Source organism: Scleropages formosus, chromosome 18 (genome assembly GCF_900964775.1).
Source record: "Scleropages formosus chromosome 18, fSclFor1.1, whole genome shotgun sequence".
NCBI classification, from domain to species: Eukaryota; Metazoa; Chordata; class Actinopteri; order Osteoglossiformes; family Osteoglossidae; genus Scleropages; species Scleropages formosus.
In genome coordinates, this window is record NC_041823.1 from 23908242 (window position 1) to 23969829 (window position 61588).

General features: G+C 42.6%; 4 protein-coding genes across 8 annotated transcripts; all 4 read right to left on the bottom strand.

The window, feature by feature from the left end:
• Positions 1–652: 652 nt before the first annotated feature.
• On the bottom strand, positions 653–20953 carry phldb3 (pleckstrin homology-like domain, family B, member 3). Of its 2 annotated transcripts, none has more exons than XM_018726868.1 (15): positions 20607–20953; positions 14460–14628; positions 14250–14360; positions 13933–14070; positions 12682–12810; positions 11144–11299; positions 9319–9429; positions 7917–8054; positions 7682–7766; positions 6999–7167; positions 6349–6436; positions 3821–3958; positions 1704–1911; positions 1479–1564; positions 653–1290 (listed from the first exon to the last, which is right to left on the bottom strand). In XM_018726868.1, exons 2-15 carry the CDS (start codon positions 14610–14612, stop codon positions 1156–1158), a joined length of 1845 nt encoding a protein of 614 aa, XP_018582384.1. In that variant the 5' UTR covers positions 14613–14628; positions 20607–20953; the 3' UTR covers positions 653–1155. The 2 variants fall into 2 exon arrangements, with proteins under 2 accessions (XP_018582384.1, XP_018582385.1); XM_018726869.1 differs by having other exon boundaries at positions 7917–8015; positions 20607–20952.
• Positions 20954–23080: 2127 nt separating this feature from the next.
• ethe1 (ETHE1 persulfide dioxygenase) lies at positions 23081–30471 on the bottom strand. Of its 2 annotated transcripts, XM_018727039.2 has the most exons (8): positions 30261–30471; positions 29710–29917; positions 28898–29042; positions 27416–27564; positions 26072–26201; positions 25588–25677; positions 24075–24191; positions 23081–23773 (listed from the first exon to the last, which is right to left on the bottom strand). In XM_018727039.2, exons 2-8 carry the CDS (start codon positions 29908–29910, stop codon positions 23727–23729), a joined length of 879 nt encoding a protein of 292 aa, XP_018582555.1. In that variant the 5' UTR covers positions 29911–29917; positions 30261–30471; the 3' UTR covers positions 23081–23726. The 2 variants fall into 2 exon arrangements, with proteins under 2 accessions (XP_018582555.1, XP_018582554.1); XM_018727038.1 differs by lacking the exon at positions 30261–30471 and having other exon boundaries at positions 29710–30243.
• Positions 30472–32675: 2204 nt separating this feature from the next.
• On the bottom strand, positions 32676–46983 carry LOC108919159 (transmembrane protease serine 5). 3 transcript variants are annotated; one of them, XM_018726953.2, is made up of 10 exons: positions 46654–46671; positions 44871–45375; positions 44497–44607; positions 42702–42824; positions 42432–42618; positions 40998–41176; positions 40673–40768; positions 33543–33685; positions 32890–33045; positions 32676–32732 (listed from the first exon to the last, which is right to left on the bottom strand). In XM_018726953.2, the coding sequence occupies exons 1-10, from the start codon at positions 46666–46668 to the stop codon at positions 32724–32726; spliced, it is 1524 nt and encodes a 507-aa protein (XP_018582469.1). In that variant the 5' UTR covers positions 46669–46671; the 3' UTR covers positions 32676–32723. The 3 variants fall into 3 exon arrangements, with proteins under 3 accessions (XP_018582469.1, XP_018582470.1, XP_018582468.1); XM_018726954.1 differs by lacking the exons at positions 32676–32732; positions 46654–46671 and adding an exon at positions 46743–46983 and having other exon boundaries at positions 32804–33045; XM_018726952.1 differs by lacking the exon at positions 32676–32732 and having other exon boundaries at positions 32804–33045.
• A 998-nt stretch (positions 46984–47981) lies between these two features.
• On the bottom strand, positions 47982–56557 carry drd2l (dopamine receptor D2 like). The gene is made up of 7 exons (XM_018726903.1): positions 56243–56557; positions 55446–55555; positions 50714–50850; positions 50282–50499; positions 49360–49443; positions 48541–48865; positions 47982–48343 (listed from the first exon to the last, which is right to left on the bottom strand). The coding sequence occupies exons 1-7, from the start codon at positions 56555–56557 to the stop codon at positions 48147–48149; spliced, it is 1386 nt and encodes a 461-aa protein (XP_018582419.1). The 3' UTR covers positions 47982–48146.
• Positions 56558–61588: the final 5031 nt, after the last annotated feature.

A 61588-nucleotide genomic window follows, 5' to 3' on the forward strand; every position in this document is an offset into this window, starting at 1 on the left:
ATTTTTCAATGGTTTGAACTGTATAAGTATGTTTTGTAGTTTTTTTTCTTAATTTTGTAGTGAAACATACTTATAAATTACACTGTTAACATTGTAAGTATGTTTTGTAGTAAAACATTTACTACATTACACTAGTGAGCTAAATTATGAAAGAAACCAATGAAATTACTAGTGACACATACAATACAATGTGTCACTAGTAATTTCATTGGTTTCTTTCATAATTTATCTCACTAGTCTAAGAAGCTCTGGGGAAATTACTTTGTCATAGGGGAAATATGTGCTTTCAGTATTAGTGTCTTCATTCTTAAAATAACTGGGTCATATTTCATATCTTAATTTGGCTAACAGTTCAGCCTATATGTTTCACTTAGCAGGAAAGAGACATTAAAACATTACAACCTTTAGGTGAAGAGGGGTTATCCATGTTCCTCACGAAACTCAGTGTCATCTTGACAATGTATGATTATGTGCATTTATCAGTTACAGGAACGCAAGTGTAAAATGACCACCAGTCTAAAGCACTGATAAAACAGAATTTGGTAGTTTTACTTTATCAAACTCAATAACTCCCAAAGATAATGAACTTAATTTCCACAGTCATAACTCATTGATGAAGGCAGCAGGGATGTCAAAGAAACTTAACTTTGACTAATTTTGAGTTGAATTTTAATTGACATGTAAAAATAAAAAACATATAACCGTTAGAATAAAAAGTAGGCAGTACAATACGATAGTCCTTTTGACCATCAGTAAAAACAGGTGCATGTGCAAGTCTAATTGCCCGGTACTCAAAGTAGTACTGCATTTGGACCAGTAGGAGGCATACAAAGCACGGATGAAGGAAAACTGATGCTTCCACCTATCTGTGGAACAGGAATGGAAATGTTTCAGGATTTGTGATATACCCTATTCAAATTGCCCTTTTGGTTCCCAGACCTCTTTCTTGTTTCCACTGTCCCTCTGCAGCTCCTCTGACAAAGTGTGTTCGCTGTGATGTCTCCATACAGCTCACTGTTAAAGTCCACCTGGTTTTATCCAAAGCTCTGTAACAAACAGACAAGGTCCCCTTTGGCCCCCCCACACTGGCTCTTGGCCCTCAGGATTCAGTGCATTGAGGGATAGGCTCCACGGCAACTCCGTCCCAGTTCGCAATCAATAGTGGCAGTGCTCGTCTGTAGCCGTGACAATGACATCCATCCAGATCCTCATAGCCTCTGCGCTGGGGGCCACCAGGAAGAAGAGGCGCTCGTATGTCTTCACGCAGAAGGTCAGGCTGGGTCGTGGGGACTGTGCCGCAGAGAGTGAAAGAGCAAGGTGACTGGAGAAGTCTACTACCCAGCAGTGTCCCTTCATACACCACTAAGCACCACAGTGATTTCTTAAACGCATCTTGTTGCAGAACCAACAGCAAAGAACACCACCAGAAAGGAAAATGGTCGACATGGGTGTGTCTCTCAGTAAGTTTTACCACTCACAGTGGAGGCTGTGCGAAGGTGGTCATAGTACACTTCCTCTATGGCCTGGAAGTAGATCACTCCCTTCAGCTTCCTCTCATCGTGGTCTGCAATGAACATAGATTTAAAGAGGAAAGTTTAAACAGCATCTTTGTGGAGGACAATTGGCCCAGGCAATATCCTGATCTTACTGACAAAAGGCACAACATAGGCAAAACAGAAGAAGCAGGTATAGCACCCCCTCACCTGTGTAGTAGGCCAGCCTCCGGTGGTCGAGGTCAAATAGGAACCACCTCCTCCTCCAAGTCTTAACTCGGCCCCCTCGTTTCGTCAGGAATCCCCCACAGCGCCGCGGAGACAGATGCAGCCCCAAACACCCGGCGACGCTGTGTCCCAGCATCTCAACATGGGCTCGGAGGTCAAATGTGGGGGACAAGGAGAGTGGGAAATGGCACTAGAGAGAAAGTGGTCATTGTGAACCTTCATATTTTATTCTTCTCAACATATTAGAACAGCAGTGTTTTGTAATCTGCTGGTGCTTTTTTTTATGTTTACATATCTTCATTTAGCTGATGCTCTTCTCTAAAGCCATTTAAGAACTGCAAGAAAAAGCTTGCGAACCCTTTGGAATTACCAGGCTTCTGCATTACTCGCTCATAAAATGTGGTCTGATCTTCAACTAGGTCACAATATTAGACAAATACCTACCTAAAGTAGTAACACATGCAATTGTACTCCTTGTCAATACATCATTTACACATTCACAGCACAGGCTCCAAAAGCTACAGTCAGCTGCTCCAGTCAACAAGATAAGAGGTGTTCACTGGCATTGCCCTGCCCTATAGCAAAGGAAAACATCTGGTTACTAACAGAGTTCTCTTCTCAAGAAAGATCTGTTGATGTGAACCATGTCCTGAATCAAAAGGAATTTCAGAGGAACTTTGAAGCAGAACTTTCAGGCCTTTCTAAAAGCCTGAGTGTTCATCAATCCACAGAAAGACAAACTGTGTACAAATGGAAGTAATCAAGTACTGCTGCTACTCTTCTGAGAAGTGGGTATCATGTGAAGATCACTACAGTGTGTAATGCTTAAGGTGGTGAAAAAGAATCCTAGGGACCTGCAGAAGTCTCTTGAACTTGCCAAAGTGTGCACAATGGCACAGCAAGTAGCGCTGCTGTCGTACAGCACGTGGGTGGTGTGACAGGACATAGGTTCGATCACCGCTCAGTCTGTGTGGCGTTTGCATGTTCTCCCCATGTCTGCATGGGTTTCTTCCAGGTGCTCTGGCTTCCTCCCACATCCCAAAGACATGTGGTTCAGGTTCCCCTATAGTGTGTTAATGACACAGAGTGTATTCCACTGATGTATGGATGAGTGACCCATTATAACTAGTGTATCTAGCAGTGTAAGTCACCTTGGTGAATAAGGTGTGTGGGCTGATAACACTACATTGAGTTCATTGGAAGTTGCTTTGGAGAAAAGCTTCTGCTAAAAAACAAAGTAAACGTAGGTCTCTCTTCATAAATCCACTACAAAAAAAAAAAAAAGTTCTGGGCAGAAATTGTGTTGACGGAAGGACACCAGAGAGGAAACCACTGCTCTCCAAAAAACATATGACATCTCAAGTTTGTAAAAGGCCACCTGGATGTTTCAGAAAGCCTCTGGGACAAAGTTCTATGGGCAGATGAGATGAAAGTTGAACTCAAACACACAGCACTATGTTTGAGGGGGAAAGCACCGCACACCGAAACTTCATCCCAACTGTGATTGTTTGGAGCTGCTTTGGTGCTTCAGGGGCTGGACAGCTTGCTATCATAGAGGAAACAATGAATTCAAAATTGTGTCCAGAAATCTTCTAGGAGATTGTCAGGGTAGCAGTCCTTCACCCTAAGCTTCATAGAAGTTGGGTGACGCAAGACAACAATGACTAAATCAACAGCACAATGGCATAAATGGCAGAAAATTTATGTTCTAGAATGGCCAATTCAGGGTTCAGACTTCAGCCTAGTAACTGAGATGCTGTGATATGACCAGGTACTTCCAAAGGGTTTACAACTTTCTGTTGCAACTTTATACAGCAGTGCTGTTTTTGCTGCAGTAATTCAGAGTAACGGCCTTTCGTAAATACTCAAGTCACCATGATTGTTTATTCATTTTTCTAAAATTTGTTACTCATTGCATAGCAATTCAAACTCATCAACAAATCTGAAACTGACTAGTTTGGCACTTTCACCTATTTTTATATAAAACAGGAAGCAAGTGATTAAGAAGGAACAAGTTAACGTGCTGGAAGAAGAATCAGGCAGCTTTTTAATGAGTGCAACACTAATTAATACTGTACTGCTACAATACATTAGCATACCTCTGGACTGTTATGAGTTGAACTGTTTTGTGGTTGTGGCTCCAGATCTGAGACCATTTGTGGTTCTACAGGCTCTACTTTGTGAGAATTCAGTTCCCTGTGTCTCATCTCTTCTGCTGCAGTCCTCCTTCGCTCCTCCTGAGAAACAAAAAAAATTACATTACATTGTTATAATATTCATATGAGCATTGCAAATCTTACTAGTGTGACTTAAATCTACTATAAACTATTATCATTCCAGTCCTTACATTCAAGATACACAGGACAAGATGTTATAACCCATGCGTATTTATCACTGGCTGTACACAACGACCCAGTCCAATCAACATGAAACCACAGAGAACATCCGGCGTAGCCAACAGACATCTCCACGACGCAAGACCAAGAAGTTTAGCTACCTCCTCCAACAAACCCACCAAATTAAGAAATCCACTGAACCCACCAACCAACGACACCAGCAGGGTACCAACATGAGTACTTCATTGAGGTTGTCAAGTGGGCACCTCCCTTCATCAGTGTTTTGTTGAATTAGGCCCAACACCTCCGGAAGGCTCAACAGTGCAGCCTGGCATCCCACCCCCTCTATACACGTTAGATGATGCCCTTCACCTCAACAAATACTGCACCTCCACTAACTCCACAACCAGTTAAACCACAGGTCCATACATACCTTCCAGATGCTGCACCTTCATATCCACCAGCAAAAACTGCAAATGCAACACACCACCAACTTAAACTACCTTAATTAAAGGTCATACCTCCTTAATCACTGCCAGCTGCTTCCCATTACTACCCACCTACCACTAATTTTCCACCATTACTCACCTCCATCCAACCTGCTCTCTTTTCAAACATAACCACTGACTAGCCTTCTCTGCTGCCTCAGACAGCTCCTTCACCGCTGCCTTTAATGAGTGGCCTCTGATATCAAATTCCCCCAACAATGAAGTAACTGATTTAGCCACAAATCCTCCAACATCTACCTCCACCGGTCTCACCTAAGCCCGCCACCCACAGTCTCTTGCCTCTGCCACCAAATCTGCATACTTTGACAGCTTCCGCTCATAAGCCTCTCCAATAGGATCCTTGAACAGCACTGTTGACTCGACAAAGTACACAATGTGCTCACACTCCGAGCATAGCACCAGGTCTGGATGCAATGAAGTAACCACAATGACCTGCGGAACCTGGAGCTGCTTGCCCACATCAGCCAGCAGTTTCCAGTCCTGTGTGTTACCCTACCTACCAGGGCACATCTGCCCTTGCATAGTGCTACTCTCTCCTTCCCGCAGAAAACCAATTCTTTTAGTCGTACTGCAAATAGGCAAAGAATTCAGCATGTGCCGGTTGCTCTCAAAAACACCTGCCAAACACCTAAGCACTCAATTAAAATATAACTACTCTGAATAATTCATACAGTGAAAAGCATAATTAGGAAGTGAAACAGTGAACTAAAATTGTTAATTTTATTGTATACTCATGAAATTTGTATTTCAGATAAAAAGATGAAAATAAAGCAAATATACAAAATGTCAGCTTTTATTTCTCTGCAATTTAATTTACATTCATTTAGCTGTTGCTTTTTTCCAAAGAGACCAACAATGTTAGTCTACCTATAATCATTTACCCATTTATACAGCTGGGCAATCTTACTGGAGCAATTTATGGCAAGTACATTGCTCAAGGGTACTACAGCTAGAGGTGAGATTTGAACCTGTGACCTTTGGGTCCAGGGGGCAGCACCTCAAATCACTACACTGCCAGCTGCACCTATTACACTAACAATGCAGAAAGTGGCCTACCTTATTCTGCCCAGCCAACATAATAGTGTCTGCATGAATAAAGGGGTGTGAAGGAAAACAACACTGAGTAAACTGCGCTGGATCTGTCTGAACTCTATCAGCAAACTCTTGGTTCCCCCAAATCCTACGAAGATGTGTCTAGTCTCCATCCTACCAAGCAAAAGGGGGATGCATATATCTTGGGCAGGCAAAGGTGGAAAGTTGTTACATGAGAAAAGTGCAAGTGTGCAACTACAATGAGACCTGCACATGGGGTGCAGCTAACTGACTATTTAAATTTGGAGAAATTCAATGGACTGGCATTCTATCCATGATGTACCCTACTCAACCTTGTCCCTTTACTTCTAGGTTAGGCTTTGGACAACCATAACCCTGATTTAGTTAAGAGGCTACTAATAGCTACGGTGTGTATATGGAATATGGTCGGCAAGAGGAGTGGTGGTTAAGAATGAATTAGCAATTTTTGTAGAAAGTCCCAATGTGAGGAGTCAAAACTGTGAAAGTCAATTAAAAAAATAAATAGAAGCTGCAAACACATAGCCCAGAAAATTTTCTAAGATTCAGGCTGTGCATGAGAACTGCTGAACATAAACTGGACACTGCAGCAATGATATAAATAGCAGTAAATATCTTCTAAATACTGGTCAGAGGTACTCCAACCCTTAGCCGTAAAACATGCTTTCCCACATCTGAAGGGAATATCCACAGGACTAAGGAATAACTCACCCTGTCTCTGAGCAGCCTCTCCCGCTCAGCCCTGGCCTCTCGCAGCTTCTGCTCCATCTCCATAAGGTCCGGCATGCCTAGACAAGGACTAGAACACCAGCAGCATCAGCATCGGATTCACAGAACACAAGGGTGCATCAGTGCCAAGTACAAGTGAAGCAGCAGGAGCCTGAACTCAGCTAAGTCGTGGTCAGTCTGAGGGAAGCTGCAGTGTCAATAGCTTGTTGGCAGACATTAACAGGGTGAAGCCTTTACTAAAATACTAGCTATACTAGGAAAGTGAAACGGTTACCTGGACTATTGTACAAATGTAGTAAGTTCTTCTCTAATTTGTGGATTGCTGAGGAACAGTCTTAAACAACTCTTCCAAACTCAGAGCACTGGTAATTTTAAGATAAATACATGTCATTAAATTCACATTCCTGACAGCTACATAATTATGTTAAATGTGCTCTGGTCTTTCAACTATGAGGAACTCAATTTCTATTTAGCATCCATGCAACTTACTGGTAAGCCTTAGCCAAGGGGAACGTTAACACAATGTATTTGGTCTTTAAGTCATGTTACAAAATGTGGATTCTAAACCCTCACACCACCTCAGTGGACAGAAAGATTGCTGTGGTGTTCCAAAGAGTTCCGGAAGTACACACCTGGCTGCTCGAGAGCTACTAGAACTGCTACAGGGGCTGAGGAATGCCTGTCCATTGTAGTGCCCGGGTCTGGGCCCATCACTGCTCCTGTTACTAAGGCGCTGCGAGGCCAGCAGGAGAGGTGGAGTTAGGGCCTCAGGGGCCCGACTGTCCGGGACCATCCTTAGTCCTGTAACCAGAGGAGAGTGGGGCACATATGGAGAAACACACATCAAACACAAAGACTGTTCCTATGAGAATGGGGTACCAACACATTTTAAAAAAGGAAAATGCGCAGCAGGGGCAAGCTGGGAGGAAATGAAAAGGGATTTTAATCCACAATTTGACTTGTTATAAAGGCTGAACCTGCATGACAGTAATCTAGTTGCACACTGCTGTCTTTTTTGTTTTGTTTCATATTCTGCTAAATGAAACATGATGGATCATGGAAAGAGAGAGACAGGGCAGGGGAGCAGTGTCCTATAGATGGGTGTGGCAGACCTTGAAACCCTAGCATGTGACACAAAAGCTGAGGGCTGCTCCACCAGCTCCACCAGTCACAGATGGTTACATCAGAGCAACATCACTGGTTTATCGCCTTTGCTGCTTGAGGAGGAAGAACCAGGAAAACACCTGGCAGAATAGAAAACTAAGAATTTTTTTGGCACTAAATCCAGGACTCATTTTACCTATAGTCTACTAACCTTGTGCTGACAGAGGCCTGTCTGCAAGTTTGTTGCGATATGAACTCCGCCGCCTGGGCAAACTAACCAATTCTCTGGTCGATTCCTACAGAAGAGAAATTTGAGTTAAAATAAAAGTACCAAAGAAATTACATAGGCTTACACCAAATTAAAATCAGTACTTTGATTACTTATGCAAAAAATGGCTTTGAATTATATTCGTGCTGCAATTGCAATTTGTGAATTCCCCGCATACCTGCGCTGCAATGTGAATGGTCAGCGGGCTCAGTGACATCACACAGGGGACAGACCCTGTGATGTTAGGCCAATCAGAGAGTGGTTTCTTCTTCAGTATCTGATTGACGTCCCACACAAGAAAACGAGAAAGACACAACTAATGAAGGGAAGAAAAATAAGCCCAAGATGACGGAGAGGTACACACCCTGCAACAGCAATAAGGCTCAAGAGTGAGTCACGTGTCAAAGCTCATCAGAAACCCTTAAGATCACTGTAAGGAGTTAAACATTAGCCATCTCTCTATCTCAGCCCTCCCTCCCTCCTTTCTGACTCACAAACATGAGTGATTCACAGGCTATGGTCCCTGTTAACTCCTTTGCTTCTAGAGAAGTTCTCACAGTCACACATGTATGAGCAATTCAGCATGGTCATCGACACTGGGTGAGCAGACAAGTATGTTGTTCTCCTCAGTCCCACACGTCTGCACTCCTGTCCAAAGGTGTCTACACAGACTTCTGTACCGCTTTTCTGTCCTACCTCTACCACTCCCTCCTTGCTCACAAATCAAGTACCAAAAATCTGTAAGAAATTACATGAGTAAGCAACACATGCTTTAGAAGTGTCTGATGTCTGAAATCAGGTGCCCAGAGGCAGAGATTTCAGTGTCAAAATGTCATTTGCAGCACAATTTACCTCAGCTGACACCCATGGTTCAGAAGGCTCTCTCCTCTCTCCGTTCCTCTCAGTCTCCCTCTCCTCTCCTCTGGTGTCTCTCCCTGGCTGTCCCTGTCCCCTCCCTCAGATACACCCTTTTCCCCTGGCTTTTCGTTCGTTCGCTCGCTCGCTCACTCCCTCCCTCCCTCCTTCCCTGCTGCTCCCTCCTCCTTCTTTCTGCTGGCTTCTCTAAATTCTCCCCAGCAAAGCTGACTGGAGCCATGAATCTGCACACCACAGATCATAACTCATCACAGAATCAAGCGTAAGACCAAACAGTGTTACATAGCAAGTTTCTGAATCAGTCCTCCTGCACAGTCCTTCAAAGTACTGGTTTAGCTTAAAAAAGGAATACTAATGTCCAAAAATAAATTATAAACTAATGAGCATCCTTTCTTTTACGATAATGCAAAGGCAAGGGAAGTGTGTGGTTGGCGGGGTGTGAGGGGGAATGAACCCCACCGTTCAGTCAAGTCTGATGTGCCTCATATTTCAGTATGAGGCATTTAATTCTACTAATAGTATTAGTATGGGTCCTCCAAACACCTAACAAGTTGCTATATTGTTGCTATAATTTAAAGGTCAAAGTGATTTAAGCACAACTGCTGATTAGAGAATAACATGCTGACCAACCCTGTTCTGGAATCAGAACTTGCATGGTTTAGGTCCTAAATATGGACTATTCAGCAATAATACAACTGGCTCACCCTTTGGGAAGTATAGAGCAGTTCCCTTCTTTCTTGCCTGAGTGCATTCAGCTCCTTGTCCTTCTCTCTTTCCATCTCCTTGACCTGCTTCTCTAGCTGGTGCACACGCTCCTGTGATAGAGGGAGTAGCAGAAAGAAAATACCCATAATAGCATAATAATGGAGTATTATTTATATTCATTTGTGCTTGGCAGATATCTTTCTCCCAGATGACTTATAATGGCAGATATAGTGTACTAACTACCTACAATTATTCACCCATTTATACAGCACAACTGTGTAACAAACACAAACACATTCATACACTAGTGGCAATTTAGTGTCACCAGTTCACCTCATACATGTGTGTTTGGAATGTGAGGGGCAACCAGAGTACCAAGAGGAAACCCATGTGAACAAGAAGCAAACGCCACCCAGATTGAGTCAGATTCGAACCCACAGCGCAGGAGCTGTGAGGCACCAGTGCAGCACACAGTGCAACTATAACTGGTCATCTTCCACAAGTCAAAGGGAGGCCAAATCAAAAAATAGTGTGCGTTCTTCATTCTACATTTCAAGGAGTGGAATTTATGAATTTTACTTTAATCAAACATTCTGTTTCTATACATTCAATGAACAGCGAGATGCTTGTGTACAGGTATTATTCTATTTCTTATACCATTCCAACTACAGTTATCCCTGTTTTTGTCCGTTGGCAATCTTTGTATAATTGACATATAACAACCCTATTTCATTACATTTATTCATGTGTCTGATGCTTTTCTTCAAAGCAAGTAAGAATGTTATTCTACCAGCAATTATTTACCAATTTCAACAGCTGGGTAATTTTTACTGGAGCAATTTAGGGTAAGCACCTTGCTCAAGGGCACCACAGACAGAGGTAAGGGTCAAAGTTGTATTCTTTGGGGCCAAAGGCGTCAGCTCTAACCATTACACTACCAGCTGTCCCCATGGAAGTTGCCCGTCATGGAAGCCAATCTTTCTGTTTCAAACGAAGTCCAGGGTAAATAATAAAATGAAAAACTGTCATTTATACTGACATCATCTTGAGTGGAACAAAATGAAGAAGGGCAAAAGGCAGTCACCAAGGTAACTTACACTGCTAGATACACTACTTACAATGGGTCACTCATCCATACATTGGTGAAAGACACTCTCTCTGTGTCACTCACACACTATGGGGGAACCTGAATAGCATCTCTTTGGACTGTGGGAGGAAACCGGAACTCCCGGAGGAAACCCACACAGACACGGGGAGAACATGCAAACTCCACACAGACTCAGCGGGGATCAAACCCACGTTCTCTCACACCCCCCAGGCGCTGTGAGACAGCAGCGCTACTCGCTGTGCCACCATGCCGCCCATGAGACAGGTGAGGTTTAGTGATTTCAGGTCAGAAAGAGAGGCAGAGTGTCACACATCCAAAGTAGGATCAATGCATCAGTTGTCTTACATTCTCTCTCGCCTGCTCCCTCAACTTGCCTTTCATGTCATCAGCACATCATGTGACAGATATGAGCTCTCTGTCAGTGTTGTTTGTGCTGCTGAGGGGGGTTGGGGAGATGCACAGTGCTCCAACACACACAAGGAGGAGGCAGTTTTGTGGCAGTTACATGTCATCATGTTGTTGAAACCAGGTTATTTCATAAAACACCCATAAACTACTATCAGAGATGTCCGTTTCACTGTCAAAGCTCCATTTCTGACTATTGTGAAAAAGTAGCTATATCTGCAAAGTCTCATAAAGAAAAGAAAAAAAGCAGACTGCACGGCTAAATTTGCAGCAGAACAGATTCCTCCTTGTCACTGCCTGCTCCTCGTCACCTGCGCAGTGTTGACAGCGTGCTGCTGACGTGACACTTCTCTCTCCCTCTCTGCCTCGCTTTCGCCTTCCTCCTCCTCAATCCAGCTCTCGCGCTCTAGGAAACGGAACTCCATGTCGTCAAAAATCCGCACCGCTGACTCCATCACCTCCTTCTCCTGACAGGGTGAAAGGTAAAGAGAGAGAGAGAAATCAGTCGTGGTTAATGCAGGTCCCTAGGTTTCGGACACTGAAATCCACAAAGCCGAACCGATAGGTTACACAGATGTTGTTATTCAATAACGATAGTATTCACAAGAAACAAAAAGTAAATCATACAATGAACTGATGAAGAACGCTTTTCAGAAATATCTCAGTAGAGCTCTCAGGTGGCTTGTTATACACTGCTGTAAAGAGACCAGACTATGATGCCCAAATTCTGTTGTATGCTGACTGTGCAAGTTACCACTTGCTAGCAGCAAACACATTCTTCCAGTCAGTGCCAGCTCTCCTGCCCAGTCCAGCATGACCTGCCCTGCACTAAGGGAGCTGCTGGGTTTGGCAGGGTGTGTTTGGGAGAAGCACATGCCCAGCCTCTGAGGCATTGAAACAGGTGTGGCAGGCCTTGGGTTCATCCCAGTCCAGTTCAGAGTTACAGTAACTACTACAATGTGGTGAAAAAGATTGTGCCAGTCAGTTCAGGCAGGTGCTGGTAAAGTGTGCACCTTTTATTGGTGATGTAAAGTTTACCAGACAAAGAAAGACATAATGATTAAGTACACTCAGCCCTCATATAACAATGTATGGCCCAAAAAAAACATAACAGCTTATGACCCTTTATATACATAGTCATTGTACTTCCAAGTCTGTCGAGAAACAAACAAAGACACAGCAGACAGCACCACCACACATGCCTACAGTCAACATGAAAGTAGGTGATTCCTGACAATTCCTGTCCTTGGATAATGAATCAGTGCAGTTATTCAAAACAACAAAGTAAACATGGAACGAACACTCACAGGGACATTTAAGCAAATTACAGAACAATATAAATGTAAGTAATTAAATATGTACACAAACTTAATTATTCTCTGCACAACACAACATGGGAGAAATGTGTGCTACTTCCCATGATGCTCACAATCTCAACTAATCACTAATTGATTAAAGTAAATCTGACATTACAGCTGAAAGAACAAATTTGTTATTGCTATAATTAGATTCGTTTAGCTGCCTATTTTCCCCAAAGCCATATAATGGTTAGTGGACCCCCTCACAAAATGTTTTCCCAGAACAATATACGTTATGTGAGGAATGGTTTACATTGTCTATCGTTTCACTGTATCCCTGGCCACAGGTCTTACACCAGAAACAACCTAACTGACATGACATGACATGATCCTAATGAATTAGACAAACTGATTTTGTGTGCAGTTCGGTGAGCTTTAAGAGGAAGTCGCTGGAAGTGTAAAACTGACAAATGCAAATTCCATTGCAAAAATAGGAGCTGCAGCCTGCACACAGGGTGTGTATAGAGGAAGGTACCCCACTCTCCGGTCACCTGTTGTAGCTGGAGTAGAAGCTGCTCTCGCTGACCCTCATCCTGAGCAAGAACCTGCTTCTCCTTCTCTGCATAGCACTTCTTGAGCTCCTCCACCCTTGACCGCTCCTGCTCCAGGGTCTCTCGCTCCTGTCAATGACGGGTGGAGCAACATGAAAAGGATTGAAGGAGACAGAGAGAGGCATGTGGGTTTACATGATTCGAGTGTCCTCTTCAGTGTGTGGGTTACGAAGATAATTGTGTACTGTACGCAGATAATGAAGCCAACTCATACACTATACATTACAGTTTTATACTTGTATGCCCGTTTATATAGCTGGCAAATCTGCAGGTTCGTGTGACATTTTCCACAAACCTTCAAGTCCTTTATAACCATAACATCTATTCACTAGAATTTGTAATTAGATTCCAATATTATGCAATGAGGCGGGGGTGCGGTGGCACAGTGGGTTGGACCACAGTCCTGCTTTCCGGTGGGTCTGGGGTTCAAGTCCCGCTTGGGGTGCCTTGCGACGGACTGGCGTCCCGTCCTGGGTGTCCCCTCCCCCTCTGGCCTTACGCCCTGTGTTGCCGGGTTGGCTCCGGTTCCCCGTGACCCCATATGGGACAAGTGGTTCTGAAAGTGTGTGTGTGTGTGTGTATTATGCAATGAGTGTTGCATTTCAAAATGTTAATGGAACGGTACTCCAGGCATTTTGATACATTCTCAGAATAAATGTGACAGGATACAAGCTTACTAGAATGGTTTTCATTGAAACTATTCCAAATATCTTTAACAAAAGAAGATTCAATGTCCCCTTATACATATATTCTTGTTAAACCACAAGGCAAATGATCTTTCTGATGAAGCCATGTATGGAAAAGAAATATTTTTCACTGCTATGGTCAACACCAGTAACTCTGTCTAAAAATATGTGGTTAATTCAACTGCCTAACATTCTTCCAATTTTTTTCAATAACTGAACTGCATGATGATTCAAAGGAATTCTGACATTTCCAGTCTTCGTTCTGGAACTTCTCAGATAGTGATACATAAAATCCTGTGTTAAATATTAATGTTGCGTTCCTTCATGAAACATGTATCTGCATATATTTGCAATTTCTTTGTGTACTGTTATCCCAATACTGTTCTAATCTGTTGTTGTTAATCAATAAAAAAAAAGTAAAAAATAATAAGTTAGAAGAAATTTTAATGCAACACATTTTCCTGCCTTTGAATGACCAACATACCACTGAGGATGGTGGTTGTACCTGCTGCCTCTCGGCCTGTCGTTGCAGCACCTTCTGCTTGCTCTCCTCCTGTAAGTTCTGCAGCAGCTGCATATGTCTGCACAGTGTCTCTCTCTCAGTTTGCAGTTCCCCTTGCAGCAAGGCCACCTCCATCTGCAGCTGCAAATGTATGAGAAGGGAAGGAATTACTGAGCGCTCTTGCTACTGGACAGTAGTCAGCCACATGTGCCCACTGACTTTTCACTACATTAATGGATTTTGTACAGTTACACGATCGTAAACTTTGACACATTCTTCCAGATTTCAGGTTTCAGATGTAGATTAGCCAAGTTCCTCACTTCAATTTTCAGCTCCTCCCTCTGCTGATCAAGCTCTGTGATTCGTTGCTGCAACATGGAGGGTGAAGTCAGGACCATTCTTGACTCTCCTTCAGAATGTCGTGCATGAGGCTAAGAGTGCGAGATTGTAGTCATTAGGGAGAATAGCATAAGACTATGTACTCTACACAAACGTGTATAACGGTAACAATAAGATACCCAATTCCCTACCTGTGCTCTCTCACTTTCTGTGCCACTGCTCTCAATATCTGACTCATCCCCTGAGAAGGAGGGGCTTTGCCCTTCAAACACCTTTGTAATCCATGGAGGGCATCTACCTTGCTCCCACTGGCTCCTTGGTGTGTCTGTATTGTGCTGTGGCATTTCTCACCAAAGGCAACTGAAAGTAAAAATCACAGTATGCAAACACTCACTGACAACTCAACACTCAAGTAATCCTGTGGTTACTACTGAAAAGCTATGGGGCTCCTCATGGTTGACTAGTGTTCAACTCAGCAATGCTGCAAAATACTTTCCAAAACAAAAAATGCCCCAGACCTTTTTCAGTAGAACAGAAAACACCCACAGAAAATAGGGAACTATGAGCGAAAGAGAGCGACACAAAACCGTGTGGCTTGGAAGACTGGGGCTACAGAATTTCTGCATTGCTCACACTGACAACACTAATGTGTTACAATTTTTCATATCCATCCACAACCACAAGGGAGAGTGCCCTTGAGTGTGCTGCACTACAGTTTCATAGACACCATGTAGCAACACCTTCAGCTTGAATTTGGAGACAAAAGATTGAAATGGATAGTTAAGACATGCTGTAGAATAGAGCATGCCAAAGTCCAAATCAAAGCCTATTCTCCCATTTCCTTTTTGTGGCACAGGAGCAGTTATTCTGGAACACGTGTAGGAACAGGACTCAGACTCTTTGCTCAAGCATTTCCCAGCCTCCTTCAATCCCCAGTCCTTACACCCCTGGCTCTATTTACATGCCTTTTTAGGTTGCAGGCAGGGGACTGGGAAACTAACGGGATAAATATATAACTGAGATGTAAGCGAGGAGTTCCAAGCACAGAATGGTACACTGACACAGACAGAGGCCAAGAGGGCAGGGATGGAATGGGGCAGAAAGTGGGCTCTAAATATCAGCACTCAGTGTCATATTTCCCATCAAATAAGACTGCCTGGCAGTACTACAGAAGCTTACAAGACTGAGACATGTGCAATACACCAAAAATTAAAGCTCACTAATCATATGACATGACATGTAATATTTCAGATCTATTATGTGTGTTTCCACTTATACCAGCCTTGAAAACTAATATCTTCAGACAGAATGCACTATAATGAAACACACACAGCTGCAGTAAGTACAAAGCGCGCTTCCATATTGCAGCTGTACACAGCACAGTGTAGCATCACCCAAACAGCTGCAACACTGAATTGAACTTAGATGCCATGGCACAGAACCGCACGAAAGCACAACCACATCATCCGCTGTAAAATTCAAAGTCCAGATTCAGATGCACATCTAGTGCAACGGTAGACAGGAGCAGGGAGCAAGGAGGTATTCGCTATTAAAGTCCAAACTTTTGTGCCTACATAAAAGTTTTCAACAAGAAACCAGCAGAACACAAACACACACTTGAGGACAAAAGCATGGGTAATGGGGTTGGCACACAGAACACTAAAAGCGGGTGAAAGGGCAGAGAAAATGTGACACACAGTAAAGGTAGATAGGAGGGGGTAATGCCATTTTAATAGGCAGGAAACTGGACATAATTACAAAGGAGCAGCAGAGAGATTAGCAGGAGATATAAACACACTAGCTGGCACACACAGCTGTTACTAATGTGTTGCCTTAGGGTGACCACTGTCAAACAGCAGTTCCCAAAACACCCACTCTGAGGATAATCTCCTCCCAAGCGAGTCCTTACACTCTTCTGCTAGAGTGTATCTTCTTAGATCTGTTTATACTACAATAACAAACCTCCTGATTCCCCCTTTGGAACTAAGGCACATGAAGACAACATTCTGCAGGAGACAATCCCTACTGAAGTCCTTCCCCACACGGACACACACACACAGAACCAGCACTGTTGTTTTTACATCTACATTTATTCATTTAGCAGACGCTTTTGTCCAAAGCGACATACATCTCAGCAAAAGTACAATTTATGCATTACATTGAGAGAAGGAGACAACTGCAGACATGAAAGTCTCAAGCAAACCTAGTTTGTTCCCTACCACTTGCTGCACCGAGGTTCATCGTTCAAGTAGGTGCATAAGACAGAAAAATCCCGATACCGACAATTTTTTAAAAATTTTTATTAAATCTTATAAGATACACAAATGAGCAGTACAATACCAGAGTAATGGCTGAATAAAGGTTGTATCTGGGGATGCTTCTGGAGTTATGATGCATGAACAGTTACACCACAGATGATCTGAAGAGATCTTGGGCAAAGTGGATCTGGAAAAGGTGGGTTTTCAGACCCTTCTTGAAAACAGACAGAGTTTCCACAGTTCTGAGTGACAGGGGAAGGTCATTCCACCACAACAGACCAAGAACCGAGAACCTCCGAGCTTTGCCTTTTGTGCGCGGGACCACCAAGCGAGGAGAAGTAGATGAGTGAAGGGGGCCTGGCTGGGGTGTACCGGTTGATCAAGTCCTGTAAATAGCTGGGAGAAGTTCTATTGATGCATTTGTACACAGTAACCAGGATTTTGAATTTGATACGGGCAGCTATAGGAAGCCAGTGCAGAGAGATGAGTAGAGGAGATACATGGGAGCGCTTTGGCAAATCAAACAACTCGTGCAGCAGCATTTTGTAGTAGCTGCAGAGGTTTGATGGCACTAGCAGGATGGCCACACAGAAGAGAGTTGCAGTAGTCCATACGAGAAGTCACCATGGCCTGGACAAGTAGTTGGGCGGAGTCAGTAGTGAGGTAGGGATGGATCCTTCGAATGTTATGCAGGACGTATCTGCAGAACCGGGTTGTGGCTTCAATATGTTGAGAGAATGACAGACTCACATCCATCATTACTCCCAGACTCTTAGCAAAGGAGCTAGGCAAAATAAGTGAGTTATCCAGTTTGATTGAGAGGTCATGACAGGAGGACAGGCCAGCTGGGAGGTAAAGAATCTCTGTTTTGGAGAGATTCAGTTGGAGGTGGTGATCATACATCCACGAAGAGATGTCCAACAGGCAGGCAGCAATGCGTGCAGAGATGTCTGATGCACCAGGTGGAAAGGAGAGGAAGAGCTGGAAAAGCTTTTTGCAGAGCTGTTTCTCTTGAGATTCCCTGATCTCGACAAAATTTTTTTCCATCCCATGTTACCATCAGTGCCCTTCTCTACTGACATTCCCATGTGTCTCACTAGAACAGACAGTCAACATACATCTTTGTGACCTAGCTTTCTTGCTCCTCTAGCTGTTTCAGCAGTAGAAAATGTGTTGTTTGTTTCTAATCATCTATCCATTGTCAATAACCACTTGGCCAATGCAGGATAGTGGTGGTCAAGAGGCTATCCTGGATGTATAAGGCATGAGATACTGGAAACCTTGGATGGGATTCCAGGCCACTGTAGGGCAATCTCTCACTCATACACACAAGAACCTACCATATGGGCAATTTAGTCACTGACCTGAAACACATCTGAAGTGCCCTGAGGAAACCCATGTGGACACAGGGGAGACACAAACTTCACACAGACTAAAATGAATAAATACTGTATGAAGATGTGGGTGCTCTACCACTGTCTTCATTCTGCTGCTTTCTTTTCAGGATCATACATGGAAACAAGGACAGCTGGTAGTATAGTGGCTAAAGCTACTGCCTTTGGATACAAAAGGTGCAAGTTCGCTCTCCACCTCCAGCTGTAATACCCTTGAGCAAGGTACTTACCCTAAATTGCTCCAGTAAAATTACCCAGCTGTGTAAACTGGTAAATAATTGTAAGCTTGTAATAACATTGCAAGTCGCTTTGTAGAAGAGCATCAGCTAAATGAATAAAAGTAAATGAAGCTCTTTGTTCTTCACTCAGACAAAACAAATGTAATTACACCCTCCTATCAAACTGACCATTACCCACACTAAACTGCAGCAGTTTGAATGGTGACATGGCTGGATCAGATCTCACAACTACCTTGTGTGCCCTTCATAGACCTTGCCAGAGAGTACAAACACTAGTGACAGGTCTGTAGACATGTGTCGAACACATCACTGTGGGGCAAAGCAGTAAACCCTCATCTCCCTCATTCATCTTCGGTGACAGATCCACTCATCAGCCCTTCCGGTCTCTTGTTTAGGCCTCGTCATAACCTTTGTCGGAACAGGTCAGTGAAACATCCCCTCATCACCTGTGTATTCCCTGAATGTATTCTGGCCTTGAGTAAGGTAGAAAACATGAAGCAACAAAAGCGGTCTGTGAGATTCTACAATGGAGGATGCTGAATTTTGAACTGTGCATTTTTTTTTTTTTTTAAATTAAGATCTGTTAAGCAAGATAAAACTGAAGTTAACACACTTTACACATTTTTAACTGCATATTTATACAATTAAACTAGGTTTTTAAGCACATATTATCGTTCTCTTTTTCCTCTTGCATAAACCTGAAAGTGCCCTATGGTTTAGGACACACTGTACAGCTGGATACCTGCTATGATCCAAAAAGAATAAGTGTCTCTGTAGTGCTTGACCCTTTTAATGCTAATGGTTTGACTGCAACAAAATTTGTACTTTAGTTAAAACTTCAAACTGGGTTGTCTTTTAAACTAACTTTTTATTTATGTGGAAAACAAGTGTAGTGATCTTACCATACATCCACATCTATGAATGGAAGACTGGACACATAGGATACCTTTATACAACAGTGTCAGCTGTTTGACTTGTATGATCTTCTCCCCAGAGATGGTGCATTAAGTACAAAACTGTCATCTCCTAACATATAACAAACAGATGAAGCCGATGGAAGTTGCTAAAGCAGCAATAATGTAGACCCCGATTGTCACTGCGATGTGACGGCAAATTGCTGATCACACTAATCACTGAAAGCCAGTAGGAAACTAAAAATCTGAAACACACTGTCTACCAAAAGGCAGAAAGCATTTCAAACTGTAATAATGATAATAAAACTAATGTAATATTTACAGAGCTTTTAAAAAGAACTTCTCAAAAATGTTTCACGAGAAGACAGAGCACAACAGAACAAGAACACATTTACAATAAAAAAATTATATAAAACATCAGTAAAAATAAACAACAAATTACTGCATCATCATACAAACAAGAGTAAAGAACTGATGAGAAAGGGAGGAGGAAGGAAGCACAAAGAGTGTCACTGAAACCCCAGGCTCCACTAGAACAAGTCAGGAGTTGGAGAATCCCTGATTTTTCTGGACAAGAAATTCCAGTGAATTCAGGCTGTGGCAGGAGATATATACTTTACTGATGTACTGAGCAGCCACCCACAGTACCCATGCAGTGTATTACAGTACTGTTGTGCTGAGCAATGTGAACTGTGCTAGTGTGCTGAGTCACATATTAGTTGTACAGAAACAGGATCAAACTCAGTTTTTTTTTCCCCCACTTTGCTTTTAGCTCGTACCATCGAAACAGGTATGAGAAACAGTGAGTGATGACAGGCTGTTAGTGCCACGGATTTGTCTCAACAAGTGGAGGTTGAAACTGGTTGGGAAAAACTGAGAAAACGAGTTTCGAGGTTCGTTTTCCCACAATGTATGCACCTGACACCCTGCGGATCTTCCATATTTTCCCCTCATCCAGGACAAGCAATGAATGCTCCCTTCGCTGGAATCGCACTGAGCTCGAACCATTTCAAAAGTGAGGAAGCCGAGAAAAACAATTAATTTCTCACAATACGAGGTGGGACGACGACGACGACACACGTTTTGTGAAACTGGTGATTCGCCACTGTTCCTGTCACATCACTCGGACACGCGTTGAACTGCCAAACAAGATGTTTATGAATGTAAAACATGATGCACATTAAATTAAAAATAAAAACATTTTCAGCAACACATCAAACTTACCAATTCCAGACAACGCTCGGGATTTCAAACATTATGATTCATTACTGCTACTAATTAAATATTAATTTTGTTGCAGTTAAACGCTTTTTTAAATCTCAAAGCCATTTGCCTGTCGTCGTAGACTTAACGTACGCTTGAATGAGGGATCCTAGAAGAAGTGTGTGCGGTGTAAATGGACACAGGGAGTCGAAGGTTTCCGACCAGCAGTGTCACTCGTCTGACACACGATTCCTTTCCTGTTCTGTTCAGGATTTTTCAGTATGTAAACTAAGGTAAAGAAACTGGACACACACAAACACACCGCGGTACCTGTCTGGCCGATCTTCTCTCCCACGACCCGGCAGCTTCTCCGGCGCAAAACACCCTGCTACACAACTTGCGTTTCACACAAAGTGCACAAAACACTAAAGGACCTATCTCAGCGACTCCTTGAGTCCTTCCCTCTTAGGAAGAAGAAGAAAAAAAAACTTTTAAAGTTTTCGTTTCGGACTGTGCCAAAAGCGAGGGAAAAACCCATAAGTCGCCTGAGGCGCGTTCACTGCGCTCCCAGTACTGTCTTCATCAGGAATGGCGGCTCTTAATGTGGGCAGGTGCGAGAGAAGCGAAACTGGAGAGAAAAGGCACCGCAGCCCCACTGCTACGGTGGCTGTGGAAATCAGCAAGAATGTAGAAGCTGAGAATCCACCTTCACCTGCGCTAGATTCACCTCTGTGCGCCATAACTGTGTATGACGTGCACGCAGTAGTCCGCCTTCCTCGAGTTATTAACACCAGCAGCAACTGAACACAATTTGTGTGCCACACAGGAGAAAAACAGCACTATCGTGCCATGAAGGTCAATGTCCCGAATTTATGTTCTACGTTCCTAATAAAAAGAAACCAAAACGGAGCCGGAATGTGGAATCCACAGAAAGTCCCAACACAGAAATAATGTGAAACGAGTGGTAGCCATGCTTTCCAGTGAGCCTACTACAGTACAGTGGGTGCTGTGAATGTGTGTGGACAATGCCAGTCAAAAGTTTGAGCACACCTGGGCAGTATTCATATGAGAGGAACTATGTGGAAGCTGAAAGCAGAGCAACACTGAAGTATCCTACATCTCTGCAACTGGTTTCCCTAGTATCAGTCTTGTAAACCGAACACCTTGTGTCAAAAAGCTACTTCCACCAAATGGACTCAAACTGTTGACAGATACAGCAGATGTCCTGTTTTGGGCAGTGGCTTACATTAATTTACATTTATTCATTTAGAAGACACTTTTCTCCAAACACAACATACATCTCAGAACAATCAAAAGTGCATTTCACCAACTGACGAAGAAACACATGCAGACAGGGAGTTCCCAAAATAATCATTCAGTTCACTTTTTCACAGCATACACTATACACGTAGCTGCCTATGCAACTGATAGGGAGTACTTTTTATTTTCTATTTATAACAGATAATGTAGTGAAAGTGTATTGAGCAGATTGAAGATTAGGAAGTGGGTCCAAAAGAGATGTGTTTTGAAACTTTTTTAAATATTGAAAGGGACTCAGCAGTTCTGAGAGGGAGCTCATTCCATCACATTGGGGCCAAAACTGAGAACCTTTGGGATTTTAATTTTGGACCTCTTGTATGTGGGGCCACAAAGCAACCAGAGTTTGAAGAGCATAGTGGTCAGGATTGCGAATGATCAGGTCTTATAGGTATCAGGGAGTAGATCGATGGTCTTGTAGGCCACTACCAGAGTTGAACTTGATATGAGCAGCTACAGGAAGCCAATGGAGAGACAAGGAGGGGAGATACATAGGAACACTTTGGCAGGTCAGACACAACTTGCGCTGTGCTATTCTGTATCAGCTGAACACTCTATTAATCGCCCCTCGGTGACCCTTTACTGTCAGTTCCTTATCCATATCTCACTGGGTTTCTCATAAATGCTTCCATTTCCACCACCTCCCCCCAAAGGAATGCATCTATCAATTGTCCTTCTGACAGTTTGCAGCAGACTGAAGCAACGCAGGGATCTTTTCCACCATATTAGTGCAGTCAGAGATAAACAGTGAGCAAGGAGTAAGATGACAGAGCCTGGGCAAAGTGTGCAGAATGAAAGGCAGAAAGGGGGCAGGAGAGAAGTACCAGATGGCAGACATGCTCCCAGGACATGACAGCACAATAAAGTGGAAAGGATCCACACCTGTTCAAAATGCAGCTCAAAATGTTGTGCCTTCTCTTCAGATCCCACAACACTGCAACTATTGTGTGAGCATAATAAACCCACACCCTTGCACTTTTGCATAATACAGGTGTGTGAGAGCATCTGAGTACACGAGAAGTTACCCAACATGTCTGTCCGGTACATTTCCAGTGCAGAAGGAGAAAGCTTGTAGTACAACCAGAAGGGCATTTTGTCTGTGTCAATTCAGGTGTAGCACCTGCGCGCAATCCAAAGAGCGCAAGACTGATATTTTTAATCTTTGAAGGGTGGGTGACAAACATGTTTTAATGCCTCTTAAGTTAAGACGATGGCATTTTAGCGACCACAACAAGTCACTCAGGTCTTTCCCAAAAAGGGTATTATTAGCACAAAATGAAAAGCATAACCAAGGTATAAAAACAGCAGGTGGTAAACAAATACAGATGTCACCCAGCAAAGGGCTACATTGTGTGACAGCAGGAAATGTTTTTGCAATTAAACCAAAGGGCTGGGAAAGGGTGTGGGAAGTAGAAACTCCCCAAACCTGTCTGTCAAAGCATGAGGGAGGGACACAGAGACAGAGAGCAGTTGTTCTTAAGTGCTGAAGTTCTTTATTCACGATTTAAAAATAAAAATAAAAAAAATGCAATTTATGGCCTAAAAATCCAAATAAACATTTCCAAAAGAATGTTCCAATGAAACCTACAAGTTTCAGTGCCACTGTACATAATGGAAAGACATTAATTTATGAAAGCAACATGATCAGCATCTCAAGTCCAAGCAAACAATGATAAAGATTCATGATTGAGAGCTGCACTTTTGCAGGACAAACACTAAATTGTAGCTTGAAATTTGTAATCAGAAATACATCCCCTGGAAACAAACCGAATGAAAATAATATATCACCCCTATTGAGAATGACACGTATAGACACGCACAGGAAGAAAAGTTTGTTAAACCATACCCAGTGATAAACTGGTAAAAGTCATTAAAGTTAAACAGCATGAATTTCTATTTTTAAAGGTCATCTATTAAACTCCTACACGCTGTTTACCCCATTACAAAATTGTACAATAGTTCTCACGTACAGTACTAGTCCTAATTCAATATAAGTATGATTAACAAGTTATCAATTTCATTTTCCAACAAATAAAACATGAAATAAGATATTTGAATCAGAAAATGTGTGCACAATCTGATATTTGTTCATTGGATTGCTGTTTGGATACAAAATATCTTATACCTTGAAATTCAAATGTCATGAAGTCCACAAACCAGGTTGGCAGGCACTGCAATGTCTGAAAGAAAAATCATAAAATGAGGCAGCAAACAATTTGAGGCAGAGTGAGAGAAAGAGAAGAAAGTTACATATTAAAACAATGTAGGTACTTCACCAGTAATGTCATTATTGGTCTTGCCAAGGAAGGCATGGAGTTACAACAGCAAAGCAAGTTTTGTTTCAATACTGACTTATTTATAGGCACCCAAATAAACACAAAATAAAAGCTGTCAATGTATTTTTCAATTTCATGGCATAACCAGTCTTTTTGCTGAGTGACATCAGAGAGGGTCATAGCATGTTTGTTGATAATCTCCTACCGATCTTTTGAGGCTTTGGCAGATTCAGGTTGGACATAATTTCCACAAATTCTTCCAGTGTTTTGGTTAGGCGGGGATTAAACTTCTTCTCTTCATCCACTGTAGACACAGTTTGACCTTCAAGAGAAATGAGTATTCATATATACCTTTATGTTCACAATTACAAATGTGCAAGAAACACAAATAGATTGGTAACTAACCAATATCATTACAAACTGACATTTTTTCATTATACAGTGGGTCCTCTTTATCTGATTATTCACTTAGTATGTAATAGCCCTCCCAAAAACAACTTTAAAAATATTTGAGGGACAGTCAAAAAATCCTGAGTACAGGCTAGTATAGTAGAAAATTTACTGCACAGTATACAGCATATAGTACCGAAACTCTACAGTTACTTCCTGGTGTCCAGGAAGGTACAATGAATATACTATCAGGCCCAGTTTCAGGAACAAACAAACAGTCATTGATAAGAAGGAATGCTATATTAACATAATTTCTATTAGAGCACTGAGGAAGAAGAGAACTCTGATTAACTTGAATAAGTTCTATAAATCTACTTTAGGTAACCATGAGACACAAAACCCCACCAATGGGATATTAGTTCCAAAGACACAGTTTAACTACCATTTAACCTGAGATGCAAATCCATCTGCATTTTTCCTTTTTGGCCTGTTGCCACCACAGCCCTCTTCAGAATAAATGGTTAAAACAAAAAGAAAAAAAATGTCTTTATAAAAGAGAAGATGAACGAACATGAATGCTGAGTCCACACAAATACAAAGAGAAACTGCCAATGCCACAGACAGCGTTTGTCCCAAACTGAAATCCACAATCCTGAAACTGTAAAGCAACTACACTGCCGAGATGTCCATTAATACATTGACTATGGCCAAAAATGAAATGACCCAGGATATATATTTAATGCAACAATTGCAAAGACACTAAACAACAGAATGTGCATCGATATGCCAAGATAGTGGAAAACCTTATTTGTTGGTTATGCCTCATGATTTGGGAATGCTGTTTTTCCACTCCAGAATTTCAAACCAGTTTGTTTTACTATCTTGTCTTAGATTTTAGGGGAGTCAATCTGCAAAAACTCAATTTCTTGGAAAAAAAAAAATTGCAGATGTGTCTGCTTTTATTATGTAATCTGGTGTCATGTTGGTTTTATATACTGCAGCATACACAGAGGAGGGAGCGGAGAGTTGTCAGTAACTAGTGGACCGTCACATCTCTCAATGCCGGCAGCCACCAAACTTGAAGCTTGAAAGGCCCGAATAAGGCACCTATATAGAAGAAAGTTACGACACAAATTGCCACTCACTTCAAGCCCCTGTCCTGCAGCAAAGCAGAGCATCATTCCTGCAGCAGACATTCTCGCCCAACTGGCACAGGAATTACTGCCCTATTAAACTGTTAACAGGCCATTTGTTGTTTTTTGTACTATTCATACCCAGAACCCTATCCTGGACCCAAAGCTCTTACAGCACTACTATCTTTCCAGTACCTTTGTAGTCATGAGCAGGGTAGATCAGGCAATGTCCAGGTAAAGTGAAAATCTTTGTATGGATAGAATGGTACAGTTTCTTGGAACAGCCTTTGAGAAGAGACAAAAGATGAGTAAACTGTACAGCAATTAAACAAATGCTGCCGCCTTGTGGAGAAAATACTGTAAAATAGATACAATATTGGTAAAATCCAGTTTAGACACTCAAACTTTGAAAAGATAAACTGACACACAAAGACACTTTAGAGTAAATTAGAGGGTAATAAAGGATGGACTACAACCCCTGCAACACTTCTAAAGATGCACATAAAAACAATCCTCTTCCTTATAGTTCAGTTGCAACCGAAGAGGCTGAAGCTGCTTCATTCCATCCTACTGCACAAAGCACCCACCATCTCCCAGCCAATGTTAAAAGCTAAGGAGGGTACAGCAGAGCATGTAGAAGGAGGGAGATGCAGGACAAATGACAAGGGAGCTTCAGTACCCTGCTGGAAGTCTGTTCTTCCACAGCCCCGGATGAGCAAGGCATCACCTGTGAAGGCCATTGATTGGTCACCTGCGACTAGAGTCACACAGCCATCCGTGTGTCCAGGAGTTTCTCGCACATTCAGACACTGCAGTGAGTTTTGGGAAGGATGGAAAAATTAAGAGCTCATACTGCTGCAGGTACATGCAAACTTTAGTGTCCTTGAATCTTTTCTCTCCATTGACAGTCAATTCCCAACTTCTTGCATTATTTCATTCAGATAAAAACCAGAGAGGAAGTAACATGCTTTGAGATAAGAGAAAACAGGCCAGCAGGCAACGTAGTTGTTAAGGATCATTGCCAGTTTAACAGCCAGTTCACATGGGAACTGAGGCAGCAGGATTATTATGGTGTTGCCTTGATGATAATAATACAATTTTCTTTACTAGAAAGTTATTCTAAATATTTAAGCCAATTTACAAAAATACAAAGAAACATGTCACTTTAAAATAGACCCAGGCCTCATATAACATAGTCTCACAAAACAACTTACAATGGTTTATGACAATATATACCCTTTCTTCATGCAGCAAGGTTATTATTCACAGCAACAATATTTTTGCCCATTTTGCAACAATTTTACTTCCAAAAGGTATTTTATTGTATGCAACACGTATATCAGGCATTTTGGGACACAGATCCACCCAAATGGTTTTAGCCCCTCATTTGTGTCATTCTGTCTTTTTCTTCATCCTGAAACCAATTATGCACCTTGTGCTGATCACATTGAGTCTCAACAAATCACAACCACAGAATAAATATAAATCACCCTGAAGTAACAGATTCAGTACTATTATCACTATTAAATTGTTTAGGTATCACTTTTCTCCAAAGTGAATTACAATGTTATGTTACAAACTTCCACAATTCTGCACTGGAAAGAGGTTATTGACAAATGAAAGAAACTTAAAAAAAAAAAAAACAAGCCATAAATTTTTTTTTTTTTTTTTTGCAAATATCTATTATATTTTACATAATTTTAGGAAATATGTTGTCTGGACCCCCCCACCCCCACAAAGAACATTAACTGCACATCCTCACAAATGAAAAATTTACCAAACTGGGTGATTTCATGGTACAAAAATCACATGAGGACATGTCCATGCTACGCCTATCATTGGCGTAATATCAGGCAATGACCAGTCCTTGTCTTTGCAGACCTTTAAACATGTTCATGATGCAATATCAGAAAATCAAATGTAAACAGGAGAGAACTGGGTCAAAACCCTTTATAAACAAACACACACCCATGTAGAAGTGAGCTTGAAACACAGAGTACATTCCCTCCACAATCTCTCTTACGTATTTTCCAAAAGTGATGCTGTCTCCCTCAGACAGCAGGATGTCCGCAGTGGCTCCGCTGTGCTCAGAGATAGCGCTCTTAGTCCCATACAGCTTCTTCTTCATCAAACCTGTGCCAGTTATGTGATCTGCGTGACAGTGGGTGTTCACTGGCAGAAGAGACGCACAATAAGCAAGACAAAAAGGGTTAGATGTACAACACACAAATAATGTAGGAAAAGAAAAAAAAAAAAAAAAAAAACCACACACAGGCTGCTCTTTATCAAGTTTAGATGTCAATGGCTCGGTTCAGACGAGACCCAGGGTTAAACCCAAACTCCTGCTAAATAACCTTGAGCAAGGTACTAAACCTGAATTCATACAGTGAAATTTATCCAGCTGCATTAATGGTAAATCACTGCAAGAAGCTTAAAACTGTAAATCATTTTGGAGAATTCTGAAGAACTTTTTTATAATTTATATGCAAGACATACAGTGGCAAGAAAAAGTATGTGAACCCCTTGAAAATTACTGCACTCGTATAAATTTGTCTTGAAATCTGGTTTGATGTTCATCTAAGTTACAGTAATCAACAAACAATCTGTTTTAACTAATAACATACAAATTATTGTATTGTCCTTGTAAATATTGAAGATGACATTCAAATATGCACAGTATAGGTTGGAAAAAGTATGTGAAACCCTAGGCTATTGACTTCAACAAAAGCTAATAAGAGCTGGAAATTGGCAAACCGGGCATCCAATTAATGAAACGACACTGGCAATGTAGTTTAGAGCTACTTATAAAAAAAGCACTCAAACATTTTGGGTTTGCTATTCACAAAAATCATCTGTTAATGTGAACCTTGCCTCACAAAAAAAAAAAGAGCTCTCAGAAGACCTGCAGGATAATATTAGGGTGGCTGTGCACCAAGTGAAGCTCAGTAGAAGTTAGATGATGCAGCAGGACAATGATCCTAAACACTGAAGCAAATCCACTACAGAATCACTTCAAAACAAGAAAATGTGCCTTTTGGAGTGGCCCAGTCAGAGCCCAGACCTTAACCTCATAGAGATGCTATGGAACAACCTCAAGAGAGCTGTTTACACCAGACATCCAAAGAATATGGCTGAGCTGAAACAGTTCTGTAAGGAAGAGCGGTCCAAAACTCCTCCTGAACATTGTACGGGTCGTTTCCAGGAGCTGCTGGAAACACTTGGTTGAAATTATTGCTGCCAAAGGAGGATCAGCTAACTACTAAATCCAAGTGTTCGCTACTTCCACAGCACTGTGAAAGTTTAATGGGATGTGTTCAATAAAGCAATGAAATATAATTGTGTGTTGTTAGCTTAAGCACACTGTGTTTGTCTATACTTGTGACTTTGATGAAGATGACATTTTATGACCAATTAATGCAGAAAACCAATTAATTCCAAAAGGGTTCAAATATTTTTTCTTGCCACTGTAAATAAAAGGTAGAAAAGTTCCCGATCTCTTGGTTACCAGCCACTTTTAGCTGGAGTTCCAGCTCCTCAATCAGCTTGATGTCTCTGTCCACTGTCTCCAACACAGGGTCAATGAGAACTGCCTCTCTGCTCTCTGGGTCCCCCAGCAGATAGGTGTAGGTACTGCTGATGGACTCAAAGAGCTGTAGAGAATGAGTGGAAGATCGGAATGGGGGGAAAAAAGAAGCAACAAGACAAAAATAGAGCACCGCCATAATAATAACTTGTTGCACCAGGAAAATAAAATGGATCTTCATAAGGTACAAAAATGCAAATACATGAAAACAACCATAGCAAGTAGGGCATTGTCATTGTGTCCCCATGAAACATATACTTTAGCGTGTAAATAAACAGATAAACAAAACTTATGCTTTTAGCGTTGACACGAATAGCCTAACTCTGGTAAAATTGTTCCGTTTCACCACAACCAAACGCCAGTTACAACTGCATAACTCTCAAACTATAAAAAATAAACCCACCTCAGCAAAGCCGCAAGTAATACTTCCGTAGTAGTGAATAAAGGAGGAATCTGTTACTCTGTAACACTGATCTTGGCATCACGAAACCGAAACCAGATTAATTTAGCTATCGTATCGTTCGATCAGATACACAGAATGCGACACTTAATTAATTACTCGATTTTACATGATATATTCAAGCAATGCGCCAACATACGAACGAACGAAGTGAAGCGATGTGCAAATAAGTTTCGCCGTATATACAAAGCACAGATACAGAATGAATGTGTGTGTGTGTCCAAGCGCAGGGTCACTCACTGTCCGGTGTGCAGGACGTGACCCGTTGGCTCACCTGTCGGAATATGATACCCCCTCCTGCTCGGCGCTCCATGTTTGCACTGTATTTGCGCACCGGCGCTTTCTGTGTGTCCCAGCCGCGGTGTCGATACAAGAAGCCGGCGAGTGCCCTACGCGAATCCCCAGTGGCAGTGGCACGGAGCTGTAGCGCGCAGGCCACACTCGGCTTCAACACCTCTAAAACTAAACAGCTCATCGCTCCCCTGGATAAAAATCACACAGCATGGGTTACGCCTGTTTCAAAAAGCGTAGAAAAAGAAATATGCAGGAAAATCACCGCACGATATGTTTCTTCGCAGTGCTCAGAATGACTCGACAATTTTCGCGAACAGCAACCAAATGTTTTACAGCAAATATAATCAAGTGTAGCACGCAAGCCAAGGGGCGTAACTCTGGGTGTTTTCGTTTCAGTCACGTACTACTCGTCCTTTTAAACAGAAAAGCCAAGCAAACGTGGTAAAGTTGCAGCATAAATGCCGCACGAACGGACGCGCCCTTTTACAGCTGAACGTTTTATGAGTGTGTGGTTCGAGGTGGTACGAATACCTTCACAGAGCAGCGCGCGTAGGGAGCCCGTGAGTCGCCAGTGCAGCGGCGGCAACACATACGACGAGACTGAAGGGCTCTGTTAGACAAAACAACAGCCCTGCTATGCACGAGACGAAATGTAGACCCCTCGTTACAAAAAAAGACGAAGAAAACCCACCGCATAAGTTTTTTGTACAGCAGTAGTTGTTTACAGTAACAGTAGACTGCCAGTGTGTCACACTATCGCGTATATGATTACCTTGCTAAGTTGTTGGCATTTCTATCTATCTGTCTGTTCCGTCAATTTGGTATGCGGTGTGACGGTCATTATTTGTCAATGATCGCTAAATGGTCGTTATTAAACTGATAAACTGTAGGCAGAAGTCCTATCATTTCTTGCTGCTTCGTTTCAATGAATAGGGCCACGGGACACCAATGGCACAAGGCAGGTAGTATGCGTCATACTGTACCACTACCTATTTGCCACAGCGGTTTTGTACACGACACCATTACATCTTCAGAATAATCCGCTAATGACAAAAGCTCCTTATTTAGTAATCAGAAACTAAAATAACCCATTCCAGAACATCAGAATCAACATATTGCACATTTTCTAATGATTTTTTAAACGTTTTTATTTATTTATTCTCCAACTACTAGGGACTACTGTTACAAATCTCAATCCACTATAAACAAGAAATATGTTTTGTGAAATTATGGTGTCCAGAGACATTTCTCATTACACACACACACTTTCAGAACCGCTTGTCCCATACGGGGTCGCGGGGAGCTGGAGCCTGACCTGGCAACACAGGGTGTAAGGATGGAGGGGGAGGGGACACACCCAGGAGGGGACACACCCAGGATGGGACACCAGTCCGTCGCAAGGCACCCCAAGTGGGACTCAAACCCCAGACCCACTGGAAAGCAGGACCTGGTCCAACCCAGTGTGCCACCGCACCCCCTCATTTCTCATTATTGTTACTTTTTTTTTCAAGTCAAGTGCCCATAACACTCAATACTGTGACAGGATCTTGCTGAAGGGCCCAAGATGGCATTAGCAAAATATTTGCTAAGTCATTGTGGCTGCCGCCATTGTGAGGAAAAATGCTAAACACTTCTTCTTACTATAACAGACAGTTTTCTCTTGTGGGTTTGGTTTAAAAGTCATGAGGCTCACCTGACTGCAGGAGACCAGCATCACATTCAATTACTTAGCAGACACTTTTTTCCAAAGTGATGCACAATAGTATTTCATTTTGCGGTTAGTGTTGTAAAATATTAACTTGTGGGGGTGTGGTAGCGCAGTGGGTTGGCTCACAGTCCTGCTTTCCGGTGGGTCTGGGGTTCGAGTCCCGCTTGGGGTGCCTTGTGGTGGACTGGTGTCCTGTCCTGGGTGTGTCCCCTTTCCCTTACGCCCTGTGTTGCCGGGTAGGCTCCGCGACCCCGTGTGGGACGAGCGGTTCTGAAAGTGTGTATATTAACTTGTATTTGTCTACTAGTACTTTGTAGACACTTTTGTCTAAGGCAGCATGCAGTGCTAGAAGTACAACACCAAACTTCCAAAGAGCATTCACCCATTTATAGAGTAAGAGCAATGAAACACACTCACATGGGTAATGTGATGCCTGAACCCAAAGCCCACTGTGCCAGTCTAAGGGGTGTAATATTATCCCTAGCGGAAGTTCCAAAGATGTTGATTTAATCCATGTGCGTTGAATTGACTCCATGTAGTCTTCAACTACTACACACACACACACACACACACACATACAATGACTGAAACCACGTGCCCAAGCAGGGCTGCGGCAAGCCGCAGCCTAACCCAGCAACACAGGGCACAAGGCTGATAGATAGATAGATAGATAGATAGATAGATAGATAGCAGGCAGGAACTGCCTTGGAGACTGTGTTTTTGTTTAATTTTTGTTGATGCGTTTGCTTGAAAGGGAGGTGTTAATAAAACAACAAAAATAAATCTATTTTTTTGAAAATCCTGCTCTCCTGTGCCTTGGTCCTGCCCATGTGGCTGCCTCTACCTCACAAACATCTGCAACATTTACATTTACGTTCCCATGTATTCATTTAAGAGATGCTTTTCTTCAAAGTCACGTACATCTCACAGAAAAATACAGAGTACATTACATCAATGGAGGGAGAGATTTGGATGCAGACATGTGATCGCAAAGTACAGTCAGTTTGTCACATTCCACCATGTGAATCGCGAATATGTAGAAAAATATGGTAACTCATCCAAGGGGGGAATTGCATAGGGCTACAGCAGCATGTAAACAATGCTACTGCAAGGAGGGGAATGTGTGTGTGTTAATAAAGAGACTGAGAACAAAGTGAGTTAGATTCACTTTTATTAGGATGAATCTAGTCCAACTGCATTCCCACCAATATTTAAATATTTTTAATTATTGGAATATTTGCTGTTTTAAGTTGTCCTTTGTGTGCTGGAGGTACTTTTTCTTCTTTTTAATTCATCTATTAAGAATAAAGTCAGTCTTTAGATTATATAAGAAAAACATTGTGATTTTGCATAATAATTAGATGTACACAACAATTTACTGTTCTAGGGAGCTTCAGAGTTGAACTTTGTACAGTTGCAGTGTTATCAAAGTAATAAAGCAGAGTGAATTACCTCTGTGTAGTGCTGGAGCCAGTTGAGCAGCTGCGTGACTCTAGTGTACACTCCTGGCTTGTTGGGTCGCCCACATCCTTCTCCCCAGCTCACCACCCCTGCCAGTCTCCAGTCCCCCTCAGCTGTTTTACATATCAAGGGACCCCCACTGTCCCCCTGTTGGGGATGAACAAACATACAGCAGTCCTCTTTGCAGGCACACTAGTTGGAGACAATGTGTGAAATTATTAGTCATTTGTAATGAGCTCAAGCCTTTCTCCATGGTAATTTATAGTGCTAGATACACTGTACTCAGCTACATACCATGATCCACTCATCCACACAAAGTGGCAGCCTGGGCAATTTAGAGTCACCAGTTCCCATGAAAAACATGTCTTTGGGTTGTGGGGGGAAAACCCACGCAAATATGGGAAAATGTATATACTCCACACACTGATCCCTAGTCTTGGGATCCAGTGGTTAATGTCTTCAAACAAAATGCACATTTGGTCTGATTAGAAGGCATTCATGTAAGAGGCTCTATTTGAAGTTTCATGACACCAGCTCCAGTTCACTTCCTCACCTGCAAAAGGTGCACTGAGAGCAGCAACAGAAAGGTGAACAGCACTACTGAATGTATTTAAATGACATCCATCTTGTGAGGATGTTTGTACCTGACAGGAGTCCACACCTCCATCCATGTTACCAGCACACATCATCCTGGCAGTGAGCGTGGAGCCATAGACGAAGGGCTGGGAGCAGAGCAGCTCACTTATCACCTGGACAGGGGCTTGACGCAGCATGGCCGACAGGGTCCCTACAGATGGAACAACACCAGGTCTAGTCACAGAAAAGTACTTGGGCCACAACCCTCCTTGAAGCTCCACACCTCACCTGTGATACTGCACTTTCCATGAGAATGTGCCTTTGGAGATAATGGGCCAGCCCTATGCTTAGTCTGGGGAAGAAGGGATATCATGTAGGTAGAAAACGCGTGTGCACATACAGACACACACACACACACACACACACACACACACACACACAGAGTCTGAAACCACTTCTGCAGAGCGCAGTTGTGGCGAGCTGGAGCCGAACCCAGCAACACAGGGCGTAAGGTCAGAAGGGAAGGGGACGCACCCAGGACAGGACACCAGATTGCCACAAGGTACCCCATGCACGACTTGAACCCCAGACCCACCAGAGAATGGGACCCGGCCAAACCCGCTGCGTCACTGCACCCCACCGGTGGAAAGCCCACCAAAAACAAAACCCGTCAAAAAGCAGTGGCACAGCAAGTAGCACTGTTGTCTTACAGTGCTTGGGTGGTGTGAGAGGACATGGGTTTGATCCCAGCTCAGTCTGTATGGAGTTTGCATGCTCTCCCCATGTCTGTGTGGGTTCCCTCCAGGTGCTCTGATTTCCTCCCACAGTCCAGAGACTTGCTGTTCAGATTCACCCATAGTGTGTCAGTGACAGAGAGAGTGTATTCCACTGATGTATGGATGACTGACCCATTGTAAGTAGTGTATCTAGCAGTGTAAGTCACCTTGGTGAATAAGGAGTGTGGGCTGATAACACTACATGGAGTTCATTGGAAGTTGCTTTGGAGGAAAGCTCCTGGTAAATAAATGTAAAAACCAAACCCAAAAACTCTCATCTGACAAAACTTAACATATGAAAATTCAACCAAAGAAAGAGGACATTTAATTGGTTATGTAATTTTTAAAAATCAGAGGTTTACTGAAACTTTATTTCAACATGGTAAATTCTGAGTAATAGTACCATAAGTGTTTCATCGAGGGGCACAAAGCACAACTGACTTTGAGGAGCCATTATATTTAGGGGAAAATAAATTTGATCCACCACTTATTTCATGAAGACAGGGCTCACGATGCGGTGCCAGTCAAAAGTTTGAGTACACCCTAGCAGTAGTTATATGGGAGGAACTGGGACAGAAAAGTGAAAGCAGTGCATCCCTCAAGGGTCCCACATTGCTGAGAGATGCTGCAAAAAAGCTGGGAAGACATGATAGCATGTTTCCTGATAAAACTTTTGTCACCTTGTGAAAAAAAATTGTTTACAGTGAATGTGTTCTTTTTGACTGACACTGTATGTGTGCCCCCATTTCCAACATTCCAGCCAGTAATAACGGTTGTGCAGCTGACACCACTGCCCATGGCAACTTGCAATATGAACATTGTATACTTAGTGACTTACAGCTGTTAACCCATTTATAGAGCTGGGTATTCCTGGAGCAAATCTGGGTAAATACAGCCCCAATTGCAAAAAATTTGGGACATTATGGAAAATGCATATAAGCAGAGAGTGTGGGTACTAGATTAGTCTGACTGCAGTCCTGACCTGTCTCTGACGGAGAATGTGTGGTGTATTTTGAAGCACAAAATACCTGAGCGAAAGCCCTGTACAATTGTACAGCTGAAGACCTGTATAATGGATGAATAGTGAAAAAATACACTTGATAAATTTAACAAACTGGTGTCTTCAGTGCCCAAATGCTTAAGTGTTATTAAAAGACATGGTGATGTTACACAGTGCTAAACACTCGACTGTCCCAACTTTTTTGCAGTGTGTTGCAGACAGAACTTTCAAAATAGATATTTTCAAAAAACAATGTAGCTGAAGAGGTAAAACATGAAATACCTTGTCTTTACAATAGACTGTTTTCGGGTGAACAAGTCAAAGTAAATTTACAAATCCCTCCTTTTTGTTTTGACGTAGAACTACTGCTTGCAAATGAAAAGACACACGGAGATAGTGCACATACCGTTGGATACAGGAAGGAACACCGCATCAAGTGAGATATGAACGGCTGCTGCTGGTTCAGCCTGAGTTGAGCTGGCAATGTTGTGAAAATGTCCCACATTTGGCTTGTTATGGAGTTGTCGCATGTTGCAGTAGATGTCACCACGTTTGAACCACATGTCATAGCATTGACGTCAGCACCTCAGTTCGTAGCTACAGAGCCGCGAATATCGGACGCATATCGCGCTGGCAGGAAAACTTAAATTTAGATGGAGGTAGGAGGCCCGAAGGCGGATCATCGAATTGAAAATTTCAAAGATGTCCAAGAAACATGAAGCAAAGTACTATCGCAACCGATGACCTGCACTTAGGGAGCAAGCTGAGGCCTCCGGACTTGAAAGACACCAGCCAAAACATCGGCTCAGCGAAAGCGTGAGCAGCGTGCCCAGGAGAAGGCAGCGCGGGAGGCTGCAAAATCGACTCAAGCGGCCGCAACCATCGACCTCTCGCGCACCCGACATCACCGTGCAGCACGAGCTGATGTGCAATACTTCCTATCCTACTACCTCACCGTGTACAGCCCCAATATTGGCCACATCAATTGCTTTCCAGCCGCAGAAGGCTTAAAAGACATGCCCATCGTGCTCACCGGCGATTTCAACATAGACGTATCCAGAAGCCAGAACACCGCCTTCCTTGACTTCATGTATAACACGTTTGGTTTGAGGCTTTCCTCGACAACGGCGCCTACGACACTCAGCAGCTTGTGCATCGACATGGTCTTCGTAAGAAAATTTGGATGGCTTGAGATGCAGCAACCACATATCATACTTCTCATATCATCGCCCTATTCTTGACATGTATGATTCCATTTAATCTGTAGAGTGCTGTGATTTGTCACCCAATAAATGATGATTGCATACACAACCTCGTTTCATTTCTTGCCCCACCCACACATAGTTCTACGTAAGGATATGCAGCATAGTAAAGCTATGCACCTGAAAATTTTTACTAGCATTTTCCATACTGTCCCAACATTTTTGCAATTGGGTTTGTATATCAAGGGCACAAGAGCAGGAGTGTGATTTAAACCAGAGACCTTTAAATTGCAGTTTTCCTAGCCTAGTCTCTATAATTTTAGAATAAATGAATGTGCACACATTGAGCTGTGTGACAAAACAAGACCCCGAATCCATGCATGGGGCCACTTGTAGGAGGAATAACAACTCCTCAACAGCGGTAAATAAGCCATTGCATGGTTGTATAACAGGCCTACAGTGAATTCAGTCTATGAAGCAGTGGCTGAAGCAACTATGCAATGTGGTAAAAACAGTTCAGGCAACAAGAAGATGAGCTGTAATTATTTACCGATTGGTACAGTGGGGTAACTTAATGTAAATACATTGCTCACAGGTACAACAGCAAGAGGTGGGATTTCTGCATCCTGCAACTCCAAAAGCTGCCCCAAAAGTCGGTTTGGCACCATTTATGTGACACTTTTGTCCAAAGCAGCCTACAACTATTACCCATTTGTATTGCAAGGTTACTTTTACTGGAGCAATTGCGGAGTAAGTACTTTGCTCAGTGGTACCACAGCAGTAGGTGGCATACAAACCTGCAAACTTCAGCTCTGAAGGTGGTAGGTCTAACCACTACACTGCCAGCTGCCCCAATCTCCAGGACAGAATTAAATGGACAACAGAACATCTGGTTCATGAAACCTTATCAAAACATTTTAGAAGCATTAAAGGCTTTGACACTTTCAGTTTTCTGGTTGTTCCAGTATACTTACCAGAACATTCATCGATTTGAATACAACAATTTAAAATGATAGCCAAACTTTCTCTCACAGTCAAATATCAGATATGTTATACTGTCACCATTTATCTGACACTTTTGTCCAAAGCAGTCTACAACAGAACAGCAGCGCAGTCTGGGGATACTACAGACCTGCTGTCTGCCTGGATTTGTTGTGATTTAAAAAATATTGCTTTTCAAAAACACAGAGGGATAAATAAAGCCAGAACATAAATAATTAGAATAGTGTGCTGTAAGCATTGGACTTAATAAGACAATTGGAAATTGGGGATGGGATTTGCCCGGAACTGCTTAAGGCCCTGGATGTTGTAGGGCTGTCATGGCTGACACGCCTCTGAACTGTTGCATGGACCTCAGGGACAGTGCCTTTGGATTGGCAAACTGGGGTAGTGGTCCCTATCTTTAAGAAAGGGGACAGGAGAGTGTGTGCCAACTATCGGGGTACCACACTTCTCAGCCTCCCTGGGAAAGTCTATGCCAGGGTGCCAATAGCTGAACCTCGGATTGAAGAGGAACACTGCAGATTCCATCCTGGCCGTGGAACAGTGGATCAGCTTTTTATCCTCTCACAGATAGTTGAAGGGGCATGGGAGTTAACTAATCCAGTCTACATATGTTTTATGGACTTGGAGAAGGCCTTTGACCGTGTCCCCCGGAAAAATTCTGTGGGAGGTGCTTAGGGAGTATGGGGTACCGGGCCACTGCTGCGGGCCATTCAGTCTCTGTACATACGGAGCGAAAGCCGTGTCCGCATACTCGGCATTAAGTCAAGCCTGTTCAATGCGGGCGTTGGACTCCACCAAGGTTGTGCCTTGTCTCCACTCCTGTTCGTGGTTTTCATGGACAGGATATCAGGGCGCAGTCAAGGTCAGGAGGACATTCTATGTGGGAGTTGAAAGGTGATGTCTCTGTTTTTTGCGGATGATGTTGTCCTTTTGGCACCATCACATGGTTGCCTCCAACATGCACTGGAATGGTTTGCAGCCGAGTGTGAAGCGGTTGGGATGAGGATCAGCACCTCCAAGTCTGAGTCTATGGTTTTCTCAAGGAAAAGGATGGCATGCCCCCTTTAGGCAAGGGGAGAAAACTTGCCCCAGGTGAAGGAGTTTAAGTATTTTGGGGTCTCTTCACGAGTGAGAAAAAAAGGGAGTGTGAAATTGGCTGCAGACTGGGAGCAGCGGCAGCAGTAATGCGGTTGCTGTACTGGACTGTAGTGGTGAAGGGGGAGCTGAGCCATAAGGCAAAGCTCTCTATTTACCAGTCGATTTACATCTGTACCTTCACCTTTGGTCATGAACTCTGGGTAATGACTGAAAAAATAAGATCGCGGATACAAGTGGCTGAAATGAGTGAGGCAGGGTGTTGGGACTCACTCTCAGTGACAGGGTAAGGAGTTCAGACATCTGGGAGGAACTCAGAGTAGAGCCGCTACTCCTCCACATTGAGAGGAGCCAGATGAGGTGGCTTGGGCCTCTGATAAGGATGCCCACTGGTTGCCTCCTTTTGGAGGTATACCAGGCACGGCCAACTGGGACAAGGCCCTGAGGTTGGCTCAGGACCTGCTGGAGGGATTATATCTCACAGTTGGCCTGGGAATGGTTCGGGATCCCCCAGACTGAGCTGGAGGAAGTTGCCGGGGACAGGGGCGACTGGGCCTCTCTGCTCTCCCTGTTTGCCACTTTGACCCTTATAGGTCAAACGGGCAAGAAAATGGATGGATGGAGGGATTTCACCATTGTTGTGATAAATATTTTGCTACATATTTTACATTTCACAATTGCTCAAAAATGCCAAACTTGACACTTACCTAACAATCTCATCTTCTGAAGCCACCAATCCTCTCTTTTATCCCTAATCATTGTCTTCCATTGATATTCATTTTAATACTTTCACATATTTTTTTGTAAGGAACTGTGCAAAAGTCAGGGACTTCAGATGTTTCAAAAATATTTGTCTTAGATTATTAAATAGCTAAGGCTATTTTACTTCTTCTGTATCATCGCTGGGAAAAAGCGTATTTTAAATTTCCAAGCTTTCATTTTTTAAAAAGAGAAAAGTTCCACTGAAATTTTTTGTGTGTTGTTAAAGAAAATAACACAGTAATAGACCACTTTCCAGGTCTTTGTAGGCATATAGGTATGATTAAACAAATAAAACAAAGAGCTGTTAATGATCAATGATATAACGTGTAGATTCAAAATCAGAAAATTTCCAGCACCACTGTCAGTTTAGGACTGGCAGAAACTACTGAGATCCTGGTACACCCATCTACAGTCCAGAGAAGTCTTGTCAGAAGTGGTCTTCATGCAAGAGTTGTCACCTAAAAGTCATTCCTCCAAGTTGAAAACAAAGCCAAGCGACTCACCTACACACGAAAAAAGGGTGCTGAAAAATAGCAGCAGGTGCTCTGGTTTGGTGAGCAAAAATTAGACATTTTTGGCTCTAACAGAAATCAGGTTGTCCGCCAAAGGGCTGGAGAGCGCTACATGGATTAGTGTCTGCAAGCAGTCATGCATGGAGGAGGTTCCCTACAGGTTCAGGGCTGCAATTCTGCAAATGGGTTTAATGATTTGGCAGAATGAATGACTCATTCACTGCTGAGAACTGCAGGCAGATTCTTATCCATCATGCAATATCATTATAGAGGCATGTGATTGGTCCCAAACTTATTGTACAGCATGACAATGACCCAGCACACACGGCCCAAGTCATAGAGAAGAATCTTCAATGAAACATGGATTTCTGCAACAAATGATATGACCCCCACGGAACCTTGATCTCAACATCATCGAGCCAGTCTGGGATTACATACATAGACAGAAGCAAGTGAGACAGCCAATGTCTATAGAAGTTCTTCAACATTCTTGGAAGAACCTACCAGCCGGGTACCTCAGAAAACTGCACACAAGAATACCTAAGAAAACTGATGCTGTTTTAAAGGTAAAGAGTGGTCACACTAAAAATTTATTTGATTTAGGTGTTTTGGCTTAATGCCCTTTCAAGGACTTTCACCGATTAGTAAAAACTATTCACATCCTTATTTTTGGATACTTTACAGTATTTTTTCACAAACGCTTAATACTTTTGAACAATACTGTGTATAGGGCAGGACGGAAATCAATTTGAACTGCAGCTGTAGAGCAGGAGAATGTTTTGTCATCATGTTAGGATGGTAGTGTATTTATTAAGGGAGCTCACAGAGAATGACACTTCAACTCACCACCCTCTTCTGTGTAGCCCCAGCCTGTCACCCAGCACTGAGAACCTGGAGGGAAGGATGCCCTTGGGCTTGGCAAACACACTGGTCGCACGCTGTCTGCCCCATGGGAAAACACACCGTCACCCAACACTATAGAGAAACTTGACACTATCATGTACATGTAATCAAATACACTAAAGCCATAAACCCTGCATGGTCACAATGTATGTGATCATCTCTATGGGATGTAAATGGGAAAAATGCACAATTGTGGTTTATTAATTTGTTTTTGACTGAAACAAATTTATATGGGCAAAATTTATACTGCAATAGCAATTTTACTCACCACTCAGTTGGATCTCACTGGCAGTGTGGACTAGCCCCAAGTCATAGTCGTTGCTCTCTGTTGAATATTGTGGGTGCCAGTGTATTTGCAATGCACTGTATTCCTTCTCAAGTGAGCTCTCGAACACCTTGACCGTGCCAACAACAACCTTCCAGTCACTGGGCTGCATCATGTTGTAGCTGTGGAAGCCACACAAAAGGGGTTGGTGGTACTGATTGGAATTCAGGACTGTTGGTCCTCGACCTAAAAACTATCAAGTAACAAACTTTCCAACCGAGACAAACATTTCTAGAAAACGTTTAGTATTTTTTGAAAGATAAACCTTGCTTTTCAAAAGAGTGGAGAATATTTAAAAGAAGCTAACAGATAATGAACAAGCTGTAGATGGTCCAATGGCTTCTACGTTGAGCAGTTTTGAACCTGTCAGTTAAGCCTGGTCTGGCACTTTATTGGGCCTTCTTATGTACTGTACGCTATGTCGCAATACTCTTGCCACAGGACTCAGAATGTTCAGTCGTGTACAAGAGGCATCCAAGATCACCAGAGGGAGGTGCTGTCTACCCCTGTGTTGCCCATCATCCTCTCAGTGAGAAAGACAGAAAGAATTCACCGCTACACCTTATTCTTCTCTGAAAAATTCCCACTGTTGCCTCTCACCCTGTGGATCTGTCCAGGTTGCTGACATCCATCCATTGTCTCAAGTGGGGTCACAGCAAGCCAGAGCCTCGCTTAGCAACACAGGGCCCAAGGCTGAAAGGAACACTCCCAGGAGGGGATACTAGTCTGTCGCAAGGCACTCCAAGCAGGATTCAAACCCCAGACCCACCACACAGCAGGCAGTAGCTGACTGCACCACACCACCATGCCCCGTTGCTGACATCCATTCATTAACAGATATTTTTTTTTCCAAAGAAACGTACAATTCAGAGTAAACAAAAGTGTAGATGCAGAATTTTCGATGCAGGCATGCAGTTCTCAAAGTGCTGTCAGTTAGTTCAATTTGAAGATTTTTCCCTGCGCACATTACGTAAGTACCTGAAGATGGAGTTGGTAAAAAACCGCTGGCCCACATAATTTACCTTGAGAGCTTTTGGAGTGCTGGACCAACTCTAAGTCCCAATTAGGTTTGTAAGTTGGTGACTAATTGTATTATTAGTACTTAACTAAAGTTATTTAAGCTATCATAGAATCATAACTCAACAATGTGTCTTCATATATGTCCATAATACATAACTCTCTGGTCCAAGGGACCAGAATTTATGCAGTTTTCCTCATCTTTTCATTTTGACATTCTTTTCCTTGCCTTTCCCCTTTTATTTGCTATATTTACTGTCAACCCTTTAAGTGACCTCTCCTCTTCTCTCACAGGACTGCCTGCTCTCTCGTCATCTCAGTTACAGTTGAGCTGTGTTGTTGCTTTCCTGCGACACTCACCGAGTAAAGCAATGTGCTGCTGTGACAATCCATCGCTGGCTGACAATCGCTCCTCCACATATGTGCCGTCCCCTCCAACGGAGGCTGCTCTGCCACCCCCACTTTCCCTCCGGGGCCATGTTGCCGCCTACAATTCGCCCCCATCGCTCAGCAGTGATCCCAGGGCATTTCAGCTGAGAAAGGTTGACTGAACACAAACACCTTGGTTGCAAACACCAAAGAAGCTTTATTTGCATTGATTTTTTGGTGTTATTTTCCAAACTTGTTTACCTGCGCTGAAGTTCCCTGTCTGGTTGATGGGCTGCTTGGCTTGGACGGAAAGGATTGCAGATGCAGTGCAGCTCCAGTTGCCACTGTAGCCATTGAGCAGGGCTGGGAAACACAGGTACTCCACTTCAGGGGAAAGAGAAAAAAAACATCAAAGGTCGGGGGGACAGGAAGGAGGAATTTCCTACAATGATTTGAAAGTAATTACTCATCCAGGCCACTACTTGTCCATACCTATTTGTCCAAACAAGTACTACTTGTCCAGGCTAATTACTTGTCCACAACTACTTGTCCAGCCCACGGTGATATCCCATCTGGACTACTGCAATTCTGTCCTGTCTGGCCTTCCTGCTCCTACCATCAAACCTCTACAACTGATACAGAACGCTGCTGCCCAAGTTGTGTTTGACTTACCAAAGTGTTCCCATGTATCTCCTTTACTCATTTCTTTGCACTGGCTTGCTATAGCTGCCTGGGTCAAATTTAAGACCCTGATTATGGCCTCCAAAAGCATCAATAGAACTGCTCCGAGATATCTACAAGACTTGATCATCCACTACACCCCAACCAGACCGCTTCGCTCCTCCACATCTGCCTGCCTGGTGGTCCCACACACAAAAGGTAAAGCAGAAAGGTTCTTCGTTCTGGCTCCGTTGTGGTGGAGCAACCTCCCACTCTCATTCAGAACTGCTGAATCTCTGTCCACATTTAAAAACGGTCTTAAAACTCTCCTCTTCCCGACTCACTTCGCCTATGATCTCTTAAGTTCATGTAAAGTATAAATGTTCATGTACTATAACTTTAAGATCATGCCTAGATAAACCTTTACACAGCTATTACTGTAATGTAAAGTAAATGTTTATATATATATCCTTAAAAAAAATAACTGGGGAGGTGATTAGGAATCATTGATATTTGGATGAAGTTTTATGCAACTGCTTGTGTAATAAATTCATTTGGTGGAAAGAAACAAACTAACTGTACTTTAGAATCACGTCTGCATCTAAGTCTCTCTCCTAATGTAATACACAAATTGTATTTTCTATGAGATCTACATTGATTTTGAGAAAAGCATCTGCTTAATGAGTACATGTAAATGTAAATAAATGTAAATCTATGATTTCACACAAGGAGGTGAGAGAGATAGAGGAAAATATTAATTATTAATTAATTAATATTCAGTCTAACAACTTTTGTAACATTTTTTAACATGATAATACGATTGAAATAACTGTCCGGTTTCTCTCAGACTTGTTTTGTGTTGTAATGCTCAATGGATATCCCACATAGAGCTGTAGCTGTACTTCCCTGAGTCATCTGCTGTCTTGATTCAGAATCCTGATTGACTGAGGAATAAAAGGTATCTTAACTCTATTAAGGCTACACCTGTAACTTTACACCATCACACTATAGTTCATGCCTTTTACTCAATTATTCAATGATTTAAGTGGTTTGCAAAGCTAGATGTACTGTACTAAATTCAATACCATCATTCACCCATGCATATGATAAAGTGATTTTCACACACAAATACACTACAGATAATTAAAATTTCCCAATACACCTGAAACACTTGTCTTTGGACTGTGAGAAGAAACCAGGGTGCCTAAAGGAAACCCACACAAACATGGGAAGAATATGCCAGCGCCACACAAACTGAGCTGAATTTATGCTCAGGAGCTATTAGGCACCAGTGCTACCCTGTGTACCACCTAACAGCCACAGTCTTAATATTCCTATTACAGCAATCATGAACAAAGCAACATGCAGAAATCTCATTAAGGACTGAAACTGTTACCTAGGAAGATGCAGCAGATAGGCAGAGCTATGAAGAAGATTAAGAGGACTGTTAGAAGGATCAGGCATGAGGAATAGGGTGCTAATAACTTGGACTGTGGGGCTTCAAGCCCTGTGAAGAGAGGAAATACACATTAAAGAATATCATGACAACTTGACATTAAAGAGCACAAAGCAATGTGATTTAACAACGAAGCTGCTGGAATAATCACTAGGGGTTGGCCTTTCATATGCCAGAAGGGACTTTTGAATCAAGGATGTTTGAGTAATTTATTCACACACTTAACTAGTATAAGCATGCTCAAAAAAGTAAAGAGTAAAAAAACAAAAGCACCATCATGACAGGCCCATGATCACACCTCGATTCATGCAGACCTGTGTGTGTGGAGTTTTCAGGTAGCGAGGTGTTGACAACACATTCCTCAGGCAAGACCCCCGCTCTAGTTAGAACAGACTGAGGAGGTGGAGCCATGTCAGACAGGTTGGTCTGATCAACAAACTGGGCATCCTGAGACGTGTGTCTTGAAGAGGATAGCTGACACTCCTCTTTAGGCTCTAATTGCTGAGGGCAGGGTGTGCTGTGGATCACCTGAGGTAGGTCTGAATCATGAGTAGGCAAGGACGGGTGTGATTCCCCTGATGGCTTGAGCGGCTGGGGCAGAAAATGGGTTACTCGTGGGAACTGAAGAAAAGAAGGTTTTTCATGTAATATGTGTGCAATGGATATATCTGGCAAGGAGCAGGTCTCATGTTGCTGGGATGTCTTGATGGCAGCAGACTGAAGAGTGTGCTCTCCATCAGCGACAGGGGGTGCACCATCATGGTCGGTGGGCTTCATGGAAACACTTTGAGTATCCCCGGATGTGGGTCCGGCATTGCCCTTAAATATATGTTAAAAAGCACATCACAAATGCTGAACCTTGACATGTGTCACAGGCCACTCATTGTACTGCATCGATACATTTTTAGAAACTGCTTGTCCTGATCATGGCCACAGTGTTCTAGAGAGCCTATCCCACAATAAGTGGGCACAAGGCTAAGTGGTGGTACACCATGGTGGGACACCAGTCCATCACACCATTACAGACGTTCCTCGACTTCCGGTGGTTTGACTTAAAATTTTTCAACTTTACGATGGTGAGCTGGTGATAGACATTCAGTAGAAGCGGTGCTATACTCTCTCGCAATGCTGGGCAGTGGCAGCAAGCCTGTAATGGCCATCATACGTCTGCTAGGCTATGATGTTCTGTAGGATAGCTGTATTAAATGCATTTTCAACTTACGATGGGTTTCACAGAATGTAACCCCATCATAAGTCACCTGTACACTTGTTACATTGCTGCATATGACAGAATATATATTTTGTACTCAGAACGGACCAGTAATTGGAATGCAGATAGCTTGGTGCTTTTTTCTTTTACCCCATTAAACATTGAACTATAAGCTTTTTAACAAAATATGGTGTAGAATTTCACCATATTTTACTGAGGCCTGGTAAATCATCATTTAACCCTCTTTTGCCATGAAAGTAAGCACATGTTTTTGGCATGCCGCAATGAAAAGCTCACACAACATACCGCTTCGTATTTCATCTTATGCTCACTACTCATTATGGAGCAGCTTTGGTGAGATTTTCTCTGAAAGCCATTTCAAACCTTTCAGTGCACAAAATACAGTAGAGGGGTCACAAAGGCCACAGATAAATGCTCTTGCTTTGCTGAAAGAAATTACTCTTTTCATGCACAGTTTTATTTGAAAGGAATACAGAATAGTCAGATATGCTCAGACAATTCCTCCTCTGCAGACCTTCTGTCATGTTTGTGCCTGTGTCGGGCTCTTCAAGAGCTCTCAAACATTACTGCATCCCTGTTTTATCTGCTTGTTCTGTTTTTTTTTTTTTCTTTTTAACTTCAATGCACTGTTTGTATGAGACCTGGAGACGCACCTACGTGGCATTAAACCTCATGTTTAACTCTAATCGTGCTTCAGAAGTTGATTTAACGCAGACAATCTGTTTTGACATGGATGCTAACAAATTGCTGTGTGCCCCAGTAGTCCATAGCTTTGAAACGCCAACTTTCAAAGTCAAATTATCCACCCACACTGGAGTATGTGCACATTGTATATCAGCTTTTTGTGTGCTGGGATTTGAGCTTACCTTGGTCGGAGTCATGGACACTCCAGTGACTCAATGGCATTGAAGAGAAGTCAATACTCTTGTTTTCCGCCCTTCGATTTTGTTTTTACCTTTTCTTCCTGCTCCTTTTGCTATTTCTCCTCCTGAGCTCAGCTCCTGTCCCTCTCTCTCCTCATCATGTATCCTCTTCTCCCTGAGCTATAGCTCATTACAGCTCATTTCTCAATTTTTTTCTCCTCTGTTCCCGCTGTCCTCAGGTCTCTTTTCCAGTCTCTCTAGTCGCCCTAATCCCCTCTTCCTACGCTGTTGGACACAAAGTAATAGATATTGTCATTCTGTCAGAGGGGCTCATGAAAGATGCATGCCGATCACTGACAGATGGCGGTCAGAGTTCAACAATTCATCACATACAATACTGTCTTGGTAAGTCTCTCGCATAGACACCCACATCACACATGTACCAACCACAAACTTCCCATGCTGGCACAGACAATGCTGTTTACATCACATTCATACACAGCTATAATCAATTGTCATGCTTGGGTTTGCCTGAAATATAAATGAAGAGAAATAATAGATTCAGTGTGCATAGCAAGCGCCTTCATACCAAATTATATGTGTGCTTGTGCACATGCGTGTGTACAGTTTCCATCTATCTGAATCCTGTTACACATCAACAGGGTGTTTATTATACTTCTCACATTACTAATCCAGATAGTGCTACACATTGGCACAAAGGGACTATATAGATGAATGAGGTCAGCTAAGACTGTTCTAAAATGAAACAAAGAAAAGGGAAGAAATAGCCGAAAAAATTAATTTCCAAAGGAAAACTGGTGAAACAATTCAGGAACAACTGAGAGGGGAGGAGTTTGTAAACTAAGACATCGATCTCTTTTTGTTCAAACTTTGAAGGGACATTCTAAAACCCCGATAGCAATTCGCACTCTCTATGCTTCTAATAATAATCATTACAACTGCCAAAATAGTACCTTAAATTCTTCACAATTAAAAAAAAATTCTGGCCTCTAAAACTTTGACAAAAACTGCCCAGAATAAAATATGGTATAATTTATTACACATATGTACACAGGTCGATGTCAACACAAATGAGTTTTTCAAAAGTATACGCAAACTGCTGGCATTATATATAAAACTATACATAACAATAGTAAGGTATCATGTTTCAGCTGCTTATTTTTATTTACATGTTTTAAAGTTTTTAAAACAACTTCATGTTATTGTAAGTGCCAAAGTGTTTTTGTAGATTTATGTTTATGTACATTTTATCTCTTTCTTCCTGCAATGGGCAGGCGTTCAGTTCAGGGTGAACCCTGTTCAGTCTTGCATTCTGTGTTTCTGGGATAGGCTTCAGATCATCATGACCCTGACTTGAGCCAGCAGCTAAGGAAATTGAGTGAGTGAGACTGAATGAATTACTTCTTTCTCTCCCTTTTTACATTACGAAGTGTAGAGAAACCGGTTATCCCATCTTCATGCTCTGTGGACCGTCATCAGCAGTGCAGAATCTTGATGAATGCCTTGCGGAACTCAGTGTTAAAGGTGGTGTAGATGACAGGATTGACAGCGCTGTTGAGGTAGCCCAGCCAAGTGACAGCACTATAGAGCGACGGCGAGATGCAACAGCTGCTGCAGTGCACGCGCAGCACATGGGTCAAGAAGAAAGGCAACCAGCAGATGATGAACACACCTAGGGAAACACATGGGGGCAGAGCCTTTGATGGCTGGTTTCTCACAGCTGTCTTGTATATGAAGCTATGGATCTGGATATCTGTATATGCCACAGATCTTGCGCTCAGCATACAAACATGCAAAACCACACTTATGTTTACACACAAACACAGAAATGGTTTTTTCTGTTTTTCTTCAACCGCCCCCTCTACTCACCCAGAACAATGGCCAGCATCTGAGTTGCCTTCCTCTCTTTTTGCTGGGACAACCTCCCCCTGACCCGCTCTTTTGCCAGCTCTCCCTTGTCCAGCCTGTCCCGGCCCTTCTCCCTCCAGTCCTTCTTCCCCCTCCTCCTCTCCTCAAAAGCTCGCTTTGTCACAAGGGACGACTGGATTGTGGGTACGAGTTGGGGTGTTGGAGTGACCGAGACAGAAAGTGATATCTTGGGCCGAGCAGGCTGCTGTTGGGTCTGGTCATCTTGGGCTAGGAATCGAACAGGTTCCCCCTCCAGGGGATGGACCACAGCCTCCTTCACCAGTGTCTGAAGGAAGGATGGTGTTTTCACAGTAACTGTGTTGCCTTTTACTCTCGTTACACTTTAACAATGCATTTAGTGTCACAAGATATATATAGAGACTCAGCCTGAGACTTTAACATGCTGTTGCTTCCCAGTCATGGGAGCCCTTTGTTCAATGAAAATCAATCATCTTTTAAAAATCTTGGTAAACACAATGTTTTTTCTTCTGTGCCACACTGTTGTGGATCTAGATTTGGGAAAGTCAAATAAATAGACTGGACTACTCCATTACAAAACTAAATCTGCCATTTCATTCAGTGTATACTTTTGCATACCTGTAAATGGTAATGTATATAAAATATTACATAAAACAGTAGTCGTTCTGAAAAGACAGGGCCAAGGAGACATATGGTGACCTTTTCTTTTCTGCTTTTTTCCCAGTGAGCTTCAGCTTCAGTGTGAGTATCTTTCTGTACCTGTCTAAGCAGCAACTCCTTGATGCCACTCATGAAACTCACCACCTTCTTGCGGGCTGGGGCTACTGTGGGGGGCTTGACTATCAAAGTGCAGAGCTTCACATCTTCAGGGTGGGTACACTTGTTCTGGGGTGATGAGGAAGAGGTCAGATGGACAGAAAGAGGAAAAAGAGATCAGGATTGATGAAAGGACAGCTGGAAGTGTACTGGTTACAGCTTCTGCCTTTGGACCCAAAGTTCAATTCCATCTGTAGAACCTTTGAGCAAGGTACTTACCTTTAAAAGCTCCAGTAAAATTACCCAGCTGTATAAATGGGTATATAACTCAAAGTAGCTTAACATTATTAGATGCTTTGGAAAAGAGAGAGAAAAGTGTCAGCTGAATGAATGAGTCAGTTAAATGAATGAATGAATGTTAAAGGAAGGGGAAAGGGAAAGTAAAGAGAAGAGGGTGGAATGATGAAAAGAATGGAGAGAGCAAAATGAATGTTAGAGAAAGACTGAGGAAGAGAGCAAAAAGAGATGCACATATGATACATTCATCCACTTTCAATTAACTGTTTGCCTTGAGCAGAGTTGCAGTGAAATCGAGTCTATCCTGGAAACACTGGGTACAAGGCTGAGGGGAGTACACCCTGGATGGGATGTCAGTCCATTGCAGGGTAAGCGCACATACACACAGTCACTCAGCCATTCACACACTAAGGCCAATTGGGAGTCACCAATTCACCTGAACTGCATGCCTTTGAATTGTGGGAGGAAAACCACTCAGAGGCAGGGAGAACAAGCCATGGTACAACTGGTAGAATGTGCCTTCCTCACCGATTGTCTCCAGCTTAGTGTGGGCTCCAAATAAGCAAGCAGGAATGGCCAGATGTCCTCTTACAGAAGAAATTTAATTTATGAAGCTACTACTCAAGGACATACATATAATTTAAATAGTTGATTCTGTGTCCCACCTCACCTTCCTCTGCCGCTGTCCCTCCCCCTCCTCCATCCCTGCCTGTGCATGTAGAGCTTGTCTGCGTGGCAGGTCTGTGCGTCTGCCTCGTCTGCGCAGGACCACGCAGATCTGTGCATATACCAGCAAGGTCACGATGAACGGAACGTAGAAGGAGGCAACGGAGGAGTAAACAACGAAGGCTGGGTCAGCAATGCTGCACTTCCACACTTCCCTGGTGGCTGACAGAGATGTGGAGGAAAAGATCGAGGAGTGAAAAAAGGAATTTTTTTGACACTTAACTAACAAGCGCTTCCAGGTGAAATATTACTTTAACTAATAAGTCTGAAAAGGAATGAAGCACTCAGGGAAGAGGGACAGAGAGTGTTTGTCCTTCTTTGGCTGTGGCAATAACAGATCCTCAGACACAGATGGAAGGAGCAGTGAAACTCGTACCTGTGTTGTTGAGGCCAAACAGCAGGGGACAGGAGATAGCAAAGGAGAGGAACCACACCGCGGTGATCATGAGCACCACCCTCCTCCTGGAGCTGTACCTTGTGTTGTAGAGGAGGGGCATGGCCACAGCCGTGTACCTGCAGACACACACACACACACACACACACACACACACACACAGACCAACACTTTGTTGATTATTCACATACTGCTCATCTATTGTATGGCTAAATATGTAGCCATTATGAGAGACACACATAGCCCACACAATACCATGCCCACACAAGCGAGGAGAAGAGGTGACAGTCAAGGACAGAATAAGATACAAACACACACACACACACACACACACACACACACACACACACACACACACACACACACAGGCACAAATATTCAAAAAAGTTTGATCAGTGCAAAGGGGGTGTGAACACCAGATTCAGTTCATGCAAAAGTGCTACACAAGGGCTATAAGCTCTACTTGGCCAACTCCTTTGTCCAAAGACACTAATAATCTTAGATAATCATCTTCTGCAATGATTTATCTAGCAGGGTATTCTTATTATAATATCAAATTAGTAAAAAAGTAAGTACCACGATCATGGTTACTGCAGTAGAAGCGGGATTTGAACTTTAAATATCATATAATCACGAAGTAAAAGCCAAACACAGCCAATTGTGTCCATTAATTTAAAAGTAACTTAGAGATTTGTTCATTTAGCAGATATTTTTCTTTAAAGTGACATACAAATGAATACAAGAACAATAGCTAGTAGCAGAGTAGATAGAGCTGCTGCCTTTGGACCCATGGGTTGTAGGTTCAAATCTTGCCTCCAGCTGTTGTAGTCTTGAGCAAAGTACTTATCCAGAAATACCTGGCTGTATAAATGGGTAAATAACTGTCAACATATTAATGCTGTAAGCAGCTTTGAAGAAAAGGGTCAGCTAAATGGATGCAATGTAAGTAAATGTGTATTTCAGCAAGTGAAGGGGATTGTGAGATGTAGCCAAAACTCATGAAGTACATAGAATTAATCCAACACCATCACTTTTCCCATTATACCTGACACAAAGAGTTGTGCTTGAAGGTATGTGAACACGTTACACGCACATTTTCTGAACTGCTTGTCCTATCCAGGGTCATGGGGAGCCAGAGCCTAACCCGGCAACACAGGGCATAAGGCTGGAGGGGACACACCCAGGACAGGACGCCAGTCCGTCACAAGGCACCCCAAGCGGGACTCAAACCCCAGACCCACTGGAGAGCAGGACCCGGCCCAACCCACTGCACTACCGCGCCACCACGCCACCGTGCCACCACCCCCCCGAACACATTACAGTTTTTTCTATTTCTGCATAAATAGCATTGGATACACACACACACACACACACACACACACATTTTCAGAACCGCTTGTCCCTTACGGGGTCACGGGGAACCGGAGCCTACCCGGTAACACAGGGCGTAAGGCCGGAGGGGGAATGGGACACACCCAGGACGGGACGCCAGTCCGCCGCAAGGCACCCCAAGCGGGACTTGAACCCCAGACCCACCGGAGAGCAGGACTGCGGTCCAACCCACTGCGCCACCGCACCCCCTTAGCATTGGATAATTTTCCTCAATAAATAAATGAACAAGTATAATGTTTTGTCTCATGTGTTTAATTGGATCCTCTTTAGTTTTAGGACTTGTACGAAAATCTGATCACACACACACACACACACACACACACACACATTTTCAGAACCGCTTGTCCCATACGGGGTCACGGGGAACCGGAGCCTAACCCGGCAACTCAGGGCGTAGGGCTAGAGGGGACACACCCAGGACGGGACGCCAGTCCGTCGCAAGGCACCCCAAGCGGGACTCGAACCCCAGACCCACCGGAGAGCAGGACTGTGGTCCAACCCACTGCGCCACCGCACCCCCTCAAATCTGATCATTTATGCAGAAATATAGAAAATTCTAAAGGGTTCACAAACTTTCAAGAACCATTATATATAGAATTTTTATTAGCACATAAAATAGATTAAGTTCATGGAACTGTCTTTTTTAACAGATAAGTAATGAAGTGTATTATACAGTCTTTCAAAAATTTCTTTCGCTTTGTAGGAATGGCACAAAAAATTACGAGTGAAGGGGAAGTGTGCTTTTACAACAAAGTAAGGATATGATGAAGTGCGAATTTGAACACTGTCAAACTTCAAATGTTTTTGGCAGATCCAAAATTCATTGAATTTTATTAATGTTTTTTCGGCAGACAAGAATTTGATGTGGAAAAGTAGGCAAAGGAATGTGGCTCATCCAAAGTTTTATTTTATATGCTATGTATATGCGTTGCTGTCCAGAAGTCTAGGTGCACTTGAGAGAGACTGTGATCTTTAATGATTGTACAATACTACATGGACACCGGTATACATCTTTATATGCAAATAACTACTCAGTTCTCTTCCAGACCTCTGGACATTACTACTCAGTGTTCACTATTTACTATTTATTTACTTATCAGCACTTATCGTCTAAATACGTGTTTGTTCATGTCTGTTCACACCTATATGAGCCACGTCACAAGCAATTCAGTGCCCAGTGTACCCAGTATAACTGTGCCAATGACAAATAAACAACTCTGACTCTCTGACTCTGACAATGATTTACATGTATATTCGCACATCGATTACACGGTGAAAACACAATATTTTGTAACACTTTGCCTACCATGTGCAATCATTGTGGTTTTTTTTTTTTGTAGAATAAGAGGATTTGCGTAAATTCAGATATGTGCAACTTTTTTGAGTTTTTCAGTGGAAATGCTGATATAAATGAATGCTTATATTCTTATTAATATTTAATTTGAGCATAAACCAATGTGTTTTTTTTAACTGCTGAAAATGAAAGTAACTTCTGTGTGTAAAGCTGAAACCATTTTTTTAATTTATATGTCCATGTGGAATAGTAAAAACAATATTTTCCTTGTTAACTTTTCATTAAAATTAAAAAAATAAAATTCATTAAAATTTACATCCACATTTACATCCATTTGGATTTATACACTTCAATCCACATTCGACAAATGCAAATTTTGATCAGCTCCATCACATCCCTACAACAAAGCAATATCAATCATCCCGCAACAACAGCCAGATGTACTATATGTTACCGAGGTAGTGTACCTGACCCCTGCAGTCATGTCAAAAGCGTGAATAGCAAAACATATATCCGGCAAAAATTGAACCAGCATGCGAGTTCAAAGCACCATGTCTTCCCTGCATGGGCCGAATGAACTATAAATCCCAGCTTGTCTGGAAAGCTGAGCACCGAGTCAACCATGAGTCCCACTGAGCGTCTCACTGAGAAGATTCCCACTCCCACTGAGCATCAAAAAAGATCAGTCCCCATTTGCATATATGTTCTTGCAGAGAAGTAACTGCACATATCAATAACATATTTTGCCATCATTTTGATCGACTATGCATCCCTGACCAGACAGGCCCAACTCAACCTATTATGATCAAGGTTTATGCAATGCAACAGCTCATTAGCTGCAGAAGTGAGCTGCAGCTGGCAGTAGAGGGGATTTATTCTGCTTTACACACACACCCCCTGCTTTGCTCAGCTCCATGTCTCCAACTCGCTGCAGGCTAATCAGTGTGCTACTACTCACTGTCTGAGGCAAAGATGTCAAGCTCCAGCTGTCCACGGCTGCAGGCCTGCAGGTTTTCACAATATGCTTTCACTAACACCTGATTCACAGGCAATGCTCATTCTCTAGCCACTCATTACTTATTTCTGTAAAGCATCTGAACACTGAGGTTAGGGTGTTCAGCATGAATTTAAATGATGGACAGCTGGTAATGTAGTGGTTAGAGCTACTTCCTTTGGACCCAAAGGTTGCAGGGGCGATTCCCACCTCCGACTGTAGTACCCTTAAGCAAGGTACTTACCCTAAAATTACCTAGCTGTACAAATGGGTAAATAACTGCAAGTACCTTAACATTGTAAGTTGCTTTGGAGAAGTGTCAGCTAAATGAGTGAATGTAATTGACCAAATATTTGACCTACAAACCAAATATGTACTCATGCAGAGGGTGTACATATCAGCATGTCAAAATGGTTTGACCTCATTACATGGAATAACACTGTTGTTCTTCTGTGGGCTGAAACATGCAACTGCCCTTTTGTGGTCTAAACTCAGCTGTTTAGGTAGTCCTGGTACAATTGTACCAACATGTGTGTCTTTGAGCTGGAGTCAGATCATTATCTGCTGGTGGAATTAAATTAACGAGCATGAAAGCCACAATGTTGTGATGCCAACCTCTCCTCATCTCATCCACCAATTCATGTGGAAATTTAGCGTCAGCACAAATGCGGATTCTCTCCAGCCTATCAAGCAGGGTGTATACAATGCATTCAATGCCTGGAAACCAGTCGAGAATGAACCCTTCGCCATGCTGAAAGAATGATTGCTTTTGAATGTGAATGTTTTCTGAAATAGTGAATGGGTCCAAGCAACAGGCATAAAACAGGGTGGTAGTGTGTGTGTGTGTGTGTGTGTGTGTGTGTGTGTGTGTGTGTGTGTGTGTGTGTGTTGATGCTACTGCTGCATACAATGTTATTCTTGTCTCTAGCCACATTCTGGACTATAATTTTGTTTGGTACTCGCTAGGATATCTCTCCTGTAACAAGGAGAGCTGATTCCATGAAGGAGGAAGAAAGGTGGAGCTGCACCCTCACCGGTCAATACTGATAGCACAGAGGTTGAGGATGCTGGCTGTGCACATCATGACATCTAGGGTGAGAAGGATGTCACAGCAGATGAGGCTGAATCTCCACTCTCCCACGACCTGGGACATCACAAGAGGTGGTGTCAGCAGAAAGTGAGGCTGGAAATCACTGTGGTGGTGGGATCCTTGAGCAAAGTTGGAGGACAGGATTATATCACACATCATTAACAAGAAGAAAGGAGCAGTGAAGGAGATACACACATCTATCTATCTATCTATCTATCTAAGCAAAATGACTCATAATCTTTGGAATCTTCACCAATGAGTGAGTTTGTGCTGAATGAGGTGAAGAGGTAGTGAGAAACAAACAAGAAAAGAATGAAAGGCAAGGAGACAGCAGAAGAAAAGAAAACCATGCATTGCTGTTATTTAACAGAAAGAACACAGACAAGGGAAAGACACTGTGAGATTAAATACACACACACACACACACACACTTTCTGAACCGCTTGTCCCATATGGGGTCGCGGGGAACCAGAGCGTAACCCGGCAACTCAGGGTGTAAGGCTGGAGGGGGAGAGGACACACCCAGGACAAGACACCAGTCCATTGGAAGGCATCTCAAGTGGGACTCGAACCCCAGACCCACCGGAGAGCAGGACCCGGTCCAACCCACTGCCCCACCACGCCCCCTGAGAATAAATATGTAAATATAATAATAATGGACAAGTGAGGAAAGCTCAAAGAAGGAGAAACTATCTGAGTAGGATGGTGGGAAGAAGGACGCAGAGTCAAGCAGTCAGTGACCTCCAGGTAGACGCCCCAAGGCATGACCAGCGTTGCCAGAAGCAGGTCAGAGACGGCCAGAGAAACAATGAGGTAGTTGGTGGTGGTCTGCAGGGCCCGCTCACGGGAGACGGCCACGCACACCAGCACATTGCCGAAGACCACGCAGAAAATGAGCAGCACCAGGAGCATGGCATAGAAGTTGTAACGCGGGGAGGTAGGGGAGGTGGGGGAGGCTGGCAGGGTGCTGGAATTGGAGTACAGTGAGCAGGGGTCCAAAGGCAGGGGGTGGGGTGAGGGGAGCTCCTCTTCCAGGGTCAGGTTGAATAGATCCATCCTCTGCGAGGAAAGAGAAAGAAAGGCAGTGAAAGAGGGTTTCAGAAGCTCAGAGTTGGTTGAATAAAAGACAGACAAACAAAGAGAGGGAGACGAGTGGAGAGAAACCCAAGATGAAATTCACAGAGAGATATGAAGAAGAAAATGGAAAAGAGCTGAAACTGAAAATAAGGTCAACATGGTGCTCAGCCTTGGTGTGACAGAGTGGAACAAGGACAGAAGGGAAAAGCAGCGTCTGTAAAAGGTGACCTCAAACCTAATTAGGGAAAATTAAGCTATTTGAATTAGGTGACTGGAGAGTCTGCCCATGTAATTAAGTTTGCCAGAATGGGTCAGGTGCTCAACAAAAATCCTAAACTCCAGGTTCTGCAACTAAAAGCCACAAGCCTTGTAAGTACAAAGGAAAACCCAAACAAAGCTTTGCAGCCAGAAAGAGGCCGCTGCACAAGCACAGGAGGATAATTATAATGTGGGCTCCAACAAAACAGTGGGTTCTCTGCACTTTTTCTACAAGGACTGGCAGGACTGGGAGCCAAGCCTGAGAATAAGTCCCCCTGACAGACAGAAGCTCCTCAGGCTCTTTTCGGATTTGATTTTAGTTGTTCTTCAAATTGTGTCAACGGATCCGGACATGTGAAGTCAGGCAATTATTGGGAGGCCAAACTGCAAAAAACAAGGACAGTTCCAATGCATGGGAGCAGTGATAAAGGGTAAATCATATGGAAAGACAAAAACTGAACATCTGAACATTGCTAAAACATGCAAACATGCTGTGCTGTGACACAGTTTGAAAGACCGACACTTTCAGTTACCAGCACAGGGTAAAGACATAAACAGAGAAGATTCTACAGTTTTACTATCAGGGAACAGAAAAGCTGTGTGATACTTGAAATAATTAACTTGGCCATTTCCCAGTTTCCCAGTGTTCCAATATCTCTATTTTTTAATGACCTTAAAGTCCATAGAAAGAGGTCACAATGTTTAATAGATTAAAAGAAGTTTTATTAGTAATGACAAGATTCAATTAATTTTTGCACTCGATGCTGCTGTAATGATGTGTAACCCTGGCCTGGCAGAAGCGAAGAGCTCCCCTCAGCCCAGGCTCTGAGTCTCTTACTGCACTTGATTTTGGAATGTATTCTCTGTAAAGTGTGTGCAAGGTGTCTTGGGAAGCTGCTGTGCTATAAACAATAAAGCAAAGACTCCTTACAATAGAAGGCCAACCACACACGTCAGGCTGCCTTGAGTGCAATGAATCATTGTCTCCTCAAGGCTCATGGAGACTTTCAAAAACAATGGAAAAGGGCAGCAAGGAGTCTTCACAAAAGAGTGTTTCAAGAGAAGTGAAGACTGAGAACAATTCAAGGAATGCTATGAAGGAGGCAGAGAGAGAAGATCCATCTTATAAATGGCAGCAACAGATGAACCAATATGATGCATCTCATTATCTCAGTATATATGCAACTCATTACAAAACCGATATCTGCAAGATCTGATCACTACCCACACCCCAACCAGACCGCTTTGCTCCTCCACCCCTCCTGCTTGGTGCTCCCACACACAAGAGGTCCGAAATAAAAAATCTAAAGGTTCTTGGTTCTGGCTCCAGTGTGGTGGAATGAGCTCCCTTTGTCCCTCAGAACTGATGAATGAAAATCTGTCTACATTCAAGAGTGGTATGAGATAATCTGACTGTACTCAAGAATCACATGCCTGCGTCTAGATCATTCCATCTGTTGGCGCAATGCACTTTTGTGCTGTTTCCTGTGTTATATTTTGCTTTGGAGAAAAGTGCCTGCTAAACAAATAAATGAAAATTTTAATATAATGTAAAATTTCTTTAAAAAAAGGAAATCATAAAATGATTAGACAAACAGTGATTCTGGCAGATATATCAGTGCCAATATTTTCATTACTTTGCTGTCATGAAGACCAGTGATGTCATGCTTGTTATAACAAAATAAAGTGGCCAAAACTTGAATTTTACACAGATGTTGTTTTGTGTGACCCTGTGAATTAAACAGTCAAAGCAAAGACAGACATGCTACAGCTGGAATGCTGGTAAATTCCAGTCCTCAAGACATTACCTGGGGGATATGGGGACCCACAGAATACAAAGTACACTTGGGTGTATTCCACAATAACCATAGCAAATACCTTTTTATTTTGTTTATTTATTTATTTTTATAATTTGAGGCACTTCCCTGTCCAAAAGTGGAAACATTCTGTTCCTTCCAAGTGAAATATTGGCTGAAACTGGCCAGATGAGCATATTCACGTCCCAAGCAGGATGTCATCATTTAACATGGAAGGTCAGTTCCATGTTTTTACTACAGGGAACTTTAATATTAGGCTAAGCTGCTAATCAGCAATTAAACCAGCTTGACGTTTCTGTGATGATGGACAGGAAACTGGACTTGTGACTGAAATGTTACGTCCTGAGGAAGGGCAAAGAATGGCCTTGAGTTGAATTGCCTCATAAAATATGCAGATGGTTAAAATTATGGAAGCAACTTTGATGAAAACAATGCCAATAATGTATGTATTGTAAAAGGAAGTTCACAACTCACAACCACCTGGACTTACGATGGCCCTTCCATTAACCTTACATTATCTGTATCGATAGGTCGCACTCTTGCAAGGCACCATACGGTATTTCTTATTGACTCAGTCAGTGTTAGGTAACTATGTTTTATTTATGAAACTCCTGAAAAGTGAAACTTTGAATGTTCTCGCAGTGCCAAAAAGAGAAACCAAAAGACAAAAGCACAGCATGAAAATACAGTTATGAGTGCACTGCATTTACGTTTATATGATTAGTTTATATTAGTATTACCACAAATAATGTGTGAAATTTTGTGTAAAAAATACAACAAAGGATTTTTATACAACATGGCATTCATGCATGCTAATTACATATATTTCTGTATGGTTCATACAGTTCTGCTTGAAAGCATGTGAATCCTACAGGGAAGGTCATTATTTTTGTAGAAGATATTACAATAAACTTATCAAAACTAAATCTTAAATTCATTATGTAATAGAAAATCAAGATGGCGCCGGTGCATGGCAACATGTTGATTGCCAATCTTGGCATTATTTATTGTTTTTTTTTTTTTTGTGTAGTATTATCTATTGTGTTGCCTATAGTCTGTGGCAAAGCACTTAACCAAGAATTTCATAGTACTTTATACATGGTACTTATGACAATAAACCTTGAATTTGAACTAATATAAATGTATAAAATGAATGAATGATTTACACACCTTATTCTACTTACCTACCTGGTGTAACCCTGTGTGAAAACATGATTTTTTCTAAAGCAACATATGGAATTGGTCATTACACAGCTATTATGTCAGAGGAGAAAAACTGCATCTCATTAAATAAGCATTTTGTAGCAAAAGTAAGAGACACAAGGGCTTCACATTCTTTCAGGTAGCACTGAAAAATCAAGCAATAAGGGGATTTGGGAGTTACGACAATGTCGGCATTATGATGGCGTTGTTGGAACGGAACTCTGTTGTAAGTTGAGGACCACCTGTATAGTGTTTTGCACAGTAAAATTAGCACATAAATGAACTCTAACCAGTATATTTTGTGGCACAGGGTTAAAGTGTTGTACTTTATATAAAAGACCATGTAGCAGGGAAGACAGACAGGTCCCATTAAAGAGGGCTGCTCCTCTAATAGTGGACACTGTCATTCTTTCCAAGGAGGAGGAAGAATCTAAAAAGTGTCCACTTTTCTGTTTCCAGCTCTCCTAAATTCAGTTTGTGCTGAAAACCCAAAAGAGGGGTAGTGTGGGAGACTTTGTGGAAAGCTCTGCAAGTTTCTAAGGGATGCGCCTGTATTAACTCCCAGTTTGGTACTGGGCAGCTTCTTGCCTGTATTGAGCAGCTCTTCGGCTCACTTTGGACTAAGATGAAGATGACTAAGCTGTTGAAAAGGGCTTTATCTAATCTTAGCTTTTCTGTGTTTCTGTGTAGTGCCAGACTTTAGGAGTAGCTTGAGTAGAGATAAGTCATGCACTTGTCTCTATTGCACCCTGTTGGGCTGTTCATTTTTGTTCTAAGCTTGACTGGTGAACGATCTCAAATCATGCACTGATCATCCAGTAGTATTTTATCTAATTGACCATACAAGTTATATTCCTGAACACCTCATGGAACAAACCCTCACACAAACATTTCCTGTGAATAATAACATTTTGTCTTACATCAATTTGGGGGGGGGGGGCACAGTGGGTTTGGCCAGGTCCCGCTTTCTGGTGGGTCTGGGGTTCAAGTCCTGCTTGGGACACCTTACGATGGACTGGCATCCTGTCCTGGGTGTGTCCCCTCCCATTCCAGCCTTGCACCCTGTGTTGCCGGAATAGGCTCCGGCTCCCCATGACCCCGCTTGGGACAAGCGGTTTCAGTCAACGTGTGTGTGTGTGTGTGTGTGAGAGAGTGTTTATGTATTAGTTCACCAGCCTCATAAAGACACACTCAATTAAAAGAGATTATGGAAATGAATGTACTGACTCAAAAACGGCACACTTCAGGTGGATAGTGTGTACATAAAGTAGGACTTTGAAAAGGTTACCCCCTATGGAAATGCATTATCTCTCCCTCTTTCATTTCATCTCCATATTGCCCAGCCCACTGGGAACAACTCAGTATCTGTTCTTCCTTTTCATACCCAATCACCCTCTTCCAGATCCTCCCATCCTGTTATCTGTCAAGCCATTTCTTTGATTTTTGACACTTTATGGATAAATAAATCCTGCATCCTTTGCAGAGCCATTACAATATGCTAAAAAAAATTTAATGGATTGTCAAAAAAATCCAGCATTACATAATAGATGTGTGAGTGCCAATCACAGTTTACCCCAAGCAGCTGCTAAAGAAGATTGTGGCATTTTCTGCTAAATAAACAGCGCTACTATGACATACAATTCACCTGGTATTACACTGAAAGCACTACAAAGTTGCTCAAGATTTGTGTGAACACCATTATTTATGGATGTTATGTATTTTTAAAAGAATT

Bases quoted from the DNA above. Each gene is read 5' to 3' on its own strand.
- LOC108919159 (XM_018726952.1), bottom strand. The intron at 44,608-44,870 runs GTCTGCATGAAT...CTCTCTTCACAG, and splicing joins TGAAAACTCCACACACACAG to GGCTTGAAGCCCCACAGTCC. The intron at 33,686-40,672 runs GTGAGTTGAAGT...TTCCATCTGTAG, and splicing joins GGGCTACACAGAAGAGGGTG to GGACCCTGTCGGCCATGCTG.
- ethe1 (XM_018727039.2), bottom strand. From the start codon at position 29,910: ATGAGCTGTTTAGTTTTAGAGGTGTTGAAGCCGAGTGTGGCCTGCGCG. The intron at 26,202-27,415 runs GTAAGAGAGATT...AACTCACTGCAG, and splicing joins GCATCACTTTTGGAAAATAC to TGTCTGAATGTGCGAGAAAC. The intron at 23,774-24,074 runs GTAGGAGATTAT...TTTTTCTTTCAG, and splicing joins GCCAAAGCCTCAAAAGATCG to ACATTGCAGTGCCTGCCAAC.
- drd2l (XM_018726903.1), bottom strand. From the start codon at position 56,557: ATGGATCTATTCAACCTGACCCTGGAAGAGGAGCTCCCCTCACCCCAC. The intron at 48,866-49,359 runs GTGAGTTTCATG...TCCTTCCTTCAG, and splicing joins CCCCAGCCCGCAAGAAGGTG to ACACTGGTGAAGGAGGCTGT. The intron at 48,344-48,540 runs GTGAGTAGAGGG...GTGTTTCCCTAG, and splicing joins GATGCTGGCCATTGTTCTGG to GTGTGTTCATCATCTGCTGG.
- phldb3 (XM_018726868.1), bottom strand. From the start codon at position 14,612: ATGCCACAGCACAATACAGACACACCAAGGAGCCAGTGGGAGCAAGGT. The intron at 12,811-13,932 runs GTACAACCACCA...CGTCATTGACAG, and splicing joins GACAGGCCGAGAGGCAGCAG to GAGCGAGAGACCCTGGAGCA. The intron at 3,959-6,348 runs GTGAGTTATTCC...TTTGTTTCTCAG, and splicing joins AGAGGCTGCTCAGAGACAGG to GAGGAGCGAAGGAGGACTGC.